The sequence below is a fragment of the Myotis yumanensis genome, unplaced genomic scaffold (genome assembly GCF_028538775.1).
Source record: "Myotis yumanensis isolate MYYU_CA2020_CCGP unplaced genomic scaffold, mMyoYum1.0.hap1 SCAF_12, whole genome shotgun sequence".
Classification (NCBI taxonomy): domain Eukaryota; kingdom Metazoa; phylum Chordata; class Mammalia; order Chiroptera; family Vespertilionidae; genus Myotis; species Myotis yumanensis.
In genome coordinates this window covers 25011969-25084057 of record NW_027223763.1, presented here as the reverse complement: position 1 = coordinate 25084057, position 72089 = coordinate 25011969, and the positions used below count along the sequence as shown (strand labels likewise).

The 72089-nt window shown below is 42.5% G+C and overlaps 1 protein-coding gene across 3 annotated transcripts; it reads left to right on the top strand.

Annotated features, from left to right (window-relative positions):
- The first annotated feature begins 35573 nt into the window (after positions 1–35573).
- On the top strand, positions 35574–67909 carry NR4A3 (nuclear receptor subfamily 4 group A member 3). 3 transcript variants are annotated; one of them, XM_070431079.1, is made up of 8 exons: positions 35574–35740; positions 36627–36698; positions 38009–38961; positions 42556–42685; positions 43134–43306; positions 54186–54385; positions 56242–56420; positions 64665–67909. In XM_070431079.1, the coding sequence occupies exons 3-8, from the start codon at positions 38011–38013 to the stop codon at positions 64910–64912; spliced, it is 1881 nt and encodes a 626-aa protein (XP_070287180.1). In that variant the 5' UTR covers positions 35574–35740; positions 36627–36698; positions 38009–38010; the 3' UTR covers positions 64913–67909. The 3 variants fall into 3 exon arrangements, with proteins under 3 accessions (XP_070287180.1, XP_070287178.1, XP_070287179.1); XM_070431077.1 differs by lacking the exon at positions 36627–36698 and adding an exon at positions 37274–37428 and having other exon boundaries at positions 35664–35740; XM_070431078.1 differs by lacking the exon at positions 36627–36698 and having other exon boundaries at positions 35670–35740.
- The last annotated feature ends 4180 nt before the right edge of the window (positions 67910–72089 follow it).

The following is a 72089-nucleotide window of genomic DNA, read 5'->3' as shown; positions in this document are numbered from 1 at the left end:
TACCAATAGATCCACATTCAAATATTCTGCCATAGGGTTAAACACATAGAGTTTTAACTCTTGAATGGGTTTGGGGGAGTAAAACTTGGTATGGCTACCCCATACATAGCTTTGTTTACCAACTGATCAATAAAAGGGGCTATACGTTCAAACAAACAACTTACAAACAAAATTTGGCAACCATCCCATTTGAAAATAAAAAACTGCTTATAATTTTGACCATTACTCATTTTTCTCTCTTTTTTCCTAATGACTCTGTTATTTGGTATAAACTATTGGTAAATGCTTTTGGAACTTATAATAATCCCAAAACTAAATGGTTAGCAACCAATATTAACAGATGATGATGATGATGATAACAATAACGATGCTGCTGATAATAAGAATAAATCTAAATGGACATTTAAGAGTACACTAGCCTTCTGTTTTTATAAGAAGTAAATTTTCCAAAGTAGATAACTGCATTCAAGTATTTATTATTTCTTACATAATAAGTACAGATAGAGATCTGGAGCGTATGTTAAAAATAAAAAATCAACCAAAGCTCAAAATAAATATACTCAGTAGGGAACAATGGTCTTATAACAATGTAGCCTTTCACAGAGCACCTAGGAGCGATGAATCACTGCACTTGATGATCTTAAACAAGGTTACATATAATTAAAGAAGCATGGAAGTTAGGGGGCTGGTATTGTTATTCTACACAGAAATGTAGCACCAGACATCTGATAAACATTCAGAGGTTTGTATTCGTATTATGTAAGAATTACAACAACCCTAACAGAAAAAAATCTCTAGTCAAACTGTAAAATGATTTTTCACTTCCGTTTCTGAGTCACTTAAACTGTGAATAGCAAGCCAAAAATAAAAGTACACAATCAGGAAGGGAATCAAGCTAATTTTGTATTATAAATATAGATAGATGATAGATATATAGATAGATCTTGTATCTTAAGTTTATAGTAATCCATACATTCTTAAAATCTGAGAAATTTTTGCAAGAATATTCACAAATATGTTGTGATACTGTATTTTTTATCTTTTAATCTATAGTATTAAAACTTCTAGAGGCCAAATTTTATTTCAAATTATCTTAGTAAAGGAATCTTTGGAACTATATGTTATTTAATACATACTACTCTTTTCTTCTAAAAATTAAAATCTTGAACAACATTCCTATCTCCCAAAATTCTGCCTTCTTATTGCCTACTAGTCATAACCCTGCTTATGTTATCTGGTTGTCCTTCTTAAAATTCTACTGGAATCCTTACTACTTTGAACCCTTAGTTCTCCAGTCTCTAACCCTAGGTTCTCAACCCCACTGCTTCTTTTTTGGCATTTGACACTATCAAGGCCTGGTCCTCTCAGCTTCAACTGATCACTCCTCCAGTGCTGAGTAAGCAAGCCCTTAACAAGGGGGGCAGAGGGCCTCTCCTTTACCAAATCAAATATAATTGAAGATTTCAACATATGAAGTGATTCCTCAGGTGCCTCTGACCCTCTTAGTACTTGCTTACCCTCTCTTTGGCCTAGGAACCCATCCCAGTAACATCTCATGGGCTAGAAATCATCCTCCCTGGTTGTTTGAACTCTACTGCTCATCCCCATGTCATAGGCTGTGCAACAACCTCTATCTGTTTCCTCCATTCTGTCCTGAACCTATAAAATAAACCTCTGACATATAGATAAGGTTATAAAGGCCTCTTGTCTCGCCCTGGCTGGTGCTGCTAAGTGGTTAGAGCATAGGCCTGTGCACCGGAGGGTTGCACATATTAAAAATACATGTCTTATAAGCACAGTCCTATATGTAGATAGACATATCCTTGTTACATTAAAAAATGAAATCCACCCGCCCCGCCCGTGGCTCCAGCGCCGGGTCCCGCGGGGCGGGAAGGACAGACGGACAGTGGCGGGCCACCCGGCTCTCCTCGCCGCTGCGGCAGCGGCCGTGGGGCCGCGCGGCGAGGCCTGATCCCTGCGGCGCAGCACGGGCGGGCGGCACTGCAGTCCGAGGCACCGACTCCGGAGGTGAGAGTGGTTTCCTGGCGGCTGCTTTGCACAACCGGAGAGCAGGATTCTTCTCTTCTTTGTGGCCACTCAATGCCTCTGTGCACCACACATTCCAGTGGGGGAAGAAGGGAGGAGCTTCTTGGATGACGATGGACATCCCACTGGCCAGGATGAGGGCAGAGTGTGTGACATCAACACCACAAGGCAGCTTCCATGGCAACCAAAGGACAGCTGCTTGGAAAAACTGGGTGCTCTCATTTTGGGGGTCGCTGTGTGGCAGATGCTTCAACTTCTCAACACTCTACCTCCAGATAGCTACTGAGGGAGCCCCTACAGAGGCAGGCTCACCCTGAGCAGTGACGGGCCCCGCCAAGCTCCTTCCTGGAACACACTCAGCATCTCAGCTGCAAGCCACCACACCTTCGAGCTGCCTGTGAGCACCCGAGCTTTATTGCCATTTATGTTGTGCATCTGTTAGCAATGTGTGCCCTAAAGTATCAGAAACAGCTAAGAAAGCTCATAGGTTGTTACACTTAGTGTAAAACTGGACACAACTAAGTGTATTTGGTAATATTTGGTAGGCTATTTTTTGGGTCCGGAAAAGCTAATTTTTTCCCCATACAAATTAATGGAAAAATTTTTTACCCCATTTTGGCTTATGAAAGCTTTCATAGTAATGCTCTACTTTCAGATAGTGGGGGAGCCCTGTAATATGATTTGCTCTGTGAGCTGCAGGGAGGAGAGACCAGTTAAGCTCTGGAGCAGGGGTCCTCAAACTTTTTAAACAGGGGGCCAGTTCACTGTCCCTCAGACCGTTGGAGGGCCGGACTATGGTTTAAAAAAAAACTATGAACAAATTCCTATACACACTGCACATATCTTATTTTGAAGTAAAAAAACAAAACGGGAACAAATATAATATTTGTATTTGCATGTGGCCCGCGGGCTAGTTTGAGGACCCCTGCCTGGAGGCTAGGGAAAGAGGAAGGGTTGAGGATGGTTATGATGTAGTTGGCTAGAGAGTTCTGAGTAGACTTAATTGATGAGCACTTCATTCAATCAGAAAATACTTATTAAATACCTACTGTGTGTCAGTCACTGTTTTAGAATCTGAATGATGATGCAAAAAGCTTTCACGAAAAAAAAAAAAAAAAAAAAAAAAAAAAAAGAAAAAAAAAAAAAAAAAAAATGAAATCCACTAGTGAAGTTAAGCAAGAGAAATCTTTACCAGTCTTTGCCATGTTCAATCTCACAGTTCTGGCCACTTGCCTTGGTGTGATGAATGGGGGTGATAATGGAAGAATTGTATCTACCACCAGACATTACATTCATGAGTTTGAGGCAAGGACAACTTTTCTCACTTGGAAAATTAAGTTTGCTGAATTAACAGCCACCAGCCCAGTTGGAAGGATAAAATGTCGGGGTCACTTCACTTAGCATAATGTTTCCAGGACATCCAAGTTGTAGTGGCGTATCAGAACGTCATTTTGTGTGCATGTCACTTTTTGTTTAATCTATTCATCTGTTGATGGACACTTGGGTTGTTTACACCTTTAGTTATTGTGAATAATGTTGCCATGAACATTGGAATACACATACATTTTCAAGTCTCTGTTTTTAATTATTTCCAGTATATCTAGGAGTGGACTTGTTGGACCATATGGTAATTCTATATTTAACTTTTTGAGAATCACCATACTGTTTTCCACCATAAGATCTTATTGTTATCTGTTTAATCTCTGCAATATCTAAACATATGTCCCTTATTTTATGGGTTTTTTTTCTTATGTTCCAACATATTTTTTCCAAATCTTTTAATTTTTTGTGGTAAAATTCACATAACATAAAATGTATCTTAACCATTTTAAAATATACTAGTTTAGTGGCATTAAGTACATTCATATTGTCATGCAATCATCACCACGATCCATCTCTAGAATTCTTCATCTTGAAAAACTGAAACTCTGTGCTCATAAAACAGTAACTCCTCCATTCCGTGGCAACTGTAATCTTACTTTCTTTTTTCTTTTTATCTTCCCTTTCCCCCCACACCTCAGCCTCTGGTAACCACCATTCCACCCTCTGTATGAGATTGGCTTTTTGTGTTTGTTGGATTAGATTCACATGTAATTGAAATCATGAACTATTTGTCTTTCTGTATCTGGCTTATTTCACTTAGCATAATGTCCTCCAGGTCCATTCATAATGTTGCAAGTGATAGACAGGATTCCTTCTTTCTTAAGACTGAGTAATATTCCATTACATTTACCACACTTTCTTTATCCATTTATCAGCAGACAAACACTTAGGTTGTGAGTAATGCTGCAGTGAACATCTCTTCCAGATACTGGTTTCACTTTCTTTGGTAATATACCCAGAAGTGGGATTGCTGGATCATATGGTAGTTCTACTTTTAATTTTTTTAGGAACCTCCATACCATTTGTGCCAATTTACAATCCTACCAACAGTGGGAAAATGTTCCCTTTTCTCCACATCCTCACCAATACTTGTTATCTTTTGACTTTTTGAAAACAGCCATCCTAACAGGTGTGAGGTAACATCTCATTGTGATCTTGACTTGTCTTTTTCCCTGAGGATTAGTGATGTTGAGCATGTTTTCAGATACTGGTTGGCCATTTGTATATCTTCTTTGGGAAAATGTCTATTCAAGACCTTATCACATTTTTAAATCAGATTATTTGTTTTTCTTTTGCTACTAAGCTGTAAGAGTTCCTTAAATGTTTTAGATATTAACCTCTTATTAAATATATAGTTTTTAAATATTTCTCCCATCCTACAGGTTGCCTTTTCATTTTGTTGATTCCTTATACCCTAAAAGTATGAAATCAAAAATTAAAAGGTATATACAAAGAGAAAAAATACTTCAGCAAATATAACTGACAAAAAGTCAATATATCAAGAGCATGCACATTTTAATAAAACTCTAAAATTTCAATAACCAAATTACAAATAGCATGAGTAGATAATTCACAAAAGGAGAAATGCAGATGGCTAACATATATGTGATTGTTATGTTAAATCCCAGTTAGGATCAAAATATAAAAACTTGAATAAATTTTTTTTGGCTATCCAGTTAACAATCATTTTGTAAAACTGCTCAATTCTACTTAACTCTAACAGAGTTAACTGAAAACAAACTGGCCCAGTATGATGTGTTTTTATTCAAATCATAGTGAAGTCATATAATCATATAGATAATACGGCATTATCTATACCATAGAGATAATAACAGTAGCTAACCTTGTCATATACTTCCTATTATCCAGGCATCATGTTAAATATTTTATATATGTAAGAGGCTAGGCAGGGAGAGGAGAGTGATTGAAGTCCACAGCCTGTGGAGAGTACAGTGTCCAGAGTGAGGAAATTTAGAGAACTCCTTGTAGAGTTGAGAGTAGCCACAGGAAAGGGAGAAAACTGGCATCCTGCTGTGCCCCGAGCGAAGCAGAGGAGCCTGTGAGAGTTCTAGTGAAGGTGCCATCTAGTGAAGATGGGGTGTGCACTGGAACACAGACACTTAGGCCCACTTCTCCCTGGATATTTCTGAAGGCAAGGGGGTTCCTGGAGTTGCCCCGCAGCAGCACACCAGGAAAGTAGACAGCAGTAATTCTGGGAGGAAAGGATGTGTGGCACCTCCACCCCCATTTCATGACAGAAGATATCACAGAAAACCTCAATGGTTTCCATCAGTCCTCAGAAAGGACTAGGAAACAGAGGAGAGACAAAAGGGCTACCCACACAGCCAGGACAAATGAGGTGGCACCCCCTCCCCCAGAAAAGAGTTAGAGCTGTGGACCACGCAGGGCTGCCCCCCTCTCACACAGTCCTCACTGACAGAGTGGGTCAGGTTGGCCTGAATAAGAAACCATCGTATAGAGACCATTTCATCAGCAGAGGATGCTAGAAGCAGATGGATCCAGAGTGATCTGAGTAAGACCACCTTCCTACAACCAGCAGGTGGTCAAGTGTGTGAGACTATTGTTACCTCCTCTATCCAAGTGTCCCTCACCCCAGAGAGGAGGGGAGAAGATATCTCAAAAGCAGTCAGACTGTCTCTCTCTTGGTCCCTCGCTCTCTCGCTCTATCGCTCTCTCTATCCCCCCACCTCCCTCTATCAAACCCTCTCCCTTCCAACACAGATTTTTGGGTCCCTTAAGTGACAGATTAGAAGACGAGTTTTAAATTGGACATGATACTGAAGTTTTAAACAGTACTAGACTGAGCTTTACTCATCAAAAAAGATCAGGATGCTTTGATATTTACTTAAAATGCGATTAATGGAAGGGAACCGTGGATTCTGCAGTTTAGTTCAAAGTGACCAGAAAAAAAGTTAAAGTGTTGCCCCGGTCGTGGTTGCTCAGTGTCGCTCAGTGATTAGAGCATCGACCGAGAAGGGTCACAGGTTCGATTCCCAGTCAAGGGCACATACCTGGGTTGTGGGTTTGCTCCCCCCACCTCACCCCATCACCATCAGGGCGTGAGCAGGAGCTAACCAATGGATGTGTCTCTGTCACATGGATGTTTCTCTCTCTCTCTCTCTCCCACTCTCTCCCTCCCTTCCACTCTCTCTGAAAAGCAATGGAAAAAATATCCTCAGGTGAGGATTAACAACAAGAACAAAAGAGTGTTGCCCTGGCAGGTGAGGCTAAGTTGGTTGGAGCATCGGCTCATGCACCCACGGGTGGTGGGTTAGATTCCATTCAGGGTACATACCCAGGTTGCGAGTTCGATCCCCAGTGGGGGTGCATGTGAGAGGCGACTAATTGATGTTTCTCTCTCACATCACCCTTTCTCTCTTTCTCCCTCTCCCTTCCTCTTTCTCTAAAATCAATAAAAACATATCCTCAGGTGAGGATTAAAAAAAAAAAAAGTTAAAGTGTTTATCCCAACTGAGTTGTCAATGGATAGATTACATTATAAAGGGTGTCCCAAAATTCATGCAAGAAGTAATTTTGATAGAAAACACAGGTTTATCATTAAAATTGTAAATTTTTTATTGATTCATAAAGTATACAGTATAGGGTTATGTATGGAATAGCATATCGGGTAAATGGCCTCCACGGCTTTGCTGGCACCTACGCACTCTTTTGTTGAAATTTTCCATGACTGTTTTGCATAAATGTGGCTAAATTTCAATGAGGCTCATCTTCATCTTGATGGCTTGGTTAATCGAAAAAATTGTCGCATTTGGGGTTCAGAAAATCCACGAGCGATTGTTGAGAAACAAATGCATCCACAACGTGTCACTGTTTGGTGCAGATTTGGGGCTGGAGGCATCATCGGATCACTTTTCCTTCGAAAATGCAGCTGCTCAGGCAATAACAAAAGAGTGCGTATGTGCCAGCAAAGCCGTGGAGGCCATTTACCCGGTATGCTATCCCATACATATCCCTATACTGTATACTTTATGAATCAATAATAAATTTACAATTTTTAATGATAAACCTGTGTTTTCTATCAAATTACTTCTTGCGTGAATTTTGGGACACCCTTTACTACACTACATTGGAAGAACTCTTATCAGAACCTTACCAAAAGCAACCCATTTTAGAGGACAACGTTCAAGGATGAGTGAGGTGTGCTCGGGGTTTCTAATCTTTTTTTTTTTTTTTTTTCTTAAATCATTCAATACAATTTCCCTGCCGTGTCATTTCATCACTAGAAATCAGAATACCACAAATTTTTAAAAAATCAAATTAAACCATCGACCTAAGTCACATTTCTGCACATCAGATAAACCCGCGGTGGGACCTCAGCCCCCTCCTCTCTGAGTCATCTCAGTACCACAGCAAGCTGTGACCCGGTGTTTCCAGGAGGACCAGTCATGCGGCTCTGCTGTGCAGATGAGTCATAAGAAACCTGGCCAACCCTACTTGACATCCTCAAACCTCCTCCCCGGGAGCTGGCCATTTTCCTTCCACTCGCCCGTATCCTTCCATTTCCCTCAAATTTCTCTCCAGGAGCCACTCCTAACTGAATTAGTGTAACAAGAATATCCTACCCGCTGCCTGTGGAAAGCACAAGAAGACTTTCAAACATCACTGCACTACAAAGTGATGCTACTACATGATTCCTGCTTACAAAAGTAAAAGACTTTTTTTCTCCTCCACCAGAAAGCGGTCCAGATTCTCAACAGTCTCCAGGCTCAGTGTGGTACCATGATTGCCATAAATAAATTTCTTACGCACTAAACCCAGTTTTGCCCTTTTCCCAGGAGGCTTTTGTAAAGCTCAACATAAATTCAGCTATCTCATATGATGCAATTGTGATTTAGGAAAAGCCAAGACCATCATCAATACACGGTTCCATCCTCCCACACCAACAGCCCAATCTAACTACCGCCAAGTCCCCGAGCCCCGAAACTCCCACCCACAAGCTGCCAAACCCTCTGGTTGCCCTGTCACTGGCAGATGCTACAATGCTCTGTCAGTAAAAGGTTTGTGAGGAACGGAAAAGTGCACCAAATCAAACAGAATGCAAAGACATTTTTACGAAATTCAGGATTTCAGGATCCTGGAATACTTCATGTTTAAGAATTAAGAGAGATTTGGGGCTTCGCAGCCCTGTACTTCTCTGTCTGGCCAGCTTTAAAATGGCTTTTCCCATCCACCCTAAAGGGAATCCGAGATGGCCCTTTGCGAAGACTTGGAACTTGTCCCGTGAAAAGCATTATGAACATACAACTCTGCAAAAGCAAACTATTCCAATTACAGGAAGACTCGTGTGTGCCACGGTCATCCCTTCTCTGTTGAACAATACGATGGACACTCACAGGTGGAGCAGCTAAGGGGAAGCCACATTCGTGCACTGCATTGAGCTGTGCCCCAAGACACTGACCTAGAGACGCAGTGAGCTGAAACACTATAATCACAGTTAGGTTACCGAAATTGCTTACTAAGGTTTCACCACATCATGTAATACTTATTTCAGTCTGGAAAGCAATCTCCATACTCTGACCTCCTTTGTCACATAAAGGGTGGGGCAAAAGTAGGCTTAAGTTGTGAGTACTGAAAATACAGTTTGTTCTTGTATTGGTATTCACTAGCTATTGTATTATTTTCCATACAAACAACTGTAAACCTACTTTTGCCCTACCCTGTATATGGGAAAACAGAGGCACAGGAAGTGTAAAGACTTACCTATACCAGACAGCTCAGCCAGCAGAATGACTAAAATCCAGACTTCTTGATGTCTAGCCCCGTGCTCTTTCCACTCCCCTCTTCTGTTCCCCAGCTTAAAACAAACCCATTGTTTTCATATACTCTTTCCCCACCCAAGTCTCATCTCTCTCTGCTACTATCTGTGTACTCCAAACCCCCGGCAAACTGCTTCTCTGACTGCTTGAGCTGAACCTCTCATTTACTCCATCCCTCCTGGCCTAGCACTGTTCTTCTCCCTAATACTATGCTCCCTAAACCATGGGCTTCTTGTCCTTCCCAATCATCACCTCCTGTCTCAGCTGTCACTACACTCGGCCCCAGGACTCTCTTCTCTGATTCCTGAGGCCAGGCCTCCTTCTTACCCTGAGACCTTATGTAATGCAATAGTATGTTAGTTTTCTATGATGCTGTAACAAGTTTCTACAAAGTCAGTGTCTTAAAACAACACAAATCTATCTTACAGGTCTGTGGGTCAGACATCTGACATAGGTCTCACTGGACTAAAATCAAGGTACATCCCCTTCTGAAGGCTTTGGAGAGAATTCATTTGCTTGCCTTTTCCTGTTTCTAGAGGCCACCCACATTCGTTGACTCATGGCTCCTTCTTCCATCTTCAAAGTCAGCAGGATAGCATCTCTCTGATCCTGCTTCCATCATCACATCTCTTTCTCTGACTCTCCTCTCCTACCTCCTCCCTCTTCTACTTTTCAGGACCACTGTGATTACACGGGGCCCACCGCAGTAACCAGGATAACTCCCTCTTTAAGGTCGGCTGGTTAGCAGCCTGAATTCCATCAGCAATCTTAATTCCCCTTTGCCATGTAACCTAATATACCCTCAGGTTCTGAGGATGGGGACATAAAAAACATGGGGAGCTGTTCATCTTTCCTCTTCCCTTCAACACCCTCTCTTCATACCTTGACGCTGCCCACCCTGACCTAGAGAAGAATGGATTCTAGAGAAACTGCGTCCATAAATGACCATGGGATACATCTTACCTCATGTGTCCCAGTGGTCATTTGGGAATTCTGTCCTCAGAGGGCAGGAGGGACACTGGCCAGGCCACTTCACAGCCCTTTGTCTGCATAGAGCTAGGGAAGGCTGAGCCTAGAAATGAGGAAGAGAAAGGTGGTATATGGTGTGGAATCCAAGGATCCAGAAAGACCTGCACACACAGTGCTCTTGCCAAGGCTGGCCTTGGTGCTGCTCAAACACAATACAAACACACTGAATGAGTGGGTTGAGCCTTCAATAGACCATTCCTTGGAAATAGACTTCATAGTTAAATTATGAAAAGCCACTGCATTGTCAGGTTATCCACATTTTGTTTTATCAAAAAAAGAGCCCCAACCCAGACTATTGGGGAAGGTGTGATGGAATCAGCCCTATAGAGTCCTATTAACCTTATAAAAACTTAAAAATTAAAATTTTTGAAATAACTAAATATTCACAGGAAGTTACAAAGATATAACAGAGAGTTCCTGTGTACCCTTACCCACTTTGCCCCAACGGTTGTACCTTACATAACTATAATACAATATCAAAAACAAAGAATTGACATCTGCATATCATGTGTGTAGAGTTCCATGCCGTAAGACTGGGCTTGCAACACAGAAACTCGTGGACACTAGAAACAACTGCTGACCCAGAGCCCTGCTGTTGCTCTCTGCATGTTTTTCTTGGAGTGGACACTGGACCAGATGAGAGTTGGTTTTGCCACAATGTTTTGCTTAGTTTTGTCTTCCCAAAGGGAAAAGCCAGCCTTATTTGTTTACTTCATGGAGATGGAGAGAAAAGGGAATGGGCAACTCTCAATCACTGTTAATTAAAATGTAAATTCACAATGAAGAGCAATTTGGCAAAATTGTGAAAAGTTAGAGATGCATGAGTGCTATAATCCTACTCCTAAGTATATGCCCAAGAGAAATGGATATGTCCACCAAAAAAGTCATATAAGATTGTCCAGAGCCTCCTTATTCCTAATAACAAAAACTGTAAATAACCCAAATGTCTAACAAAAGGATAAACAAATTGTAATATTGTCATAAAATGAAATATTACCTAGCAACTTAAAGAAAACTTACTAATATACACATCATATAAATGAATCTCAGAAATACTATGTTGGACAAAATAATCCATGCCCAAAAGTTACATGCTGTATGATTTCATTTACAAGAAGTTTAAGAACGGCAAAAACAAGTCTAAACTAGGTCAAAATAATGGTTATCTCTGGTGGGACATGGGAAGCAGAGCAACTGACTTGAAAGGGGACATTGGAGAACTTTCTGGGGTGATAGATATATTCTATATTTTGATCTGGGTGCTGGTCATATAGGTGTACACATATGTGAAAAGTCATGAAATTGTACACTTGAAATATGTGCATTTTAGCCCTAGCTGGTTTTGCTCAGTGGGTAGAGCATTGGCCTGCAGATTGAAGGGTCCTGGGTTCGATTCCAGTTAAGGGCAAATGCCCAGGTTGCAGGCTCAATCCCCCGTGGGGGGCATCCAGGAGGCAGCTGAGCAATGATTCTCTCTCATCATTGATGTTTCTCTCTTTCTCTCCCTTTCCCTTCCTCTCTGAAATCAATAAGAATATATTTTCATATAGTCATGTGTATTTCTTGCTAAATTAATTCCAAGGTCTCTGTATTTTTTTTATTGCAATTGTGAAAGGAATTTTGTTTTCTATCTATATTTTCTAACTGGTTTGTGTTGGTTCGTATACGCATGTGAAACTAACATGCATATATGTATCTGTGTATACATACATATATGTGTATATATATATGATATGCGGGGATAGCATATGATATGAAATATAATGCCATGTGATATGATATGTATATTGGCGCACACACACTAACCAAAGAGCCTACCAAAATTCAAATTAGCTTTACAAGTGTCTCTTCCTTTCCCATATTTATACTTACTTTTCTTCAGTTTAAAACAATGGCTACAAACCCTCATGATAATGCTAAATATTTTCAGGAATATTTGGCACCTTTAATGAAATGTTTCTAAGGTTTATCATTAAACAAGTCTATTCTTAGTTTCTCATGAACAGGCTCTAGTATGTTAAGAAAATCTCCTTCTGGTCTCACCTTACTAAGAGTTTTAAATTAGTAATAGGTAATAAATTGTACTAAATGCCTTTATGGTACCATGTTTGTTCCTCTTTTAGTCTGTTTAATGTAAATCACATTAATAAATTTCATGTGGAACTATCCATAAATTCCTGAAATAAGCCCTACATTAGAGAGATATGGTATATGTTTAACATAGTATAATATGTTAAACATATTATACCATATCCCTATAGAATCTTTATAACAATTTTCATAGGTGAGATTGATACAATTGTGTGTATACATTAATTTTGTCAGGATTAGGTATCATGTCTGATTCAAAAAGTATGAATTGAGAAGATTTCTGTATATTTCTTTTATCCAAAATATTTAACAAGCATTGAACATTTTCAGGAATTACCCATAAAATCATCAAGTGATTACATAATTTTATACTCCTACCAGAAGTTTCTCCACATTCTCTCCAATAGTTGGTGTTGTCTATCTTTCATTTCTTCATGAGGTTTGGATACGAGTAGGCAGTGAACATGATTCAAGTGTGAGGCACAGCAAATTCAAGCCTGGGTTCACTTTCACGTGAAGTCCTGGAGGCTACCTCCAGGTTGTGACACACACACACGATGCTGGGGCTTTAGGAGATGTTCTTCATCCTTGGACACAGAGTGTTTCTGCATATTACAGTACACTGCATGGGATCCAGGGTCAAAGTCCTGAAGGATCAGGTTCCCTGATTTGAACACGTCTGGACAGTTTGCTGGTACGTCATCATGGCCCAAACTAAACATGAGTCTGCATTGTTGGGCAAAGATAAGGTCCTAAAGTTTAAGCCTCTTTTTCACATTTCTAAAGGTTTTCCTAGGACACCGGGGGGGAGGGGGGGGGTTAAGCATCACTGTCTATATAAGTTTGAGTTCTTACAGATTCCAGAATTATGAAGGTTATTTACTCTGGATCATGGGCTGGATATATTTTGTAGGTTTTAACACAGTGAACAATAAATAATGACAAACAATTTGAATTAAAAATTCTAAAGTGTTAATAGAGTTAGTAGGAGAAAATGTGTATGGGGGGACTGAAGTATCAAGACAATCATAAGAGACAGTTACTACAATTTTAAATATAATTGATGACATAAGCAAGGGCTTAAAAACTGGAAACTAACAGAATTAAGACTGCTGCCTGCTTCCATCCCCCCAACATTGAAGGCTGTAGAAGCCAGTGAATAGCAAGGAGTTTTTAAACCTAGAAAGTGAGTTGAAACAATGAACTTGGGTTTTTTGGATATCTTCTACTTTCCACAGATTATTTTCTCCCACCACTTTCTAACAATAAATAGTATGTCTCCTATGATTTATTAATTTCCTTTATGGATTTAAATCTGTGGAAACTTTTCCATTGTGAAGTCATGCAACTGCAAAGGAACATGGAGAAATAACAGATACCATAAGATAGACCTGTCTCCAATCTGGAGATCCCCTCCCACATTTCCTGAGGTATCCACTACCAGAACTATACTCAGGGTAATTAAATAAATCTGGGAACTGTGTGAGCTCTAATGTGACAGTGGAGGTGAAGGTGGGGTGCATTTGATAAGAACAATCTGCTCTTTAAAAAAAAATTTAAGGCAAGGCAATAATTTGGCCCTGGATCTCACTCAATTTTACTGTAATTGAGTATCACCAAGGTATTGAATATACAATGTATCTTGCCTTTTAGTCTTTCAAGAACTATTTATTGAATGCCTACTACTATATACTAGACATTGTGAAAGGGATAAAATGGTAAGTAAAGAAACAGAGAAAAGACAGTTATGAGTGGGAAGAGTAGGAATGGTTAAGAAAACATGAGCTGCTAGTGGGCTCCTTTATTACAAATACTTTGTGTGTTCTTGGGTCCTTGAATCAGAAAAAATAAAGTAGCTATTCTGGATCCCTCAGACAGTCATGGCAAAGTGTGTGTGTGTGTGTGTGTGTGTGTGTGTGTGTGTGTTGATGGGTTTTGGAGAAGATGAAGGAGCATAAGGAGAATACCTCAATTTCTGCCCAATAGAAGTGGGAGGATGGAATCACTGATGTTCCAGAAGCTAAGAAAGGAAAAATGTAAATTATTTTCTTTACGCATGTGGTTTGTACAACATCCTCCAACGTAAGACTCCCACTTGAGGCCTAAAGTTGGAAAAATCTAGGGAGTATGAAGAAGGGAAACAGAGCAACAAGACCTGACACAGTATACCAGGTGTCAACACTGGCAGATCAACTCCTAATGGGAGACCTCTGTAAGATGTTCTCCAGGTTCATTAGCCATGAGCATTATTAATATGGACTTAATGTCATTTACCTAAAATGTATTTCTCACATAACTTATATACAGGCAGGGTAGCAATGAATGAGTTTAAGTCCCATTCTGTTGTTTAGTCCCTACTGCTCTTTAGTAAGTCTATTAGCTTCTTTGACACTCCACTGGCTTTATTTGTAAAACTCAGATAATCGAATTTGTGCTACTATCTATTCCCCAGAGTTCTGATAAGAATCAAATGAGATCATGTATGTGAAAACACTCCATATACTGTAAAATCCTAGATAGATATTAATTAATATCCTTATACTTTATCTGCAATTTCAAATGAGGTTTGAAGACTGGTCTCTTTATTCAAGCCCACTTGCTGCAACCCTTTACACAAATCAGTACTGGCCTAATTTTAGCAATACCAATACTGTATCAATTCTTAGTATCAAATTTTATTTATAGAATTAAGCTATCACTCTAGTGCCGCTTTAGTACTGGGGTTTAATTAAGGTCTAATTACCACTAACTTATCATCTACTCCATTTCCCTCAGATATCTTCTAGTAATGTCACACTAATTTAGTAAAGAAACCATCCTATTGATTTATTGCCCCCATATATATTAACAAGTCAGTTCTGACTTGCCTTAAACAATGTCTGTAAATTCACTTACCATAATCATAATTCCTTCTCTGGCTGACCTTATTATTCCATACTGAATTTTTCTCATCTAGGAATACCATTCATAACCTCTCCTTCCTATTTCTGGTTTTCCCCAATAGGTAGATCCTGCTCTACTGCCAGACCTAGCTCTTCTGTCCTGAAATCAAGTATATTTAAAGGTTAATTTCATAACTCTAACTTCACTTTACCCACGTACAAGTTTATATTTTCTAGAGAAATTTTCTATTTTCACTTCACAAGAAAAATCATCAAACATATTCCAAATTGCTGAGAGGCTGGTTCTACTGCAAGCTTCTAATTTCTTTCCTTTGGAGACAGAAAATTTGACATTAAAAATAAAGAAATGGCACTCTGATAATGCAGTCTGGTACCAGAACTTATTTTCATGTGCTTCAATCATTCTTTCCTGTAGTAGAGTTGAGCAGCATTCAGATCTTAGGTCTGTCACAGAGTATCATAAATATTTTATTCTCTAAAATGTTGCTTCTTCAGAGATCTTTAAGTAAATTTAAAAGAATTTTTCCCAAACAGGAATTGAAACCGTAAAAACTTCAATAAACGTTGAGATTTGTAATGTAATAATCACATGCTATTATTAGCATCAACAATTTACACCCTTAAGATCAGATGTCCTTCAAGAATGCCACTGAATCATGGATAATATGTTATTGTAATATTCTCAGCTTCATTACTTTCAACAAGTAGCAATTAAATCACTTCTAAGATGCAAATTAAACATTTGGTTCTCAGGATCGCCACTAAAAATTTCAAATCAAAAATCATACTTAGGAAATCCACAACCATTATTTTGTATAACTACAGACAAATACTACTCTATGGCATTGCCCATAACTTTAAATATAGGCTTTATCCCCCTACAAATTGATTTATCCCCCTACCTATTGTATCATCTGAGAAACAATAAGAAGTTTAGCAACAACAGTCTCCTAATTTTGATGATTTTATGATACTCAGTGACAGACCTAAATGGTCTAAAAGTAAACTGTGAGACTCTCCCAACAACCATACCCTCTACATTTTTCAGACAATCGATTACATGTGAGAATATACTACATATTCTGTGAAATATGCTAATGCTCCTGATTTAAAGAAACGCTGGAGTTAACGATCTTCCCTAATTATTCTAATTCTAGATTATCAGGATTCTTAAAAAAGCCATCCACTCCCCAGTCACCCATCTTCACAATCAAGTGTAGAATCTGGCCCCCTCGCCACTAGAGGGGGTATTTCTTCTATTGGTTTCCCTTTCCCCTTACTTGGCTTACCAGAATTTCTGGTTGAACTAGAAATAAGCCTCAATCAAGACCTCTACATCCTGACCTTTACTTCCCCTTCATATAGTGTGGCCCTTTCTTTTCATTTCGGGCTGTAAGTTGCCACAAAAATATTAACTTCAATCCCTAATTACTGTTATTATGTGCCACATCTTACTTCATTGCCTTTTTCACATAGACTAACAAGCTACATAGAGCTGATTCTAGAGACTTTGACAATAGTTCACTGGAAAGCAATCAGAAAATTAAACAAAGATTGAGTATTCTTTTTTTAATTTTTTACCTTATTATATTTAAATAATAATAATACTGAAAAATTAGACAAGAATTAGCAACAAATTTCAAAGAAACTCAATGTCTTTAAGTGACTCCGTGTCCTGCCTCCTAGATCATTTCTGGTGCTACTTAATCTGTGCCAGGAATAAAAGGCACTAGATGAGAAAATGGGCAAAGTACCCATCTAGACCAAATATCTTACGATTACTTATTTAACTTAACTCACTATTTTTTCTGGCAAAGGTTATATACATCTGCTTAGAACAGCCCCACTGACCACAAAGTAGTCACAAAGTGGGAAGGAATGGATGGAAGAGGAGCAGAGGGGAGAAGAGAGGAAAATAAATCTATTAAACAATCTTGAGGCCCGATATAAGATGCAAAATATGCAAGAGCAGGGACTGAGATCAAAGCAAGGAATCAGAATCAGGAAATGAAGGAAGGAACAAACAGGAGCAGGGACACCGCCAGATATCTGAACAATCCAAAAGACTCCAGAAAAAAAAAAAAAATGGGTACTGGTTGGTTCCTTGCTGCTTTCTTGAAAAATCCTGGTCTAAGACAGAGCCCCTGAGAGAAGACAGAGATTAGCCAGAATCTGCACCCACTTCATGACAAGGGAGGGAAGAACACCCCATGTTATCAGAATAAAATCAAATCCATCTGACGTGAATTTGCTCGGGACAAAGTGAGTATATAACCCAGAATGCTTTGGGCTGCATGTGAGCAAATCCCAGATCACACTGGCTTACACAACAAGGAACTGAATTATCTCGCGGAACTGGGAGTTCGGAGGTAAGGGAGACCGAGTACAACACAATCAGCAGTTCAGTAAGGTCATCAAGGGCTCAGGTTTCTTCTGTGTTCTGTCCTCTAGATCAGATTCATCCAAAACTAGTTTCTCCTAAAATGGCTTGGGCAGCTCTGGCCATTATTTTCAGACACGACACCAACAGGAGAAGAGGCACCATCTCTTTCTTTTATCTCTTTTTAGGGACAAGAAACGCTTTCCCAGAAGCACCCTCTTCTAGACTTCCCTTCACATCTCACTGGGCAGAACAGGTTGCAGGCCATTCATTCCTAACTCTTCATTGTCAAAGGAAATGGAATTAACCAAGATTGCTTAGACCAGTGGTTCTCAACCTTCCTAGTGCCGCGACCCTTTAATACAGCTCCTCATGTTGTGGTGACCCCCAACCATAAAATTATTTTCGTTGCTACTTCATAACTGTAATTTTGCTACTGTTATGAATCATAATGTAAATATCTGATATGCAGGATGTATTTTCATTGTTACAAATTGAACATAATTAAAGCATAGTGATTAATCACAAAAACAATATGTAATTATATATCTGTTTTCCAATGGTCTTAGGCAACCCCTGTGAAAGGGTCATTCGACCCCCAAAGGGGTCGCGACCCACAGGTTGAGAACCGCTGGCTTAGACTAATCATCTGGGGTGGAATGAATGCTGCAGAGTCAATCACCATGACCAAACCAGGGGCAATTTATAATGACGAGTATTATTGTGACACTGTTTTTACCCCATAACAAACCTATAATTTAATTGCGCTGCTTCCATAATCTTAACTGTTAGGCACATCCTCTGCCTGAGATTCAGATAATTACTCTTTGCTCACATCCCATATTTATCATCATAAACTTATTTATCAAATATAAAACATTTTATAACTTTCTTGTTCAATCCACTATTTACAAAAAAAACTTTAATGCAACATTTTAGAGCAAGAATATTAAACAGCCCTAGCCAGTTTGGCTCAGTGGGTAGAGTGTTGGCCTGTGGACTGAAGGGTCCTGGGTTCGATTCCGGTCAAGGAAATGTACCTTGGTTGCAGGTTCCCTGGCCCTGGTTGTGGTAAGTGTAGGAGGCAACCAATCGATGTGTCTCTCTCACATCGCTGTTTCTCTCTGTCTCTCCCTCTCCCATCCACTCTCTCCAAAAAAATCAATGGAAAAATATCCTCAGGTGAGGATTAACAATAACAAAAAAAGAATGTCTCCCACAGCATCTTCAATAGATACAGCTACCTAGAATACCATTTCAATAAAGACTCAAAGCTGAGTTTGGATCTAATGGGAAGTAGTGCTGTGACTGAGTAGTGATGTCTGCCAGCAATTTGGGTTTGGACACAATACATGGCATATATTTGCTAACAGTGATTTAGAGAAAATCTCTCAATAACTTCCCTCCAATGATAATGACTTTCTCCTTATTTTTATTTTAGTGGGAATCCAATCTAATCCTCCTCTCACTTAACTCTCCCCATCTAATTTACATACATAAACACATAATATACATCAAGCATGAACTCCAAAATTTATTTTATATATAATGGGAGATTCCACAGGCATTTGGAACTGAGTCCCTTTTGTAAGTCCACAGAAAGACTTGGCAGAATGGCTTCATTCACAAACTGTCTCCCTTAAAGGAAGCGGGCGGGGGGGGGGGGGGGGGGGGTCTTTGGGGCTGGGCACAGGATTGAGGGAAAGAAGAAAAAAGAATGGTAACCCACTTCCAATTAAGGTGGACTGGCCCACGCTTGCAAGACAAAAGGCAGAAAGAAACCAAAACCTAATCCTGGACAAAGGTGACTAATCAATAATTGGAGAATGCTTAAATAATGGCAGATTACAGACAGTCATTTATGTGTATAAACTGTATTTGAAAAAGACACTAAAAGACAACAGTGGTTATTCCTGGGTGAGTTGATTTATGGCTTTGTTTTTCTTTTGTCCTTCTAGTCCTTATCTACATTTTTCTGAGTGTCCTGTACTGCACATGCATTGCCTTTTTAATGAAGAGAATAAAAATAATAAAGGAAAATGTTTTTATCTTATCGCTCAATGTTTTAGTTGTTCCAATTAACCTCTTATTGCCTTGTAGTTAAGATCAAACTTGTTCAAAAAGAAATGGAAGAAAAAAGGGAAAAAAAAGATTAAGCTTGTTCAAATAGTCTCCTATTGTTGGGCAGCTAGGTTGTTTTAATTTTTTTGTGTCACAAACAAAAAAGTGCTCTTGTAGCTGAAAATTAATTTGAAATGTAAAAGAAAAAATAGAAAGATCCTTAGGAAATGAATTAAAAGTGTTGATTATCCTATAATACACTAAAATTATCATTACTCAAAAAACTAGTAATTTAGGACATTCACTTTTTTTTTTTTTACAAAATCATTGTTTTAACCAATTTATCTAGTTGATTAGTTTGCTTTCAACTAAACTGTATTTGGCCAAAATTGGTTTCGGCCAAAATAACTTCAAGTCAAATTGGTGTTGGACAAACAATATACTACCATCATCAAGGGAAAGTCTGAAGGCAGAGATAAGAAATATGATCCCAAAAAAGGTTTAATAATAAAGAACCGGCAAGATGCCCTAGACAAGTTCGACAGAGAAAGATCATCTAGGGCAGTGGCCGGCAAACTGCGGCTCGCAAGCCACATGTGGCTCTTTGGCCCCTTAAGCGTGGCTCTTCCACAAAATACCGACTTCTGCACATGGGCCATGAAGTTTCAATCGCACTGTACATGCGCGCCTGCACATGGTATTTTGTGGAAGAGCCACACTCAAGGGGCCAAAGAGCCGCATGTGGCTCTCGAGCCGTGGTTTGCCGACCACGGCCTTAGAGCATTGCTGGGGTTTTCCCTAAGTTCCCTAGATGAGAAAACTTAATCTTCTTGGGGTTCAATTAAGGATGCATGTTCCCCAAATCCTTCACCCACAATCACTTCCTCAAGAAAATGAGGTTCTGGAGTGACCACTGCAGATGGGGAATCCAAACCACTTTTCTGGCATATTATGGTTCCTGCTCCAAATTACAAAAGGTAATATTAATATGGCTAGAGAGAGCAAGAAGACATCTCTGATTTTAACAGCCTTCTAAGAAACTTGATTATAGTCAGGATTTCTTTTTAGCCAGTTATGGTCAATAAAAAATCCCGAAGAGCTTTCTGAGCAGCCTCTATTCATTCAAATATTCATTGTCTACCAGGATGTTGCTGAGGAAAGCAGGAAGATAGCACAGCGAAAGAAATCTTTGCCATTAAAGAAGGCGTTCTATAGAAAAAAAAGGAAACAGAGAACTGTATTCATATTCAGTCACAGCAAAGTATGTAAGGGGGAGAGGGTTGTAGATTTACAGTTCTGTTGTTTTTGGTAAGAAGTAAAAAAAAATGTAGAGAGGGACTATTCACTAATGCTGTTGGGGCAATTGAGTAGCCATTTGGAAAAAAAATAAGTTGGGCCTATATTTGAACCATACACCAAGAAAAACAGATCAAAACTTTAAGCATAAAGCCTTGGCCAGGTGGCTCAGTTGTTTGGACCATCATCTCGTGCATCAAAAGGTTTCGGGTCAATCGCTGGTCGGGGCACATAGAGAGAGGCAACTGATCAATATTTCTCTCACATCGATGTTTCTCTCTGTCTCTTTCTCTAAGAAAATAAAATTAATAAAAACATCTTCAGGTGAGGATTATAAAAATATTTAAGCATAAAATAGAAACCACAAAAGTAGTAGAAGACAATATGAGAAAATTCTTTTATAACCTTGTAGTAGGACAGGGTTTTCTAACTATGACACAAAATCCGGAAGTCATAAAAGAGAAGACTTACAAATTCAACTACATTTTAGAAAAATATCTAAAGAGCAAAAACACCATAAGCAAAGGCGAAAAAATAAATGACAAACAGGGTAAGGGGAAGTGATGTTATAGTTCATATTACAAAGGGCCAATCTCCATAATAATCAACTAGCTATGAGATTATTTTGAAATGACCCCATCCCTCCCAAAACAAAGAATACTGAGACACTTACAAATGGCTCTTGAACATATGAAAAGATACTCAAACTAATTCATAAGAGAAACAGAAATTAAAACTACATTAAGACAACATTTTCACCTACCAGATTGGAAAAAATCCAAAAGTTCAGTAACACATTTGCTAGCAAGAATATGGGTAACCAGGCATTCTCGTACATTTCTGGTGAGGGTGGGAGGGAGGGCGTAAACTGTACAGCCTTTGTGTAGGGCAATTTGGTTGTATGTATAAAACTACCATGACTTACACTCTTTAGTCTGCAATTCTACCTTTAGTCATTTACCCTCCAAATATATTTCACACGTGTGAATTAATCTATGTAACAAAAGTATTTACTGCAGCATTGCTCGTAATAGCAAGAGATTGAAAATTTCCCAAAAGTCTATCAATATGGGGCTGGTTAAATAAATGATGCTATAGACATACAATGACATGGTAGAGATATCCAATTATGTTGTTAAAGTGAAATATATCTTGGATATTTTTCCACTGTTATGGAAAGAACTCCACATTGTTAAGTGTAAAAAGCACAATAGTACATATAAGCCTCCATTTGTATAAAAAAAGGAAAGGAAAACAGAATTTTTATTTTTATTGGCTTCAATATGCATTTTATTAAAACTCTAGAAGGATGGGAATTAGATAGATGGGGACAAGGGTAGAAGGGAAACTTTTCATTGCTAGACATTTTATTGTTTGAATCACGTGAATGTATTACCTTTTCAAAAATTAAATCTTAGAATGTTTAATAGATTAAATGTTTAGAAGATACGAGTATAATTCAAGCTCCCAGGTAATAGTCTACATTTGGGCCCCTTAGTCTATGGATGACAGATCTGGAGGCTGTGAATAGTAGCATCTAGAAATGGAAAACAAAGTCAGGGTTATAGATGGAAATCTGATGGCTAGAAGAAAAGAACTCCCTGATGACAGGTTGTATATGCCCAGGGAAGACAGTGGAAAAAAGAGGGAAGAACACAATCTCGTGAAAAGATCATGGCAAAAGTAGCACATCAAAACAAAGAGATAAGCCAGAGATTAATTCTTGGAGTACTGGGGTCAAAAGGTGGTAATTCCTTAGGATACCTGAATTGGTTCTTGGTGCAAACACGGGAGTCACAGAGTGGTGTAACGCAGGGGTACTCTCCTCAACATGGGCAACTGGAAAACTAGTTGCAAACGATGTGACGGGGAGGTATAGTTAACAGCAGCACAACAATGTACAGCAGGCCTCCTCTGCTCCTCTATTATGCCTAACCCCTGAGTAAAACTCTCTCAGAAAAGTTAGTAAGGCCCGGAAGCTGGTTAGGATAAAGAAAATAGTTACTCTCGATGATTTTCTCAATGGTTGGAGCATCGGCCGGCAGACTGAAGGATCCCGGGGTTCAATTCCAGTTCAGGGCACATACCTTGGTTAGAGGCTCAATCCCTAGCCTCGGTGGAGGTGTGTGTGGAAGGCAGCTAATTGATGTGTCTCTCTCACATGGATGTTTCTCTCTCTGTCTCTCCCCACTCTCTTCCACTCTCTAAAAATCAATAGAAAAAATATCCTTAGATGAGGATTAATCGCAAAAAAATAAAAGAAAAAATGATAAAGAAAATAGAATATTTTGAAAAAAGCTTCTTGAAAACTGCTTTCATTCTTTCATCAAATGTTTACAGAGAACCTACTCTTTGCCAAAAATTGCTTTAGGTGCACAATAAATTCTTCCCCCAAAAAATAAATATGCCTAAGATAATTTAAACAAAAAAAAGATATTTTTAAGAGATTTTGAGAAAAATAGAAGCTTCTCTCAAAAATTCTGAAATATGAAAAAGTCTCTAAAAAGTCAATTGACAACTCTAACGTGCTACAAAACTATGGTAAAGTGATTTCAAATGTTATCCAGTTTATTCTATTGTTATAATAGTAATTTAACATGTGAATTTTAAATAAGACAATCATTTTCAGAAATTAAAAATACAGTAGTGTACTTCAATTTTACTAAATTTAAATAACATAAATCTTTAGAATATGACTTTCTATTCTCATCACTACAATTGATAAAACAGAAAAACATAACTGGAAAAGGGAACTAAATCAGAACAGATGTTAGGGAGGAATTTTTCCAGTAGTGAACTATAAACATGCGGAATAAATACTGGAAAATGTATTATGGTTTAAAAAAAAAAATCAGTTTCTAATTACAAGATCTAAGCAGGAAACCAAATACCTAAATATGTAGAATAGGCATTTAAAAAATAGCCCTAAATTAATGGACAAAACTTTTTACTATCCTATTAACCTGCAATGTGTTAAAACTCAGGTATTTCCCAATGCCTGGTAGTGGGGAACCTTTTTACTGCCAAGTGCCATTTGGGTATTTATAACATTACTAGAGACCCAGTGCACGAATTCGTTCACGGGTGGGGTCCCTCTGGGTGGCCTGCAGGGATCGGGTCGAAACCCGCAGTCCAATGCAGCCTGCGGCTCCTACCTGCCACTCCCGCTCATCCGGCCCCACTTTGCCTGCCGCAGGCTCAGGCCCAATCAGTCCCGATCTGCAGAGGCTCACGCTGCCACAGAAGTGCTCGCCAGCCATGAGCCCTGCGTCTGTCCTCCTCCCAAGGGGAGTGGCCTGCAGATTGGGCTGAAACAGGCTCTTCAACATCCCCTGAGGGGTCCCAGATTGTGAGAGGGCACAGGCCAGGCTGAGGGACCCCACCGCTGCACGAATAGGTGGGGGAGGGACAGCGGGAGGGCTCCAGGGTGTGTCCGGCCCATCTCGCTCAGTCCTGATTGGCCAGACCCCAACAGCAAGCTAACCTACCAGTCAGAGCATCTGCCCCCTGGTGGTCAGTGCATGTCATAGCGAGTGGTTGAGCAGCCTTAGCATATCACTAGCATATTACGCTTTGATTGGTTGTTCTGCTGTTCGGTCTATTTCCATATTACCCTTTTTATTATATAAGATTCTCAGGCCTTACAAAATTATCAACTTAAAAATTAGCTATATTTGGTCAAACATTTAATTAGCTCACCCCTAATGCCTTGGCAGGGCCAGACCGACTGAAAGATTTCATGGGCCTTATATGGCCCGAGGGCCAGACATTCCCCACCCCTGGCTCATAATAGTCAGCTCTTATCTCTTATATAAAAAGCCGGTGGCCATCATGCTGTAATGCCGTCACAACCAAACAAGCAGCGGCTCTCCCGGCAGGCAAGGCAGAGGGCGGGGCAGCAAGCTACTAGCGGCGATGGGTGGAGCGGCCAGCTGAGGCAAGCGGAAGTGAGCTACTTGTGCACAATTTCGTGCACGCTGGGCCTCTAGTTTATCCATAAAGATGTAGCCAACTGCAAACCTAACAAGTTTGCAAACAAAATGTATTCTTTCTACTCACTTTGCTAGCAGTTTTCAACTTAATAGCTACTTGGTACTTTTCTTTTGACCTGCCTTCTTAATATTTCACTTTCTCCACTGACTCACCCTCTAAAGGGAGATATAAAGACTTGCAACCCCAACATCACCAGTCCTTCTCTAGGAAAAAAGCAGACAGGACACTTCTGCCACGGCTGTGACATTTAAGAAATGGCTTATTCTTAGCACACAGTGAAGATCAGAAAAGAGCTGAAAAGGAACAAACAACAGAATCCATTCCAATGAAAGTTTATTAATTTGTATGAAGTCAATTTGTGACTCATCCATATTCAAATGATTGTACAAAAACAAATTTCAAAGCTAAAAATATAAAATGACTTTTGGACTACCCAGGTTTCTGCTTGTTTCCACTTTACGGCCAGGCAACGGCTGTGATGCTGGCAGTACATGAACTCTGTCAGGCCACCAAGATTTCACTCAGTGGCTACGGTTAGTTATTATGCAAGTCAAAGCATTTCAATATAATATTGCTACTATGAGCACACGTGTTAAATACAAAAAGAGTTCAGGAGCCTCCTGACTATAGCAATCAGTGATAGAACAGGCCAGAGTTGACCCAGGAGTCACAATATTGAATGAACCTAAAAAAGCATTCAACTTTACAACCTGAAAGATGCTTAAAGATCATATAGTGAGCCAAACACTATCATTTTACAGATGATGATACCAAGGCCCCGCCAAAAGATGAATTAACTTACCCGAGGCAGGGCCGCTTCACAGCAGCAAAGCCAGATCCAGGCCTCTGAGAAGCAATCTAGTGGTCTCCCTGAAATACAGCATCCCACTCTTGGAGAACATGCTGAAGGAACTGAGCTTGTACATGTAAAGCAATCAGGATTTTTTCGGTGGGTTGTTTGGGGTTGTTGGTGTTTGTTTGTTTGTTTGTTTGTTTGTTTTTTCAGAGTTAGGTGATGGGAAAGTGGTGCACGGTTATATGTGGAAAGGGATGTTTACTTCATACATCAACTGTAGCTCAAATGCAGATCTTATTTAACAGGCATAAATAATATCCTGAATAGGTTTAACACACATGAGTAATAACTCTTCTCCTCAAACCACCTGTGGTCTTCTAGCATTTACCAGAGACTGGGGAAAACGTGACTAAGAAATAAACTACCTTTTTAACTAGAATGCAAGCCTGTCCTGTTTTTTACTAGTGGGTAGAAAAATACTACTTAATGAGATTTTAAAATATTATTAGCACTTATACTACCAAGTAATCTTTCCATCTTGGTTTTTCACTCTTTTCTAAAATTGTCTATAACATAAAAAGTCTTTTCTGATCTATTACTTTTTCTTAAAGTAAATTTTAATTTCTAAGTCACATTGGGTCTCTCTCTCTGAAACTTCTAACAAATCATAATTCCAAATTTTCTTTGCCTAGTTTATTTCTGCATATATAGAGTTAGACAAATCTATATAAATATACTTTGGAAAAGGTAAAAGATTCAACAATTTTTATATTTAACTGGTTCTCAATTTTCTAAATATTAAGAAATATTTCCAAAAGAAGTTATTAACATTTCCTAGCCTGTAGCATCCAGTTTATCACCGAGACAAAACAACCCAAGAGAAAGTGCAAATAGAGGAAAGTGGGTAGAATGAGAGTCAAACCAAAAGTCTACCAGGAAAAAAAAAAAAATCATAGCAAATCTTCCTACGCAGATATTACAGATATAAGCCAAACTGCAATTTCCTTGTATCACCATGCAGCTGTCTGGACTTGTGGCAGGTACCTTGACAAGGTATGTTCAAACACGAGTATCGGAAGTTCAGGTAAAGAAAACAACTAATGTATGACCTCATATACATCCATTCATGCCAAGGCACCCATTCATACAACTTGTTACTTATATTATTAATTCAAATTTAAATGGGGGAATATTTACTATCTATGTTAAACTGAGTTGCCACAGAAATCTCAAAGATGTGTGAGGCATGCTCCTGAAGCTTATAGTTTGACAGGGGAATAAGCAATGAACACAAGAGCACAAAAACAAGGCAGTAAAGTAAGAATTTTATGAAAGACTAAAGCACAACCTGAGCTAATTTCCTTGAGCTAATTTTAGAGGAAGGGAAAAATTTCAATAAGCAGAGAAGGGGAAGAAGGAAATGCCATAAAAAGGAAAACTATGAATAAATGTGGAAGGGTAAAAGGATGTTTGAAGAACAGTGAAGATATCCGTTTGACTAGAACAGAAAAATCCTGTGGAAATTAAGAGGCCACAATGTAGAGGCTTTCGTGTTTTATGATAGAGATAAGATACAACTGCTGAAGACTTTTTGAGCAAGAGAGTTATATAACAAAAGCTATATTTTAGGAAGCTTAATCTGGAGATAATAGAGTTGATAAAGAAGGGATGGTATACGGGTAGGTCAGATAGGCTACTGTAGTAGTCCCACGTACCTGAGTCCCATACACTTAAGTATATAAGTCAATGTAGCTCAGGTTACTAAATTGTATATACATTTCTTAAATACAATATAGAATTTCTACACTGGTTCTAGAAAACTTAAGTTACACACAATTTTTTTTTTAACTTTCCTTCCTATATTCACCTTAGTTAACTTCTGGCTTGAAATTTTTATTTTACCTTTCTTCACCCAATCTTTGCATTAATAAGACTCATCATTCTTTACCTATTAGCAAAATCAACAAGATTATATGTCATTGCTTAATCAGAAGAGCATTTAAAGCAAGTAAGTCCCACTTTGTTAAAGCAATTGCTTTCTATCACACATAATAAATTTCCCCAAATTTTCATATTTTATTGTCTAAGAGAAAGAGCACTTTCGTTCTTGCAGATAGATTATACTTATAAAATCAAAACAAAATGCAAGTTAATTATCCAGTGAATTTGTAATAGTTACTTCATCGAAAGAGCCTTTAGCAAATTGCCTGCCATAAGTATTATCAAAGCAGAAACTAACTACTTTCATTGCTTAGGCCAGGCATAAATGTCCCGCTTCTAGAAAAAAGGCAAAACCAGGTAAGTTTTCAACATTTCGTAGATTAAGGTAGTCTTATTCTACTTGATTTCGTAAAATGAGAGCTTTATAAAGTAATGACTTTCCTTTAATAAAAGTCATCCAAAAGGTAATTTAGATTACTGAAATAGTCATACATATGCCTTATAGAATATTACCCCTGACTTCTAGTAAATCAGATTTTTGAAAAGTTATAGAACACGTATTAACTTGAAAAGAGAATGATTCAGCCCTAGCTGGTTTGGCTCAGTGGATAGAGTGTCAGCCTGTGGACTGAAGGGTCCCAGGTTCAATTCTGGTCAATGGCCGGGTTGTGGGCTCGGGCCCCAGTGGAGATCATGCAGGAGGCAGCTGATCAATGATTCTCTCTCATCATTGATGTTTCTATCTCTCTCCCTCTCCCTTCCTCTCTGAAATCAATTTTAAAAAAAATTTTTTTTCAAAGAAAAGAGAATGATTCATTCCATTTGAGGTTTCCTAAAGACTTGCATATGTTTAGGGACCTAGGATAAAGCAGGGGATGGTGTCCCATTTTGTAACAGAGCCTTGTCTCTGCTTCCAAGACTTTCCATTTCAGTGCAAAAATGTTACCACTTATCAATGACCACTGGAATCCTCCAACAGTCAGTCCAGTTTCCTCCTCAGAGAAGCCCTACTCCAGCTGATTGGTTCAGGGCAATCAGACAACAGCCCTGAGCCTAACAGTCATCAAGGAACAAAGATTAGTGACCATGGGGGTCAGGGAAGCACAAAATTAACCAACACAGATGTCCAGAAAGATAACACTTACTCAGAGAGAAATGCTTTACCTGGAGATATTCAGCAAGGAATAGAATTATTTTTAATTCAAGGTAAACAAAAATACAGGGTTAAAACTGAGGGAGCCCAATTCATAAGAACAAACTTGGTTAGTTGTTTTATAACTACCTTGAGTGGGCAAGAACCTTTTTTATATATTAACATTTAGAAAACGGAGCTTATTAAATAAATTCGTTGAAAGATGTCCCGTTTCCTAAAAACTGTGCCTAATTTTAGGGTTCCTGCTTTAGTGTGATTCCAATTCGGCGTGAGATTTCAAATTGAAGGGGGAACGGGTGGGGTGCAGAACACATGAAATTTTTACTGCATGGAAATAAAAGTATTTTTAAACCTTCTTGGGGGTGAAGAGTTAGGCAAGAAGTAATACGTGGAAATTGTCAAGTGCTTCTCTACACACCCACCCACCAGATACCATCGCAGCCGGCGAAGGGAGTCTCCCTCTTCTTGCCTGACAGCTTCACTTTCTTTGAGGTCTGAAGCTGGTGATCACACTTGGCCCGTCATGGTATTTTCAGTTAACAAAGCAGTTACTCAACAGGGGAAAAAGCCACAAAGGAGCAGAGCAGCTGCTGTTGCACCCGTGATGCAAGTGCAGGATGAGCCCGGGGCCGCCACCGCCGCCTCGGCTCCTCCGTGACGTTCGGGAGGGGTATCCCCGGCTCTCAGGAAGTGGTGGCCGCGGGCGGCTCCGCCCCCACGCGACTCGGGGCCGGCCGGGCCGCGGGCCGGCGGGACAGCCGGGATCGCCGTCCGTCCTCACGCTCCCCCGCCCGCGCCACCCCTCCAGGCCCACCCCGCGCCCGCGCCCCACCCTCCCCTCGGGTCACAGTCCGCGCCGCCCTCGCTCCCGCCGCTCACACCCACTCACCCCGACCCCCTGCGCCGAGCCCGGACCAGCGTCGCGCGCCACCAGCCGGGGTCGAGCGGAGTCCAAGATGGCCACTACGCCCCCGCCCCCTCCGCACCCCTGGCGGGGTCAGGGCGCCCCCTCGCGCGGCGCGCTCGCCCCCGAGCCCACGCTAAAAATAGCCAGGCCCGACTATATTTGGTGCGGCCGGATCCCAGCGCGGCGGCGCGCGGCGCGCCCCACCCCGCCCCTCCCGGCGCGCCCCACCGCGCCCCGCCCCGCCCCGCGCGGCGCTGAATGGAGAAGGGGCGGGGGTGACCGAAGGGGAACCTACTCCGCTATCGGCCGCGCGCGCCGGCGGCGGGGCCGGGCCAACCGCCGAATTTAGTAACATCGCCTGCGTCAATCATGCGCCTCGCGTGCGTCAGCGCCGCGCGGCTCCGGGTCTGCTCCCCCCGCCTCCCAGCCTTTGAATGGATACAATGCAGCAGCGCCCTCCTTCCTTCCGAGGCTGGATTGGAATCCGTGGCAGTGCAGAGGCTGGGTTCCTCTCCGCCGGGTCAACTTTCGGAGCATCCTCCCACGGTCTCCTCCACACCACCCTGTCTCAAGTGGGAGTGGAGGCGAAGAAATAGACCTCTGTCATATGTGATGCTAGTTTTGTTTTCGAGTTTCTGGTACTAGCTAGAACCTTCTTCGAGTCTGAAACGCTGCACCCTCCCCGCTCCTTCCCCCTCACGCGCTCAAAGATTGTGACAGGTCAAAGAAATAACATGTCACCTATGATTGCAGCGGACACACGGGAACCATGTCGGTCTGCATTGTTTCACTCAAGTATTTTCTCAAAAAATTCAGATCTTTAAAAGAGGATGCTTCCAACTCAGATGCAACCTTAGGAACTAGGAGCTTTTAAGTCTTCTAAATTTTTGTTTTTGTTTTCGGCAAGAAATTCACACTTAAATTCATCATTTCCAGTAAGAAATGGCTCTCCCTCATACAGTCGCCCAGGCTTTCGGCGCACCACTGAAGGACAAATGTGTCCCAGGAGACCAGAGAAAATCCCTTAGGGAGGGACCGACTAATAAATCTTGTTGATTGATTTCGAAATGTTTAATTTGGGAGATGGGAAGGGAGGCCCGTCTTCCGCCATCAAAAAGTGAAAGTGCGAACTGAGGGTTCCATTTCTGACGCGGGGGGGGGGGGGGGGGGGGGGAACATTTGCAATAGTCAGACCCGCTCAGATGTCCAACACGTTTGTGTTTGTTTTGCACACATTTAAATAGTTTCTGCTGCAGCGCGCGTACATTTAGTTGGGTTACATTTATAAAACGCACCCCTTAAGTAGAAAGAAATAAAAACCTTATCTTCCCAGAGCCATCTGCATCCCTGTGTAAAACACGCAGCCAGTAGAGGATGGGAGGCGCAGAGGGCCGGACAGACGTAAACAGTTCTAGAACTGTTGCTGGCGGAAAGCGCAGCTGCACCTCAGGGAATCTTTGGTCTGGAGCCTGACTCCTTCTGCACCCCCTGCCAGGTCACTCGGAGAAGCTGGCTGGCGGAGCCTTCCTTTTCGGAAGAGCTGTCCTCTCTCTTACCCCCTCGCCCTGGCTTCCTGCCTTGGGGCAGCCTCGGAGGCGCGCCAGCAGCACTCCTCCAACTCTACTCCACCCGAGCCTGACAGCTGGGCGGTCCCGCCTGACCCGCGGGCGGGCCGCTGCTCTCTCTCTGACTCGTGCCCGGGCGAGCAGCGCCACTGCAAAGGGGTTGCCAGCGCGGGTCGGAAAGGCCTCCGGGCTGGGGCTGGCTGCACCGCGTAGTTTCCATTGTGCCGCCCGGCGAATGGCCGGGTAACGCGCGCGCGCGCGCGCGCACACACACACACACACACACACACACGCACTCCCTCGCACACGCGGAACCGGCTGGGCCAGGGGAGGGAGGAGGAGGGTGACGTAGCGTCCCATGGCGTCACATTGACGTCTCGCATTCCAGGCACTCTATGGAGAGGCCGCTAGGGCTCCTGTGGCATAAATGACGTGCCGAGAGGACGAGCGAGCGCGCAGCCGGGAGAGCGGAGTCTCCTGGCTCCCGCCCCCCACCCCTCCAGCTCCTGCTCCTCCTCCGCTCCCCACACACAGACAAGCTCACACCCGCTCCCTCACTCGCACACACAGACACGCGCGCACACACGCTCCGCACACACACTCCACTCTCTCCCGCGCGCTCACACCCCTCTCGCCCTGCACCCTCGCGGGTGCAGCGCGGCGCGGCAGCCGGACGCCCCTCCCGGGCTCACTTTGCAACGCTGACAGCGGTAGCCGTGGAGGTGGGAACGGCGGCGGCATCCTCTCCCCTGGTCGCGGCCGGAGCCAGGGCACCAGCGGAACCCCTCGGCGGCACTCTCCCATGAGTCGGGATCGCAGCATCCCCTGCCAGCCGCTCACCGCCTCTGGGAGCCGCTGGACTTGGAGACCGCAGCCCTTCCGGGACAGCAGCTGTGACTCCCCCCCAGCGCAGATTTCGGGGCAGCTCTCTAGAAACTCGCTCTAAAGACGGAACCGCCACAGCACTCAAGTACGTATTTGATATTCGCCCAGATAATTGGGGGACTTGCTGAAAAGTTGGCACACTGGGAAGCGTCGCTCCCGAAATTGACAACTTTGAGTGTGGGGTTTTCCCCCGTCACCGCTTCGCTGCCGCCTCGGTTGCTGAGAGGCGGGTGGGTTCTGATCTGAAACTTTTCCCCGGTAGCGAACCCCCGGGGATCTCTGGAGCTAGTGGGATTCCAACCCCCACCCGAAGGGGCGAAAAGCCTGTAACAAAGAGGAGGACCGGGATGTGTGCAGTCGCAGCTCCGGAGATGTAATTCAGGGTATTTCAGCTCTAGTTGTCATGGTAATGATGCTCTCGGCGGCGGCGGCAGCAGCGGCGGCGGGGAGTTGCAGCTCCGGTGATGAACGGCAGTAATTTTCCTGCCTTTTAACTAGGATTGAACATAGGGGCACCGGTGGTCCAAGTTCATACACCTGAGAGTGACTCCGAGCGGGTTGACTGGGAGGTAGCTTGGGAGAGGAAAGGGGCCAGGGCAGCCGCGGCCGGAGTTTGCAAAGGCGCTCGGAGGATCTCAGGAAAAGAGGGCATAATTGTAGGAATGCGGCTTATTGTATTGAAATGAGCCTGGGGCTCCACTAGGCACGTCTGCCCGGCGTCGCCGACTTGCCCGCTGACACTTTTCCCTCCGGAGGTGATCGGGTGTAATTGCGGACTCCCGCACTCCGACACGCGTGGGGACGGTGTCCCTCTCATCCAAGGCTCGGCTAGGTGTGAGAAAGGCATGTTTTCCTCTTCAATGAGAGAACTCGCGCTTTTGAGAAGTTGCTCCGAGTGTTTTAATAGAATTGAAAGTTCTCGGTGGAGAGGAGAGAGCGGTCGTGCCAACGCAGCCTGCGGAGACTGGCTTCCCAAGGCTCCTCTAGAACCTGCTGGGAGTTTGGGGCAGTCGTGAAGTTTCAGCATGTGTCCCTTGATTCCAAAGAACGTGTTTCCGGGCGCCGAGGCTTTGCCTAGATATTGCCTCTTATTTATGCCTCCGTACTCCAAAGGGAAGAGCTGGCTGCAGGGAGGTTGGTGATCAGAAATCGCGGGCCGTTGGTTATCCCAGAGGCTTGGGGTGCCGGGAGAGACATACATAGGGCGCCTGTGTGGTCACTTCATCGCAAATTCCATCTTCTTTTCCCGCGACAAAGAAATGTTTTCTAGAACTAAGTTTGGGAAAGAGAAACCTGCCCAACGCGGCTACCGGGCACAATGAATGAAGTTGGAGTTTATTCCGAGTTATCGTAGCTGAACAAGATGCTCCCCTGTGAGTATCAAAGACTCCTCGGGCCACAGCAGCCTCTGCACCCGCTGCCTCCCCCCGCGCCCACCCACTCCCCTCCCTGGGACCTGGCGCTCGCAGGATTTCTCCCCGCGGTTTGTCTCCTCTCCCTCGGTCTTTCTGAGAATCTGTCTTTCCCATTCTGTCGGTCTCCTCCACGCCTCCTGCCCCCGCCCAGCCTCCGCCCCCGCTCCCCAAGGTTGGAAACTCCGCGGAGGGGCCGGGGTCACAATGGTGCGTTTCACGGTTTCCTCCACTCGCTTCATCACCGGGAGGGGAACACGGGGGTGTTCCTTTCGTCTGCCCACGAGAAAGAAAGGGGCTTTGACAGAGGTAGTTATTTCTTCCTAATTTACAACCTCGAGGCTCCGTGCTCCCGGCCCCGCGGCCGCGAGCAGGAGCCACCGAAAGTGTTTCCAGGCGCGGAGGCTTTGCCTAGGTAACCGGACGTTTTGGAGGGCGCGGGGGGGGGGGGGGGGGGTGAGAACCGAGGGGCCCTCGGCTCAGCTGTAGGAGACGTGGTGTGGCTCTTCCCCTCCAACACCGGTGCTCCAGAGACGCGACCCTCATCCACCAAGTCAAAGGCCGATCCTTAGAGAAAGGCTCCGCTGGAAAGGCCCCGGGGCAGGCGGGCACCTCCTGGGAGAGGTGGTGGGAGGAGGTTTCTGGAGACCCCACTGAAGATTGGGGGCGGGGGGGAGAAGGGCTGAAAGCATCAGCTACAACCGTGGGAAGATCCTTCCGTGCTTGCTCTAGAGTTCGCTCACGCTTTCCGTAGGATCAGCTGGGGCTGGGGCTGGGGCTGGGGCTGGGGCTGGGGAAGGGGCTAGGCCTGGGACTGGGGGTTTCAAGGGAATCCCCCATTTCCTGGCTTTCGAGGGCTTCCCGGACCTGAAGACTCCAAGTACCTCTCCTTCCTCAGGGAAGCCATGGGCGTAGAGGCTGCAGGCAATGAAACTTGCACGACCCTCTCGCAGCCCGCGCACCCGCGAGGATTGGGGGGGTTTTGTTTATTTTTGGCTCCACGTTGCCTCCCATTCAGCTGTGAGTGGGTCGGGACAAAGGTGGCGCTATAGGCCGGAGTTGGCGGCAGTGGAATCCTTCCTCCAGGCCCGGGGAGCTGTGCTTCCAGCTACAAAGTTTCGCCGAGGCTCTGCGCTGAGACGCTGGGCCGGGAGCCGCGCTGGCGCCCTCCGCGTGTGCCCCCTCCGGGCCGCCCGGTGGTCCAGAGCCTAGAAGTCGCCCACCCTCAAGGATGCCGCCCGCTGGGTGCAGGGGGCCTCCCTCCGACCGCCCCCTCGGCTGTAAACGCCATCCGCCTTCTCGCCTGGCTGCCAGCGCGGGCCTATTTTCACTGGGCCCTTTTGTTTGCTTGACCCCTGGCCCCCGAAACTCGCGGCTAATGGACGCAAAGCTCCATTAGCATTTAGAATGAAAAGCTGACTTTCTTAATTCCTCGGGGCATTCACGCATTCGTTCCGGACCTTGTGCATTTCCTGTGCAGCGTGTGCATTTGTCTGTGAGGAGGTGGAAGCGGGTGGAATTGGAAAATGACTTTTTCCCCCTCGTGCACACTCACTGACCCCCTCCCTCCGAATTTGGGCGGGACTCTTTCCTCCACTGTTTTCTTCGGTTTTCCTGACTTCGTGAGCTCGGCACCAATTGTGGGGGGCAGAGGATCGATTTCTGGGCGATGTCAGGCTTCGCTATTTTAGCCTGGGTTCGGGTGCCACAAAAGGGCGGTGAGCGCGGCTGGTAGAGACAACCTTTCCTCGGCGACCCCAAGGTGGTGTGATGCTGCTTGTTTCAGGACTCCAGGCACCTTAGAATTTTTTGTCATTAACGTAGCATTTCTAGAGGCCTCCACCAACTCCCAATACGCCCAGCCCAGGCCCCCGGTAACTCCGCCTGGACTTACTGTGACCTTTGTTCTCTCTCCGGGTGCCCGCAGAGCCCACTGCGGAAGAACGCAGCCCGGCAAGCCCCGGCCCTGAGACTGGACCCTCAGCGGAGCTGGGCAGCACCGCGGCCGCTTCGCCTAGTCATACGTCTCCGCCTCCTTCACTCTCAGCCTCCGCTGGAGAGACCCACAGCCCCACCATTCAGCGCGCAAGATATCCTCCAGGTAGGTCTGAAGGCACGACCCCTTATTCCAACCCTCCTGGGAGAGGTGGGTGGGGGAGCCACACTACCAGCCGGCAAGGTGGTCGACTGTGCCCAGCGGCCAAGACAGTGCCTGCTGGCTGCGCATTTCACAGCACAGGTGGCTTCTTTGCAGGAAGCTCCTCTGGATACCACACCCTGTTGCTACCGAGCGAAGCAGCCAGATTAAATTAAGCATTGCATTTCTCAAAAGTATTTGTCCTAAGAAAAATGCAAATACACCATAGATTTGGATATTTTACTTCTAATGTCTTCACTTTTGCTCTTCCTTTACATGCAGCTTATTCATTTAAGAAGTATGGGGTCACTTAGAGCAATAGATAGAGTATTTTTGTTTATATAAAATCCAAATCACTTGGGTGCAGAAGTGTGGATTCTTGAAGCTCAGAGGGAAAGAGAAAAAGCATTTGACCTGAAACCCAAGGAGTCCATTTAAGTTGGCAAAAGTAAGGATTGCAGGCTTGGCTTGTAACACCTCTTTATGCATTTGTCAGAGAGATACCAGGTGCCAGGCCTGTGTAGGCACCAAAGATATGCAGATAAATAGAACTCAGTCCCAGCAAGCTCACGGTCTAGCTGGAAAACACAGAAAGACACAAGAGCAATAGGCAGAGATTGGCAAGGAAGAATGACTAATAGGGAAATCCTAGAGGTCTAAAGGGAGAAGGAGAAGAGATGAAACCACAGGCAGTGTTCTTTCTTTTAAATGACTAGTCTTTCATTTCACCCCAACAACTGCAAAGCAGGATAAGTAATCCTTTAACTTCAAACTAGGGAGTGTTTTTAAGGCCCTGTTTGAAAAATAAAGGCTTGAACTGGCCTCTGCTCACCACTGCTTCTTCCAACAGGCCCTCATCACATTTTTTCAAGTCAAGATTTCATCCCATACACCCATGACTCAATCAGATTTGGAAATGTGGGTAAGAGAAAGATATCAGAGGAAGTGTGATGTACTCACTCTTCTGTTAGTCACACATTTTATACCATAGGCTCCAAATAGACATTAAGCACCTGGTTTTCCTTTGGTTCAGAAAAAAAACCAACCACCAGAAATTGCCCATTTTACCACTTATATTTCGCCATAAAGAAAGGGAAATCATCAGATAAGTTATTCATTAGATCCAATCATTCTCAGGGCCCTCTCGTCCAGCTCAACCTCTCTGAACAATAAGTAAGCACCCTGGGTACCAGTCGCTTTGCTGGGCTCAATATAGTCAAACTGGCAGAGAAACAAAACATATTAAGAAACTGCTTTCTGTTTGTAGGGGTCCTAATTATTCTGTCATAAGATAATATGTAAACTAACTCGCCTATTATGACAGCTATAATGTCATAAAACAGCCACTGATGTATTTTATTAGTCAGAATTGAGGAAAAGTGCGTGTGTGTGTATATATATATATATATATATATATATATATATATATATATAGTATATGGCAGAGAGCAGGTTTGGTGAGTGTTTTGTTGCAGCTGCTGATCTTTTTCTTTGCAGATGGTGCAAACTCCCCCCAGTCCATTTCCTGGGCCTACTTTCCCACCTCACCACCTAGCTGGCTGAAGTCATCAGCAGGGGTCCAGTTTGTGCAGGCTGCTGGCCCTGTCTGGAAGAGTGGGAAGGGGGTGGAAGAAAAAGCGACCACAATATGTGTGGGTACCCTTAGTTGGTATTTATAAAATGTTAGCATGTCACTGTTTCCCTTGGCCAGTAAGTCCCATGTAGGACACCTTTTTTTTTTTTTACTAACTCATAGAATTTATAAATCAATGTGTGTGACTTGGGGGACCAGTGACCTCTTCCCCCCCCCCCCCCCCAAATAAACCAACAAGGCATTCACTGGCTTTCTTTATGCACCCTCCCCCCACCCTCCCCCCCCAACTAGTGGCTGAAGTCACTCCAATTAACTTAAAAACATCATTGGGCCTATGAGAGAAGACATCACATTTCCCAGATCTGGTGGAGGACAAAGCAAGGGAAGAAAGGTGGGCACAGAGGTCCCCAGGAGGCTGGGTTTTGGCATCCTGTAGGCCCTTTGACAGTCTGTAAGGGATTCAGCTTTCTTCCCAGCGAAGGAAGGAAGGAAGGAAGGAAACACTGGGCTTTAGATCTGTGCTACCAGGAGGAGAAAAGGATGTCACTTCCTCTCCGTTTCCTAGGCCTAGATTAAAGAGCCATGCTAGGAAAGAGTGCGGACTTACTTCTGAAAGACCCTTTGCCCTGTCCCTGCAGATATGCCCTGCGTGCAAGCCCAGTATAGCCCTCCGCCTCCAGGTTCCAGTTATGCAGCGCAGACCTACAGCTCAGAGTACACAGCGGAGATCATGAATCCCGACTGCGCCAAGCTGACCATGGACCTCGGCAGCACCGAGATCACGGCCAGGGCCACCACATCCCTGCCCAGCTTCAGTACCTTCGTGGAGGGCTACTCCAACTACGAATTCAAGCCCTCCTGCCAGTACCAAATGCAGCCGCCTGGGCCGCGACCCTTGATCAAGGTGGAGGAGGGCCACCCGCACAGCTATCACCATCACCCCCACCACCACCATCACCACCACCATCACCAGCAACAGCCGCAGCCAGAGCCATCCATTCCGCCCTCCTCCGGACCGGAGGACGAGGTGCTGCCCAGCACTTCCATGTACTTCAAGCAGTCCCCGCCGTCCACGCCCACCACGCCGGGCTTCCCCCCGCAGGCGGGGGCGCTGTGGGACGACGCGCTGCCCTCGGCGCAGGGCTGCATCGCGCCCGGCCCGCTGCTCGACCCGCCGATGAAGGCGTTGTCCGGCGCGCGCTTCCCGCTCTTCCACTTCAAGCCCTCGCCGCCGCACCCGCCCGCGCCCAGCCCGGCTGGCGGCCACCATCTCAGCTACGACCCGACGGCAGCCGCCGCGCTCAGCCTGTCGCTGGGAGCCGCCGCCGCCGCGGGCAGCCAGGCCCCCGCCCTCGAGGGCCACCCCTACGGGCTGCCGCTGCCCAAGAGGGCAGCCGCGCTGGCCTTCCCGCCGCTCAACCTCACGGCCTCCCCCACCGCGTCCAGCCTGCTCGGGGAGAGCCCCAGCCTGCCGTCGCCGCCCATCCGGAGCTCCTCCTCGGGCGAGGGCACCTGCGCGGTGTGCGGGGACAACGCTGCCTGCCAGCACTACGGCGTTCGCACCTGCGAGGGCTGCAAGGGCTTCTTCAAGGTGAGCGCACGCCGCCTCCTGGCGCCCCTCCCTCCGCAGCCAGCCTCCTCAGCCACCCGCTCAAGTGAGCACATCAGTGGGTCCTTCCCGATTTGAGAGGTGTAATTGTTGAACTCTGCGTTCCTGTAGCCTAGCACCTTCACGTCCATTTTCTCAGGGTGGCTGACCTTGAAGTCCATTACAGGAGGCCGCCCCAGATGGATTTGAGGATCATTTTTCTGGGGGAAGCTCTCAGCAGATTCTCAAAGGGATCTGTGATCTCAAACGTGCAAAAACCTAATTGCTTTTCTCCCCTGTCCATCCCGAGGAGAAGGGTTTGTGTGCCAGGCCATGGACATCGGTATCTCATGTCATCTTCATAGTAAGAGCTAGGACTGTTGAATCAGACAGACCTGAGACTGGATTCTGGCCACTTACTAGCTGTTTTTATTAAATGTCTTGAAGGTAGATCTTAATTACCCATGTTTCATAAATGAGGCGATGGAGACTTGGAAAGGTTATTCAACTGCCCAGGACACACACTCAGAGAGGGAGAGGGAGACAGGATGCCAGCTCATGTTTGCATGACCCCAAAGTGCACATGGCCTTCACGCCTCTGCAGCTGCAGAGCAGGCCACTGACTAGATGCGGTTTGGGACAGCTCCCTTCATAGAAGAGAGGAGCTGGGGTTTCACCAATTCACTCCACCTCTGAGCCACACACAATACCACGTGTGGAAGTTGTTCATGATCTCATAGACCCAAAGGAGAATTCTACAGGAGGGTCTTCAGCCTCACCTATGTTACCCACGAGGAAGCTGAAGCCAAGAGAAATGAAGCCTTGGGTAGCCTGTAAACAGTGATTTATCCGCACATGGTGACTCTTGAGTTCGGTGCTCTTTATAACACTCAGGGGAAAGAGGCCTTGTCCTCTTGCTGCTCTGCTTTTGCTATTGACTCCCCGCTTCTTCAGACAGTTAATTCTGTGCCACTTTCCCCAGTCCCCACTCCCCTGGCCATGATCTCAGGCATTTGCAAACCCACAAATGGTCTCCCACAATAATCACTCCCTAGCCTACATGCTGGGCAGGGTGGAGGAAAAGGGGAAGCTGGATGCTGATTGGGTAATAGGATTTAGGGGGCCAACAGGATGTATCTGGGAGCAGGCGGGATTTGGAGAACACTCAAATAGGAGGCCTTGATCTGCCACCTACCAATTGTATGACATTGGGCATGATACTTCTTTCTAGGCCTCAGTTTCCCTATCAGGTGGATAAAATTCAGGGAAGGGCTGTGAGAATTAAATGGGATAAAACAATTATGAAAGCATTTTATAAACTTTAAAGGGCCATAAAAAAAAACCAATAGTTCATTCTAAGTCAAAACTACCAAGTATTTATAAAAATGCATGTGTCTGTGTATTGGTTATCATACCCACAAGCAACGGTTACTTTTGATCTGGGAGTAGAAATCATGTGATTAATTACATTCTGCGGAAAAGTGAGAAAAGGCTTATGGAAAGACTTTGCAGCCATACCGAAGGCATGTACAGGATTATGATATTTTAAATGTAGAGCCCCCAGGTTAGCCCTTTTTTTAGTCTTAACTACTCAAGCTTTACCAGGGCTGCTTTCAAGGAACTGCATTCCTTTCACAAATTGATTTTTACATCATTTCAGTGGAAATGCTGAAGGGCAGTGAAACAGGTAGCCAAAAAGGGGGAAAGGAAGAAAAACAATTAAGAGAAGTGCAAGTAACTTCAAATATAACCATCCCTGAATAATTGAGAGTTGACCAAAATACAGGAGTGGTAATATATCCCTAGTCTAGAAATGTCAATTAAGTGTTCCCCAACAGGGTTCCTTTTCTGCAGCAATCCCTTGAAAACAAATCTATATTTGAAAGGGCGGGGGGTAGGAATGGGAGAGAACCATCCCACAGATCTGTTAATTAAGGGAATGGGAGCAGGTTTTACCCAGTGGCTTTCTACCATTAAATTGAATTCTTTAAAAATGTGACATGAAATGCAGTTAATGATGGAATTCAGTGATTGAACTGTAACGATCTCTCCTTGTCCTTAAACTGTGCAGGCGCACATGACTGTGGGAAAGGTTTCAGGTTATTGGAAAAATGTATACCTGGAGCAAAATGCTGCCAAGCACTCAAATTGGCATATAACCTTGAGGACAATGGCAAGAAATAAGAGTTTTAGAAATGACTGCATGTTCGATGAAGAGAACTTCATTCAGGAAACACCAGTTTCCTACCCTTAAAGAGTGCTGAGAATTTAAATGCTGGAAACTGAGAAGCATGTTTGTGTTTTTGGAATTTTTACATTTTAAACTAACATCACCTACAAACGCAGGGGAAATGTATCTGGCTTTGTTAGATTTTTTTTAAGTTTTATGTCAGCAAAATGATCTCCTAAAGTGAAATTAAAAGATGATAGGGTGAATGCTGGTAAATGAGGGCTGAGAATTGCTGAAAGTAAAGATTGAAAATAAGCCTAGAATTTTGGGCAAGAAATAGATTACCAACCCCAAATTACCCAGATTTCTTTTCTTTTTTAGGCTTAATCAAATAAATTTCAACTTTCTGCTCTATTTGGAATTGTATAGATTCAGGTAATTTCTGAATGATTTTACCCTAAGTGGTAAATACCCACATCCAGTTGCACACGTGCTTTTTGTGGGGTTTTTAAAAAAGCCTCCCTTATATTTGGAGCATAAAATTATGCTCAATTATTTCTCCACGTGCCATTTTTAAATTACATGTGATTCTGAAGAATACAGCATTATTTTATATCCAAGTCCAAGTTTTATGAAGTATGTTTTACAATGTGGCTATTTTGATGTCTATGTCAATAGTCATTTATGAAATAACCAATCAATGGGAATTTTAATTGAAAATATATGGCTCTCATATTCCTTTCTTTCTCGTTTCTTTTTGTTTTGGTTTTTCTTTATTCCTTTCTTGGATGTGATAGTGGTTTTTAGTGTCCAATTTTAAGATTTTAATTTTAAATATAAAAAAATGGCCATTTACCCTTTTAAAGATAAACTACAACGGCTGATTAAGGGATTCTGGGGGCACTTAAACATTATTTTCTATATATTTTAACTAGATAAATCCTTATTTTTGCTTTTTATGATTTCATCTCTATTGGGAAACAAAGCCAGTTACTGTAATATTTGACTTACAAAAGTGATAGCCAACAAAGTACATCCCAGATAATTTTGATTTTATTTTAATAAGGTCAGCAATAATCAGGGGAGTGGAACAAGTAGAAAATTGTTCCCAGAGGGATATTAAAAGTGGAGATAATCTAATCCTCCAAGGTATGATATGTTGACCTGGTAATTTCAGATATGATTTTATCATTCAGACTTGGATGTCTCCTGAGACTTGCTTCAGAACAATCTGAGATGATTTTCATTGTCAGCAGCTAACACTAATAAAATTGTTTTTCCTGCAGGCTAGCGTGTTAGGAAATTAAATTTATCTAATTATACGAATTGCACTGTCGCTTTTCACATTGTAATTAAAATACATCTTGTCAGGTTCTACCTCTTTCCAGAAACTATTAGTTGACTATCTCTGTATTGTATTTTCTCAGAGAACGGTGCAGAAAAATGCAAAATATGTTTGCCTGGCAAATAAAAACTGCCCTGTAGACAAGAGACGTCGAAACCGATGTCAATACTGTCGTTTTCAGAAGTGTCTCAGTGTTGGGATGGTTAAAGAAGGTATGAATATAATGCTTTTTATCCAACTTGTTTATATGTGTTCTCAGATATCACTGAAAAAATGCTAATATTTACATTAGAATGGTGAATTTTCCTTTTCTTCCAACATTTTGTTGTTACAGTGTATGTTTACATTTAAAAATAGCCGAGGACTACTTTTCAATTCTAATTTCTCAAAATCAATAGAGAGCTTGTGTACATACATCTCTGTTCTATTTAAGGAGACTTTTAGGACTAATTCATTACCAAATATAAGTATGGAGTGGCTTTTATGCTGCTTGTTTCAACTCTCATTGAATCGTTGTGTGAATATTATTCCAAACTTATTGCCACTTTTAAATGGTTGGTCGCATTAATGATTGCTCAACTGTTTTAATTCCTTTTTGTGATTTATGGCTATTCATGAATATCTTTGAAGACAGTCTTTCTCTTTTTCCCTTGCCATCAGTTGTCCGTACAGATAGTCTGAAGGGGAGGAGAGGTCGGCTGCCTTCAAAACCAAAGAGCCCATTACAGCAGGAACCTTCCCAGCCCTCTCCACCTTCTCCTCCGAGCTGTATGATGAATGCCCTTGTCCGAGCTTTAACAGACTCAACGCCCAGAGAACTTGATTATTCCAGAGTAAGTTTTATAATGTCCTGCTTTTGAATGAATGATCAGGGTCTCTACTCATGATACTAGTAATAAGAGTTGGTTGGTTGGCTTTGTGCCTGCCAGTGTGCTAAACAGTTTTCATACCTTTTCTATATTTCTCACTTCATTTCGCAATTCCAGTGCATCCATTGAACCAAATAATTTTGCCTTATTGGGTCTCTGAATCCCTTAACAAATGGTCTTGACAGTGCTGCATCTGTCATACCCATTGTTGCGGGATTCCTGGTGGTTGTGCCAATGAAAATCTGCACAGGTGAATTACAATTTGCAGATTTCTTTCGTGGTTTAGACAAAGTGACTACTGTTTTTTTCATATTGAGCTTTAAGTTATCCTTAAGCAGTTTACCCAACTGCATTGGCATTGATTGATCTGCTGCTTATTCGAGGGATTAGACCATTGATAGAGAGGAGCAAGCTCTGGCCTTGACATCAGGAGGACTGGGAAGGAACACCACTTCTGCTGCTTCCTAGCTGTGTCACCTGGCTCATGCCCTTGGCTTTTTCATCCCTACAGTGGACATGATTACAATATTTAACCTCAGAGGGATGTTTTGATCACCAGCCACACAGGAAAGATGGTTGAGAAAACATTTGAAGACCATAAGTGATTACCAGTATTGTTATTTTAGTCAACCAAAATATCTCAACATTTCTATTTCATATGGATGTAGTAAAATGCCATCAGTTTGAATTCTGAAAATTGCCATAAATTTGGATAACAAAGAGAACCACCACAAGAAAGGATTTTCCAAGCAAATGTATAAATATGACTCTAAGGCAGCTTTTTAAAAGACTTGGAAAAGCAAACTTCTAGTAAGACTGAGTCTCACCAAAGATGGGAAGGAAGAAAAAAAGATCATAATTATTGGGCAATTGCTGCATGCTAGACATTGTGGTTCATTGTCTCATTTAACCACTTAAAGAATCATGAACTGTAGGGATAGTTACCCTCACTCTAAGACAAGAAAACTGAGAAACACAGTTTGCATACAAATCAAAGAGAGACCAGTCCAGGGATCCCCAATTGGTTGGTCTGGCTTGGCAGCTCCTACCAGATTTCCCTGCCCAGGTCTAATCAGTATTTCAAACTTCTGGTTGAACAGCTGGGAAAGAGTGTGTGAGTGTGCCCAGTATGTGCTCTCCTTTTAGGTTGCAGTGCTATGATCAGTACACCCACTTTGATCCTCCTTCCCTCATCCCTACCCTCATTATGGGCTGGGAAGCCTCCTCTCTGCACCTGATCACAAGACTTCATAGGAGAAGCATGGCAGATTGTTAGCACCAAAGGTTGAGGACTCTTATTCTGATTACAAGTAGCATCTCTTGAAGTCAAGCCTCAAAAAATAGTCTAGCATAATAATGCAGTGGTTAAGGGCTCAGGCTTTGGACCCATGCAGGTCCCTAGATTAAAATCCCAACACCATCGTTTAGTAGCTGGATGGCCTTAAGCAACTGCTTAAACCTCTTAGTGACTCCGCTTCCTCATTGGTGTTATGGAATAATAATTATAATATCTACTTCCTGGGATTTGTGAAGATTAAATAAGATGATACTTGTCAAAGCTTTAGCACAGTGCCCTCCCTACCATTTGTTGAATGTTCTGAGTGTGAACACTTCACGTGTCAGGTGCCATGTAGCAATACCAGGAAGGTAAGTGTTATGATCTCTATTTCACAGATGAGATTAAAACTGAGAAAGTCTAAAGGACTGATTTGCCCAAGGTCACAAAGCTAATGTGCATCAAAAATAGAATTAGAAGCCAAGTGTATTGGACCCCAAAGTCTGTGCTCCTAATACCAAGCGTTACTGCACCTCTGGTTTCAGTGAGAGAGGGTGCTGGAACAGCATTCTGGAATAAAGACCTCCTCCCTAGAGGAACTTTGGTCTCCTCTCATGCAATTTTTCTGGATCTATGAAGCTATTTCATACTACCCACACTGAGGCTACATAACACAGTGTGTCATTATTCCAGGATATTTGAAATCACTTTTGGTGGTCAATCCAGAGAATTTAGGCTCCACAAGTGATTTTTTTTTGGCCCCAAATTATCCAATTATTGGTCTTTGTGGACTATTCAGTTATTCAGTGGCAAACCCTCCCCAGCTCTTCGAGTTGTCCCAGCTGGGAACTGTCTCCACACGGAAAAATCAATCCAGCTTGTTTGCTTGCCTCTGCACCATTCAGTGTGTTAGACTAGAGTCATCATCTTCATCAACAAACATTTATCCAATTTAATTGTTAGTTTTGTCCAAAATAGCGGATTGACCATGCCAGAGTCTAGATTATACTGATACTACCTTTGGGGCCTGGCTCAATTTTGTAAAGCATATTTATTTTAATTGCATTGTTTTGGAATCAGGTTGAGCCTCATAGCTTGGATTCTTCTGCTTTTAGATAGCTTTACAAAATTATCAAAAATTGGACCCAAATCAATAAATTAAAAGACTTTTTAAAAAATACAGTGAGTTTTCATCAAAAACTTGGATGAAGGCAGAGAAGGCATGCTGATCACATTTGCAGATGACAGAAAGCTGGGAGGGATCGCTAATATGATGGATGTCAGTATCAACATTCAGAGTGATTTCGACAGGTTGGAACAAGATGGGCTGAAACCATCACGAAGAAAGTTAACAAAAATAAATGTGAAGCTAAGCATTTAGAATTTTAAAACATGGGAGGGCCTTGGCCCATCAGTCGTTCATGTGAAGAAGATCTTGGGAGTGTATACACTTATTAGGAACCAACAGAGGACATGTAGTAGAAGAGAGAGATGCTAAATCACCTTAGGCTGCAGCAGTATGGTACCAGGACCAAGTTGGGGGTGGTACATGGGCTCTGTCCTGTCAGACCACACTTCAGGGTTGAGGCTAATTCCAAGCTGGGGTTTGAGAGGGATGTGGACATACTATTTCTGGAAACTTGTAAGGGATGATTGGATGAAATGGCAGTATATGTGCAATAGGTAGGAAGGGAGAAGGTTTGGCAGGATTAGGTCACTCTGTTGCTCTGTGGCAAAGAGGACTGTTGCTTCCAAGGATAGATCTAGAGGGGGAGGGAAGGGGCCCCTTTCAGCTCACACTGAAGACAAGGGCGTGTGATCATCACACAAGTAACTAAGGGGAGCACGTAACAGGATTTCTCACTAGCAGAGAGTTTATTTTGGATTTTATTAAGTTCCTCCAATTCTAAGGTTTTATGATTCTGGGGGTTTACCTTATTGTCCCTAAATGCAAGTGATTATATATACATATACATATACACGTATGTGTTGTTAAGTAACTTGTTACTTAACAAGATTGAACGTGCTTTGTTCTCTAAAAATAATTAACCTAAAATGAATGAAGCAAAATTAATTTATTGAGTGCCTACTACTTAAGTCCCAGCTTCCTGTGATATAATTTATGGTTTGGGTGAGTTTCTTAAGAATGTCACTCAGCCCTGGTTGGTAGGAGCGTTGTCCCATACACCAAAAGGTTGCGGGTTCTAGTCCCGGGCAGGGCACATACCTAGGTTGTGGTTTCAGTCCCTGGTCGGATATGTACGGGAGGCAACTGATCGATGTTTCTCTCTCTGTCTCTCCCTTCCTCTCTCGAAAACATAACCTCGGGTGAGGATTAAAAAAAAGAATGTCATCAATTGAAACTCAATTTTCATAATACCTTCTCCTTAAAGTTTTATATTTATAAGTTTATACAACTGGAGGTGACCTTGAGATCAGATCATCTAATCCAACCCCCATATTTTCAGAGGAGTCAATACAGGCTTCCAGGGGGTTAAGTGACTCGTCTAAGGTCAGTGGCAGAGTGTGGCCTAGATCCAAATCTCATCATTCAAGGTATTTGAATACATGTTTCTATTTCACAATACTGCCACTTCTACTCAGTGGCAATTTAACTAGGTGTGTGTTTTTGTTTTGTTTTTAAAGAAGCTTTATTTAATTTTTTAAAAATTACAATAATAGTAATATATACCCATTCATTTTTTAAAAAGCAAACCATTTAGAAGTGAAAAATGAGAGTGCCTTTATTTGTTCCTGCCTAATTCCACTCTTCAGCAGTAGCCGATAACAGCAGTAGTGTGTATTCATAATTTATTACATTTTTAATAAGAATGTGCCCTGTCAGGTTTGAGTCAGAGACAGTTGATTTGATGTAAACAATTTATAAAAGGGACCAGCTCCCCGCTCAGTGAATCAGGCTAATAGAGAAACGAGGAGATATTTGCCAGACAGGTGTGTTCTAATCTCCTTGTACCACCATTCGCGCCTTTAAGGTTGTAAGTGAGTGATTTTCCTCATTTGTGGGAAAAGGAGGTGGAGGAGTTGTGTTCCAAGTCACAGAGGGAACGAATGTTTCAGAGGCCAGAAAGCGAGCGCCTCGCTTTGCGAAGCGTTCCTGGCTCTGGGACCTCCTCATTTCCTTTGGGCCAAACTTCTCTCCTTTAAAACCGAGCTCAGATCATTGTATATCAGTGCAGTCAAAACATGTCACATTTGATTTGTTTCTTCTTGAAATGTTGCTATTCTCTACCCCACAGTTGCTTTTAATTTAGCAATACAAGTATATATAGATACTGGGCTTGGCTTCAGAGCCTGCATAATTACTAACGAGAAAATAAACTTAACGTCCTCATTAGCTGGTCATTTCAAGTATTTTTTCAGCAAACTACGACGTTTTCTGGTAATTGGTGTCACTTAGTATAGTAACAGACGCCAAAACAAGAGATATTGCTCAGATAAAATACCAGGCACCAGCAAATGGCATTTAAGTATGTTACCAAGATAGCTTGAGAAACAACATGGCTAACACATGTTAGACCTAACCAAGGAAACAGCCTGAAAACTCTGCAGAGAGAGGCTCTTCAAGAGATCCTCCAAATTGCCAAGTCATTAGATGATTTCAGGCCAGTTCCTGCCCCTCTGTGGGCCTGTCTCCTCATCTGAATGGTGAGGAGATTGGACTAAGGGCACTCCCATGACCCCTTCCAGCCTTCTCATTCCCTGATCGGCATGCCTGCTGTAACTTCACTGTGGGTACAGGTCAGCATTTCCCAAAGTGTGGTGCCCAGACAGCCTCACTCAGAAAGAGCCAGGGGATTTGCTTAAAATGCAGGTTCCCAGGCCACGCCCAGGCCTACTGTGTCGGAATTGGGGGGAGGGACAAGGCAGGCAGAAATCTATATTTTAACAAGCACCTTAGATGATTCATTGGCATACTAAAATTTGAGAACCACCAATATAATTTAATAAGGACAATTTTATCTTGAATCTCCCATTTTCCAGCTTTTCTTGGGCTGAGAAGGAATGAGCAACAGAGATATAAATTTTCAAGAAAGCAATTAATTTATTTAATTGATATGTATTGAATGACTCGTGGGTGTCAGGCACTGTTCTAGAGCAATGAACACATTATTGAATAAGAAACTCTCCTGCGCCCTAGCCGGTTTGGCTCTGTAGATAGAGCGTTGGCCTGGGACCGAAGGGTTCTGGGTTCGATTCCGGTCAAGGGCACGTACCTTGGTTGCAGGCTCATCCGCGGCCCAGGCCCTGGTCAGGGCTTATGCAGGAGGCAACCGATCGGTGTGTTTCTCTCACATTGATGTTTCTCTCTGACTTTCCCTCTCTCTTCCACTCTCCATAAAAATCAGTGGAAAAATATCCTTGGATGAGGATTAACCAAAAAAAAAAGAAAAAGAAAAAGAAAGAAAGAAACACTCCTGCCCTGGCCAGAATTGCTCAGTGGTAAGAGCATCGGCCTACACACCAGAGGGTCACAGGTTCTATTCCAAGTCAAGGGCACATACCTAGGTTTGATCCCCACCCCTAGTCCAGGGGTGTGTGTGTGCTAGGCAACCAATCGATGTGTCTCTCTGACATCGATGTTTCTCTTCTCTCTCCCTCTCTCTCCCTCCTTCCTCCCTTCCATCTGAAAAGCAATGGAAAAAATATCCTCACTCCTCAGGTGAGGATTAAAAAAAAACAAAACAAAAAAATGCTCCTACCTTCATGAAGGAAAGAGAAAGTAACCAAATAACTGATGCCATGGCGGGGGGGGGGGGGGGGGGGGGGGATGGGGGGTGGTTGCAGGGAAGACAGTTTATTTGTTTCTGGTTTTGTTTTAAGGGGAGTTAAATAGATAAGAAAGGAATAAATATGGGGGGAAATATATTCACTGCCAATTTTTAAAGTGTAAGAACCTAAGAATATGTATATATAGTTTGGCTTCTAGAGTGATCACATCTAAAATATATAAAGACCCAGGGAAAAGTAACATTGTAAGGGGAGATGAAATGTTCTTAGGATATTTTACATGTTTAGCCTGGACTGATAAGTGAGATAGAGTAAATGCCAGATTCCACATTGCTATGACAGCATCATATTACTAATTTTTTTAGAGCTGGTGCTCCCATTCAAATAATTCATTTTAAGCCTAGGCTCTGCCTCACATCTGACCTGTGTAGCCACATTATTGCCATATAAAATGTGTAGACTCATTTCAGTTTAAATAGCTTTCATTGTTGTTTGTAGCTCTAGATTCTCATTCCAGGTGCTTTAGTGAAATCACCATTAGATGTCAGTAAATGTAATACTGTATCTTTGACTAGTTATAAAGCCTGATTTTTAAAAATAGTTTTTTATTGATTTCAAAAAGGGAGAAGGAGAGAGAGATGGAAACATCAATAATGAGAGAGAATCATTGATTGGCTGCCTCCTGCATGCCACACCCCCCACTGGGGATGGAGCCTGCAACCCAGGCATGTGCCCTTGGCAGGAATCAAACCCGGGCCACTCTATCCAGAGCCAAACTGGTTACAGCTAAAGATTTTTGATGGATCAATTATCCATATGGACTAGAATAAAAAATTAGGATTCATTTCTAAAGTCTTTCTCTATTTGACCTATGTTTGATCAATAAACAAATATTTCTAAATTTCCTTTGGTGAACCCCAGACCTGCTTGGCCCTGAGAGAGTAATGCAGGGGAGCACACAAGCAGAAATGGGGATCTGGTTCTTCCAACTCCAGGTCCAGTATTCCTTGGTGAGGTTTTTATAAAGTGCTAGGCCAGGCAGAGAAAAAAATCTAAAATGTTTTGCTATGTTTCTCTAAGTCTTATATTCAGTAGAGGGGATACTTGGTTTGTCTTTTCCCTCAGCATTGGATGCTGACCCTCCATTCACCCCCAAGTTACTGGTAGCACAGGCTGAGTCCAGTTTGGCTCCAGAATACTGGACTAGAATCACCACAGGTGAAGCCCAGAGGGTCTGGCTGGAGCCTGGCATGCCAGGCCCACTGGCTTTTCTCCTTGCTGGGCCTCATCAGGGAAAACTGCACATGCAGGGCAGGCAGGGGCTGCATTTCCCTGTGTGCAGGATGCGTGAAATGTGAGCCCAGCAGGGGCAGAGACCTGCAGGGGACCCTGGGTGAAAGCTAAGTGCTCTGGAGGATGGTGAGCAAATATTGGAAGCACAGAGATTACTGAGTTGTGAGCCATGGTTTCAGGGAAGTCAGTGCAAGAGGGAGCTGTTAGGTCCCATGCCCAGGAAGAAGTTTGCATTCTTTAGTCTTTTTCTCTCCATTTTACTCACTGTTTTAAAGCAAAACAATGCTGAATCAAGGTCAAATTCTAGGCAATACATATAAGCCTAACCAATGGACACAGACACCAGGGGTTGAGGGCAGGGATGGGGGAGTAGAGGGGCAATAGAGGGATAAGGACACATATATAATACCTTAATCCAGTGGTTCTCAACCTTCTGGCCCTTTAAATACAGTTCCTCATGTTGTAACCCAACCATAAAATTATTTTCGTTGTTACTTCATAACCGTAATGTTGCTACTGTTATGAATCGTAATATAAATATCTGATATGCAGGATGGTCTTAGGCGACCCCTGTGAAAGGGTCGTTCGACCGCCAAAGGGGTCGCGACCCACAGGTTGAGAACCGCTGCCTTAATCAATAAAGAAAAAAAAAAATTCTAGGCAATAACTTCATACCTGTGTGATTAGCTGCATTTAGAATCATTGAATGCAAGAGCCAGCACATGGAACATTCACCAGGATTGCTGATAGTCTGGGCCATAAAACACACCTTAACAATTAAAAAAGAAAGAAAAGAAATCACACAATGTCTGCCGTCAAGCCACAATGGAATTAAACTAGAAATCAATAATAGAAAAATGGCCCTATGCAAGAGGCAGAAGGAATCTTAGGGGTCAGCTAGGGCAGTCACTTCCTACTTCAGAGGCAGAAACAGGCCCAGAGAAGTGAAGTGACTTGTCTAGGGCTGCACAGCAAGTCAGTGGCTGAGCCTGGAGGAGGACCCCATGATCTGCTGCCTCTGCTCCATGTTATCACTCGTTCGGGAGTTTCACATGTAGTGCTGTCAGCTTTCTAACGGTGGTCCTGCCCTGATTTTCATCCTGCCCTTGGAGAGCATGTGGAATTAGGTTAATATCAGAGGAGAAAGTAAGAAAGTAAAATAAAATCCCCTTTCCCACTCTCCTGCAGTGAATGTAGAGAGTGTGAACTGAAAGGAGGTGGTGGGAAGTATCCGGCACCAGGATCAGGCTGCCATCCTTGACTATCCATAGGAAGGAAGACTGGTTCTTTCTCCCGTGGTTCATTGAACCCATTACAGAAGCCCATCCAGGGCTTCATAGAGTCTGGGCATTGAGTGGGATGACCCAGGGCTCTGAACTGGACCTGATGTTACAGGATCCTAGACAGTCAGGGCTGAAAAGGAGAAACCTTCTCCCACTTTATAAATGTGGAGGCTGAGGGACAGTGAGAGTTTCAAGCATCAAAACCTCTATCAGTAGCATCACTGTCATCGTTTGTGAAACATGTTCCACGTGTCAGGCCTTTCACATATATTATCACATTTGATCATCACAACAAAATATTGAGGAAGGCATTGTCCCCCTTTTACAGAGGGGAAAACTGAAGCTCAGAAAAGTGAAGTCATTTGCCCCAGATAACTAAAGTAAGCAGCACAGCTACACTGCTTCACAAATAAGGGGCCTGGACAAATCAAGGATTAAAGTAGCTCGGCTCCTTGTCCGATGTTTCTTTTGTTACTTCATGATGCCCCTTGGGAAAGCACAAAAGGGTGTGTGGGGTGGGAGGGTGGGGGGAAGCCCAATTAAGACAAGTGCCTCATTTCCTCATACCTAAGTAGTTCTACAATAAGGACCTGGCTGCTTATTGGCTGATGCTCCGGGGTCGGCAAATTGCGGCTCGCGGGCCACATGCGGCTCTTTGGCCCCTTGAGTGTGGCTCTTCCTAAGCCTTAGGAGTACCCGAATTAAGTTAATAACAATGGACCTACCTATATAGGTTAAGTTTAAAAAATTTGGCTCTCAAAAGAAATTCCAATCGTTGTACTGTGATGTTTGGCTCTGTTGACTAATGAGTTTGCCGACCACTAGATTTTGGCAAGTCTAGGCGGTCCCTTGACTCTTCTTTCATCGAAGAGTATTCAACAACTACTGACTGAGAGTCAATCAGGTGCCAGTCACTGTGCTGCTGACAAAACATGGGACCAAATGAATGCATACCTGGAGACCTCCCATTAGAGCAAAATAAAATGCTTTCTTAAAATTATATCATTGGCTACCAGCTAGTAACATCAGACATATCAACAGCTGGGACTGGAAACCACAAGGCCACGCAGAAGTCTCGGCTATACCACTGTTGGAAACTCTCAGACTCTCTGGGCTTCTCTGGGCCTCAGTGTCCTCATTTGTAAAAGGAGAATTAAAATCCACACCCCAGCAGGATTAACCTAGAGAAGGGATGCAAAAGCACCCGCAGCTCTTAGTGCGAAGGAAATGATGTGCATATTTACATGCGTGTTGTGCAGATCTGTCTGTGCTGTTCATTGTCCCTTGATAATTACCTTGCTGTATCAATCTTTTTGCCTGAAGTAGGAAAGATTGTCTTCTGGTGATTCAGGCAAAACCCTGACACTACCAGAATAGCCAAAAGCTGGGTAGAGACTTTATTCCTACTTGTATCTTTCTTCTCCTGGGACTTTCTAGATCAATTCTGTTCAATAGAATGTTTGGCAGTGATGGAAATGTTCTCTATCGCATGTGGCTGTTGAGCTTGAAATGTGGCTGGTGTGACTGAGGAACTGAATTTTTATTTTAATTTCATTAATTTAAGTAGCCACAGTCCTGAGTCTGATGGCACACAGCCGCCTGGGCCCTGCCACTGAGACACCCTCCCTGCTCCTCTTCCTGGTTTGTCTTCTCTCACAGAAATCTATCTACAGCAAGCGAAGATCATTCTCTTCTCCTCTTCCTTAGTTCTGTCTGGCACATTCCCTGGTGTTGCTGATGCTGCTGGTTCAGGGACCACGCTTTGAGAACCATGGATTAATTACGTATCTTGTTTGGAGGCAGCTGTACTTTAGTGGAGTCAGTAGATGCTGGAGGTTCACTCAGACACAAACCCCTGAGATATTGGTTCTCAACACTGGCTGCCCTTGGGAATCACCAATGACCAGTCCTCAACCCAGGCCAGTTAAATTAGAATCTCTGTGGCGATGACCCAGACATGAGTGTTTTTAAAGCTCCCCAGATGATTGCAGTCAGCACTGAAAACCACTGCACTGGTGGGACTTCAGCAAATTTCTTTGTCTATTAAATGGTAACAACCTTCACTCTATATCATGGGGCCATGTGAGAATCAGATGAGACTGTGAATGCAAAGGGTTTTATCAACTGTGGGATCTGAAAGTAAGGATTCAGGTCTAGACAGCCGTGGGAGAGCCCATTTGCAAATGATGCTGTCATCCCCGTTGAACTGAGATAACGTTTCTGCCTGTGGTTTGCATTCTAGTACTGTCCCTCTGACCAGGCCGCTGCAGGCACAGATGCTGAGCATGTACAACAGTTCTACAACCTTCTGACAGCCTCCATTGACGTATCCAGAAGCTGGGCAGAAAAGATCCCTGGATTTACTGATCTCCCCAAAGAAGATCAGACATTACTTATAGAATCAGCCTTTTTGGAGCTGTTTGTTCTCAGACTTTCCATCAGGTAATTACTATTATTTTATCTACCTTCAGTTCACTCCTTCCTTTGAAGAACGTCGAAACCTGCTGTGTTTGCAAATGAGTCATCAGAGAGAAGGTTGCTCAGGAAGGAAATATCAAATACGATCAGGCATTAAAAAGCTGAGTAGTGGGTAGTGCATTGGACTGGAAGCCAGGACTCCTGGGTTCTACCCTCAGTTCTAATATGGATTTGCTGTACGACCCTGAGCAGGTCCCTTGCCTCATCGGAAGTTCAGTTTCCTTCTTTGTAAAATGAGGAGGTTGGGTTTGGTGATATCTGAAGCTCCTTGTAATGCCAACACTCTGGGATTCTATAGAGTCCCATGGTGCGTAAGGTATTTCCTGGGAGCACGTATTTGTTGAGAACATTGCATTTACCTCATGGGTTTCTATTTACAAGTCACTGTTCTAGTACACCAGATGGAGCTCTAAAGAGTGCCCACTGCCTCTCAGCCCCCAGTGTTTACTCCAAGTGAATAGCTCCTAGATCAAAAGATTTGGTTCAACCTTTCATGCTCAGTGACACTGAACACAAGCGGAAGTTCTTTTCCAAAAAGCTGGGACCTGGAATCTCAGCATGAGTAACATTTTAGATTCCTTGCTTCCTTGCCATTATGTAATTTTAGGAGATGGTACCAACATTTCACCAAATATTATAGAGAAAGAATGTCCCTCCCCCCTCATTCTCTTCCTTACCCTCCCCTCCAATTTCATATTGTGTTAGCAGAAATTCTTGTTTAAAGTGCAGATTCCCATGCCTCATTCCCAGCTATATTGGTTTGTCTTAGAAGAAGCCCACAAATCTGCATTTTAACTCATGCTCCAGTGATTCTGATGCCAGTGGTCTGAGGTCCAGGTTTTAAACTCTGAGATTGAGAGGTCCTTGTGTACCTCTGTGAAGGGATCTGTGGCAGAGGCAAGGGGAATTACAACTGGGAGTGCCAGTAATTAGCATCATTACAGCTAATCTGCTGTACGAAGGAGCCAAGCCAAGGATGTGACTATCATCTGTTAGGCAGGCAGCATAGGATTAAGTCAATGATTAACTCCATGTGGGCAAGCACTATGCATGCTCTAGTCACCAAGTTTCCTCCAGTGCCTGGCTCTAGGAATGGCACATACGTGGTGCACAAGAAATACTTGACTAGTGAATGAATGAATGAATGAATGAAACTATGCATCCAAGAGACATAGTTATAAATATTAACTTGTTAGTGCAGTAGGCTGAAAGAGATAAATATGTGGAAAGCAATTTGAAAATTAAAGGAAGGCTAAGGTTAAAGATAGGACCACATAGAATTCAGAATTAATTACACCTAAGACTCCTCTTGTATACCAGGCATTGTGCATGATTTCAGATCCTGTATATTATTAATTCCCACAACAATCTTAGAAGGTAGCTATTAGAACTCCTGTTTGTACACAAGGAAAAGGAAACCCAGAGAGAGTAAGGGAGCGCCCAGAGCCCCCTGGCTGAATGGTGATGTTCAACTAGAAGTTCCAGGGCACCTTTCATGAGAGAAGTATGGGATACTTATGGACTGATATACACTCTCAGGACAGATTTAGAAATAGCCCTCTGAGCCCCACTGTGGAAAGCAGGTGAGCCCACAGCAGGGCCTGGCAGCTTCCCCAGGGATTGGTGCTCACTCAGGAAGTTAGCACAGACAAGTGGTGGTGGGTGTTCATCAGGGGTGTTTGGGCAGGTTTGACAGCACCACACTGGGTTCTGAACACTGTCTGGGGGCCGTGCATTATGATGTTATCCCATTGGATAGACTGAACAGACCTATTTAATGTGTTTCTACCCCCCCGAACCCCCATGACTTTCTCTGGTAGGTCAAACACTGCTGAAGATAAGTTTGTGTTCTGCAATGGACTTGTACTGCACCGACTTCAGTGCCTTCGTGGATTTGGGGAGTGGCTCGACTCCATTAAAGACTTTTCCTTAAGTTTGCAGAGCCTGAACCTTGATATCCAAGCCTTAGCATGCCTGTCAGCACTGAGCATGATCACAGGTAAGCACCACCCTGCTGTCACCCGAAGCTACCACATCCTCCTTTCTCTCTTTTCCTGTGTTAAGGTGGAGTCTGGCTTCGGCTGTCATACACACCAGAAAATTAGGAAAATGACTGCCACTGTTCTGAAATCTGTGACATTTTACTTAATTTAAACAAGAGACGTATATCTGCAGCTTGTTGTCATGAACCTCCAGGTAGAGAGGGTTCCCATTGAGTTATCATTGTCAACAAGCCCAATATAGGAACATCTAAATTTCCACAGGCACTCTGTTGAGAGTTGCACTGCTGCTTCAGGGTTATCTTCACAAGGGTTTCAAAGGAAAATGAGCTTATCCAGCCTGCTCCTGTGGGACTGAGGGCAAGTCTTCCCCTCTCCCCAGTCCTTGGCTATCGACCTAAAGTAAAACCAAAGAACTACACATATAAAACACACCTTTATTTATTGATTTACAACTTTGATTGGCAGGGGAGTGAGAGAATGGATACTTGTAAACAGCAAAAAATGGCTCAACTCAATAATTTTTAAAAGTTAAGAAACAGGAGCATAAAACTTATTCAATTTCTATATTATGCCTTTCTGTCATTAGATGTCTCTCTCTCTTTCTATCTTTTGGGACATAAACGGCACCAAGATGGAATGAGAGGTAGAGAGGGAAAGGGAGAAGGAGAGGGAGAGGGAGAGGGAGAGGGAGAGGGAGAGGGAACTAGAAAGGCATATTGGGTAAGAGAGGAGATTTTATCTCCCTGGGGCTGGTCCTGAGACCCAAGGCCCCAGCTCCCTTTGTGTCTTGATACTTTCAGAGTTTCCAGTGTGATCTCATCCTTCTTGGCCAGACTGGGGCCTGGTGAGGCAGTGACAAGTGGAGGCTCCCTAAGAGGTTAGCCACACCTGGGGCTCACCTCCCATTCTTTTCATCAGACTGAAGCACAGCCTAGGCCTGTGGTCGGCAAACTGCAGCTCAAGAGCCAAATGCGGCTCTTTGGCCCCTTGAGTGTGGCTCTTCCTAAGCCTTAGGAGTACCCTAATTAAGTTAATAACAATGGACCTACCTATATAGTTTAAGTTTAAAAAATTTGGCTCTCAAAAGAAATTTCAATCGTTGTACTGTTGATATTTGGCTCTGTTGACTAATGAGTTTGCCGACCACTGGCCTAGGCTATTGGACTAAGAATTGAGGTTCAGATTCGATACCCTCTTGACTGTAGAAAACATGCTTTTCAGGCAGGTGATGAGTTTCACAGGGGACCAAATGCATCCTTTGGCAAGATGGGCCCTTCTTCCTGATCATCAGAGATGTGCATTGTTTCCATGCACCTTCTTGGGACCTCACTGTTAGCCAATGTGAGATATGACTGAGTACCCTAAGATGCTAGGCTGGTTCATCACTGAACGATTTACATGGAGGCAAAGACAATTAAATGACATGTGCTACAGTAGGAATCAGACAGTAGCTTGTTCCCTCGGTATTCCAAGTGGAACTTCACCTCCTCCTGGTGGTCTTTGGTCTTGGCTGAGAAACTCCCTTCTTTTGATGGGACCTGACAGAGATTTCCAAGGGAGACCTTAACACAACAAAAATAAAGGCAGTCTTAAAGGCTATGGACTTCATTTAAAGGACTTTCAAATGGCATACGGGGGCACCCGAAGAAAAATAAGCACATTCAAGGACAAGCATATCACTCCAGCAGGACTGTAATGAAATGGGTTCAAAGGCTGTCTTTCAACTAAAGCTCTTCAGCTCAGTTTCAAAACCATTCAGCTCTTCCTAAGACAGTTAAACATTCAAAACTGGGGAGTATGGATTTTAGTTAATTAAGAAAAAAACACACAGAAACAACATCTAGAGTCAGCCTTGGCTTTCTGTAAATAAACCCAGTGCATTGCCACGTCTCTATGGAAATCAGCAAATCTCTGTAGTTAATCAACAAGTGTTCGCTGATCTAGGCACCCTGGCATGTCCGTGGGTTTTCAGAGATGATGCATGTGATACAAGGTATTGAGTGCCATGGTGGGGATGAGGGAGTGGGTACAAAGTGCTGAGAGACCAAAGGTGGGGGTTGGTCTCTCAAAAGAGGTAACATGAGGTCTTCTCAAAAGAGGATACGATATCGCCAAACTAAAATGGAAGGAGCATGATTTCTAGGCACAAATAAAAATTTGCTAAAGCCATTGAAACTGTGGCTGTTATAAGTTCCAGGATGGAAATCTCTAAAAAGAGGAGAGTGATGGGAAATGAGACTGCCATGCTAGGTAAGGGAGGGCTGGGACATGAAGAACCTTTCATGCCTAGGTGAGAAGGTTGGAGCTTATCTTGAGAGCGGTGGGGAGCCACAGGAAAGTTTTGACCAGAGCAGCATCATGTGAAAGCTTGCACTTTAGTAAAATCTGCTCTGGCAGTGGGGTTTGACCACAAATTGTAGCAGAAAAGAGACTCTAAGGGAAAAGGCCAGTCCAGGTGTGAGAGCTGTAGTTTAAGAGGCAGGCCTGAAGTCTATGTCTTTTTTTGTTTGTTTGTTTTACTCTTTAAGTAAATATTAGTAGACAACTGTGAGGCCAGGAAGTCCCAACCTGGAGAACATGGGACAGACAGTTCAGTGCTGAGAATACAGAGTAGGGATTAGACAGTGATGGCGAACCTATGACACGCGTGTCAGAGGTGACACGCGAACTCATTTTTTTGGTTGATTTTTCTTTGTTAAATGGCATTTAAATATATAAAATAAATATCAAAAATATAAATCTTTGTTTTACTATGGTTGCAAATATCAAAAAATTTCTATATGTGACACGGCACCAGAGTTAAGTTAGGGTTTTCAAAATGCTGACACGCCGAGCTCAAAAGGTTCGCCATCACTGGATTAGGAGAAGGTGCTGCCAGTCCTGTCTCTGCCTGCACTTTGCTGTGTGTCCTGTGGTTATGGCTGCTCAGCCAGCTGCCCATTGTATGGAGACTTGCTCAGGAAGGAGGGAGCTCATACCAGTCTGTTATGGCAGACATAGCATGGACTTTGGGATCCAGCACCTCCCCCAGGTTTTAATCTGGGATCCCCTATTTAATAAGTAGGTGCCATTGAGTAATACATTTTATTTCTCTGAACCTCAGTTTCCCCATCTGTAAAATGGGGAAAGCAACACGTATTCCATGAGGCAGCAGTAAGGATTACGTAAAATTAGGTTCGTGATGCAGCCAAACTGAATTCAGAATAGGCAGTCGATCCACCTGTGTTCCATCCTGGAGGGATGGTGACAGGGACTCCCTCAAATAGGCATATGCCTGTCCCTTCCCTTTGGGGTCCAAAAATCAGTCTCAGTGACATGAGGAAACTGGTGGTGGCTTTCGAAGGCAGTGTGTTTGGTGAATTTCTCCTTGGATGTTTGAGAGAGGCTCAAAAAAGGACAGTAACATTAAAGTAATTAAGCTGCGCTTAAAAGAGGCCAAGTCTTTTATGGTGGAGTTCCAGGTCCCGCCCGCAGCCCTGCCAGCCTGTGCAGGGCGGGTTGTTTCAGGTGCTGTGGTTATAACATAAGTCCCCCTTCTCCTCTTTCTGAACCTGACAGTAATCTTTTTGTGATTTGCTGGTTGGGAAGGAGTTTGAAATGTATGAAAGCATCAGGAAGTGGCAGCAAAGACAATGCCTGGGAAACAGCAGTGTGTCTTGTTGTGGATATTAATTTCATTTGAATATGGGCTCCCGTGAAATCTTGACTTCTGAATGAACTCGATTGATCAAAAAGGGTGATTGTGGGATATCGGTTGGGCTATTGGCATCAGAAAGCAGACAACCCAAAATTGTCTGTTGCTAAACCACAGTGAACTCATGAAAGGAAATGGGATCTTAAAAGTCAAACCCATCTTGCTTGCAGGAAAATTAAGAATCTGGACAGTATTGCTAGTTTGTACCAACATGGCTCTTTTTTTCTTTTTCTTCTTCTTCCTCCACCTCTCTCTATGTGACTGGTGGTGAGGTGGGGCAGGAAATGGTTTCTTTCAGATCACTCTTCCTCCGTACAGTAAAAGGGAGTTCCCCACAGTTGTGGTTGTGAAATGTTTTTAGGTCCCAGTTCATCTACCCTACCCATTCCTTTTTGCCAGTGCCATATCCCTGTCCCAGGAGTAATGAAAGTGCTTAGCTTCTGATGGGATACCAATGAGGTGATATCTGGTTGCAGTTCATTGTGATTAGCAAATAAGAAGCCCCCCCAAATAGAAAGTTTGTGTGAAATTGTCAGTTTATAAGTATCCATTCATTAAACAAATATTGAGTTCTGTCTATATTTCAGGCACAGTGTCAGTCTCCAGGGATGCTAAGATGAGCCATGCATGAATTCTGCTGTCAGAAATTATATAGGTTACTAGGAAGTCATATCTGATTATGATGCAATGAACTCATTTATGGTGGTTAGTGCTCAGGTCCTTAAAAGGGACAGAGTCAGTGCAGGGGAAGTCCAGATTACTGCTAACATTTTGGGGGTGTAGAAAGTTGGAGGTGCTGATCATGAATGGCTTCCCAAGGAGGTGGTTTCTAGACATGGCAAGATCTAGAGGAAGGACATTGCAAACCAAGGGAACAGCATAGCAAGGTCATGAAAGTGCAACATTTCAGCACATTTTGGGGAAAAGTGGAAATTGCTTTGAACATTTGTTAAACCACATATAAAATTTCATAGCAAGAAGAGAAAAAGAGGACAGGCTCTTGTACTCAAGGACTGTATGTCCTGGAGTGAGCATGAGAGTGAATCCACTGTGGGGCCTGGTCTCTGTGCTTCTGGCATCTCCCATGCAATAGGCCTGGTGCTGGAGATGCGACCGTGAGCAAACACAGTCCGTGCCCCCATGGAGCTTACATTTAAAGGAGGAGGCAGGTAATAGTCACATAGATGTCTGATTTCAACCTGTCTATCCTTCGGAGAAAAAAAAATAGAAAAAATAATCTAGACTGAGAGTAAAAGGGAAAAACTTCCTTGAAAAAAATGGGATCTGTGATTTAAGAATGAGTAGATTTTCACTAGGTGAAGTTGAAATCTCTCTCCTCTCTCTCTCCTCTTCTTCCGTGCCTCCCCTTCTTCTCTCTCTTAGCAGAGATGTCTGTGGCACGGATAGCTAAATCCCCAGTAATCCAGCAGTGTCCTTAGGTACCATACAGGTTAGAAGTTTGATCTGTGGTCTGTTTTGTTCACTGCTCTGACCCCAGTGGCTATAAATAAGTCCTCCATAAATATTTGTTGGAAGAAGTAATTAATCAATTAGTTAATGAGGTACACAAAGTGTAGGAGGGAGTTACAGGGAGACTGAACGAGGAGGGACATTCTAACATAATGTTCAAGGCAGCCTGGTATTTCTGGACTTGGAGTGAAAGAAATTAACCACTTGTTCATTTTGACCATGGGCAAGTAACTTAACTCCCTGAGCCTTACCTGATCTATTTAATAAAGATTATGTGTGTCCTGCCTAATTCAAAGGGTTATTGTGAGGGTGTGATAAAATAATCTAGGTAAAAGTGTTGTAGAAAGTGCTTTCAAATCTACAGGGGCGGCAAAAGTAGGTTTACGGTTGTGAGTATGCAAAAGAGCGTTTATTCTTGTATTATTTATTAATTATTTCATTATTTTCCATATGAACAACTGTAAACCTACTTTTGTTCACCCCTGTATTTTGGTTATCAGGTGAAATAGTAAACTCCTAGTCCAGCTGGTGCCCAGCATTCTCTGTAGTATCTCGTAGTGGAGATTCTTATCTGAGGTGGGAGTTTGAACTAAATGACTCAAATTGTTTTGGTTCTGACACATAAATTCGTTACTTAACCATTTCTAGAAGTTGTATTTTAAAGTTTTGACTGCATAAAGCTGAGTTAGAAGACTGAAGTATTGGATAAAAATGATGTAGATCAAAATGCAAGAAACACGGAGAAGCTTGTTTTGTTTAATGGTGGACAAAGATCTTAAACTAAAACCTGTGTATAATTCTTAGGGAAGGGGGAAATTTGAATGTCTGATTTCCTCCTGAATTAGTGAACTCTCCGAATATCAGCTCTGCAGCCATGTTTACCAAGCTGCGAGAAGAAAGGGGGTCCCTTAAGCTAAAATGTCAGTGATTGGGGTTTTGAGGAATTTCAAATTACTAGGAAGTGCCTAGACACTTAGTGACTCCCTAGTGATTTGAAAACCTTGCTGGCTGCTGGCAGTAGTTTGCATGGAGACTGAATTTTGTCTCAGCCCTTTTGAAAAAGTAAAGAAGCCACAAATCCAGTAGCTGTTCAGAACAACAAAGGAGGTGCCTCTGGCTTCTAACAGGAGTGTCTGAATTCCTCAAGGAATTCCAGGCCTAGGGCTGATCCAGCTGGCAGGAGGTATCGATCTCCACTTGAATTCACTGAATAAATAATGGTTGCCATAGTTATTGAGCAGTCACCACTGGTTGGAGAGCAGGGAGAACTCCGAGGCACCTTTTGTGAGTTTGGCCATGAGAAAGTCTGGGTACAGGGCTCCATAATCAACTCTCCCCCGAAATCCAGCCATCAACATCGCTCAGTTCCTTTATGCTGATCATGAATATGGTATCTTGAATATAATTCAAGACATGAGGCGTGGAAAAGGAAAGCTTAAATCAATGGATTGGTATTTTATTCTGGGAGAAGCACCTCCCTCTGGGCTCTGAACCCAATTTGAGACGGCTCAGTATTAATAGAATGTACTGTCAGCAAGATGATTGTGTGATCAGGTTGCAGCTAGGAGAGGGCTTCACAAAGGATCGAATCCCCGTTTGTTCTATTTTAACATTGTCTGTTAGACAAATAACATTAGCCTGGAAATTTAAAAAAAAAAAAAAAAAGGTAAGAGTTATCTGACAATCTCATAAATATTTTCACTTTTCCGTTTTCTTTCATACTTCTCTAGATGAAGAAATAATTTTTACATAGATGTAATCACATCTTAGAGACCATTTCATATTCTTTTCTCTATCTAATGTGATGTTATGTATTTTTTCCATGTTGCTTCATAACGTTATTAATTTGCCCTTTCTGATGTCTACAGAACCTTCCATTACGTGGACATACTATTTTTTACTTAATGGTTCCTCTGTTCTTCCATCCTTTATCTTTTCCTAGTTTTTAAAATAGATAATGCTTATCCAAAATATCTTCATGCATACAGTTTTATTCTCCTGTTGAGTTTTTCTTTCAGATAAATTCCCGTGAGTGGGATTACTTGGTCAGAGGCAACGAACATGTTAGAGCTCTTAAAATATACCGCCAAATTTGCACTCTGCTTTTGTTTTGTTTTGTTTTGTTTTTTGCTCTGGAGGGCACATAAAACTTTTAGGCAGAACACTATTGCAGGCTGGATTACTCTTGAAGTTCACTCTTGAGTGTATGTGTTGAGTAAAGGTAAACCATGGGGACAGATCTGCCTCTCGACTGATTTGATAGTTTCCTGGAGAAAGCAAAATTATACACTGCAAAGCTTGGGAATTGGGGGACTTTATTGGTTTTTTTGTTTTGTTTTTGACGATATCATTTGCCACATGTCAGGCACTGTCTTAGATTTACAATCCATTGAGATGCTGCTGGCAATGTTCATGGTTGGACCTGAATATAATTTTAACACCTCAAAGCTGGAAGGGGCCTTAGAGGTCATGAAGCCCAACCTCCTCCTTTTAAGATGGGCCCTAGAAAGGGAAAAACTCAAACACGACTAGCCAAGCTGGGGAAGAAGGCAGATCTGGTCCCCAGGCCTCCTTTAATTTAGGGCAAGGGAGGGAGGAAAAAAAATGTCTGGAGAGTTGCTTCATTTTTCTGATGACTTATGCTTTAAGAAAGTAACTTTTGTAACAAAAATATTCCCAACTAAAAACATCAATGTTGGGAAAATTAGAAACTCAAACGTGATTTCCAACTGGATGGATGTTTTTCATCTCTCACAAATTATTATTTTACATGTAAATGTACTGAGAGATGAAAACTTTGACTGAGATAACTGGGGCCAAGGTCTTCCCAGAAACCCTGAATTAGGTATGTTATCATCTTCATTTTATAAGGAAACCAGGGCTGAAAGGTTAAGGGACTTATTCAAGGGCACACAGTGAGTGACAGACTGGGATTCAAAGAACTACCTCTAAGAGGGAGGGCACTTTGTAAAATGCCATCTCAGCTGGCAGAATAGGACACGGGCCTTGATTAGGGATTCACGGTTTCTTAAGATGGAACTGCCTCCTAAACGCATCCTTTTCTATGCCTCTGCAGAACGACATGGGTTAAAAGAACCAAAGAGAGTGGAGGAGCTATGCAACAAGATCACGAGCAGCTTAAAAGACCACCAGAGTAAGGGACAGGCCTTGGAGCCCACGGAGCCCAAGGTCCTGGGAGCCCTGGTAGAACTGCGGAAGATCTGCACCCTGGGTCTCCAGCGCATCTTCTACCTGAAGCTGGAAGACTTGGTGTCTCCACCTTCCATCATCGACAAGCTCTTCCTGGACACCCTGCCTTTCTGAGGAGGAGCAGCCTGAGCAGGGAGCCGCCTCATCTGCTAGCGCCTGCTTGCTACGCAGCAGAGGGAGGGGTCTGGACACCTACCATTCCTGTCCTTCCTTAAGAGAAAAAGCAGCTCCTGACAAAATGAAAGACTTTTTTTTTTTTTCTGGCACTTTTCCTTACAACCTAAAGCCAGAAAACTTGCAGAGTATTGTGTTGGGGTTGTGTTTTATATTTAGGCTTGGGTTTGGGGTGGGGAGGGGGGTTATAGTTCATGAGGGTTTTCTAAGAAACTGCTAACAAAGCACTTTTGGATGATGCTATCCCAGCAGGGGGAAAACAAAAAAGGATAATATAACTGTTTGAAAACTGTTTCTGGGGAATACAATTACAGTTGCTTTGTATTTAAAAACAAGAACAGCCAAGGGTTGTTCGCCAGGGTAGGACCTGTCTTGAGATGATCGCTTTTAGAATATACTTCCTGTATCAAGGGTACGTATGTGGTGCAAACAAGGCAGAAATTCCCTCGTCTTAATTTCTTTCTTCCTTTATTTTAACAAATGGTGAAAGATGGACGATAACCTATAAATCAGACATAGCAAAATGATAATGGCTGTTCGCTTCCATATACAAGTGCAATTTTTAAAGTGCTGTCTTACTAAGTCTTGTCTATTAACTCTCCTTTATTTTATACAGAAATAAAAAGGAGGCACGTTAGCAAGGGACAAGTGCTAATTTCCTAGCAGAGGTTTTTGTCCACCTGCCCTATAGACCCCTTCTGAGGTATGGTCCATCCAAGATTTCGGGCCATTCTTACGGATCCAGATCCCTGCCCTGATTGTCCAGCTGTCCCGAAGGGGGCTCAGATTATAAGATGGATTACATACAACTGTTTTGGTTGTGTCCTATCAACCCATCCAGAGTTTCCTAAACTTCCTTCAGTTATAGCAACTGACTGACACAGTCATGCTGAAGCCCAGCCGCGTTCAGTGAGTCTCAAGTGTTTGGTTCCTAGGTAAGAACATGCAAAAAATAGGAACTGGATCATACAGGGTAAACACCAGGGGTAATAAGGTTTTTAATATATACGATTTAATTTTTGTTATCAGTTACAGAGACAATTATGGAGAGTAAGCAAGTCTTATTTTTTAAAAAGTAGTATGAATGTGAGTCCTAGGAAGGATTAATGGGCTGCGTTTCAACATTCCGTGTTCGTACTCCCTTTTGTATGTTTCTACTGTTGATGCCATATTACTATGAGATAATTTGTTGCATAGTGTTCTTATTTGTATAAACATTTGTATGCACGTTATATTGTAATAGCTTTGCCTGTATTTATTGCAAGACCACCAGCTCCTGGAAGCTGAGTTACAGAGTACTTAAATGGGGTGTTCACAGTGACTTGGATACGCCAACTAGAAATTAAATAAGCAAATATATATAAATATAGCAGGTTACATATATATATTTATAATGTGTCTTTTTATTAACCATTTGTACAATAAATGTTACTTCCCATGCGGTTATTTTATGGTTCATTTGCAGTGACTTTTAAGGCAGTACTGTTTAGCACTTTGATATTAAAATTTTGCTTATGTTTTGCTAAATTCAAATATAATGTTTGAAGATTTCTAGGTCTAAAAGTCTTTATATTATATATTCTGTATCAAGTCAAAATATGTTTGGCCATTTTGCTAAGAAACAAACTTTGAATGTCAAACTGATGTCACAGTAGTTTTTGTTAGCTCTGAGTCATTTTTGCTTTTTAAAGGAAAAGTAACAAAACTATGCTGTTTATATTGTCATTAAATTATACAATCAAACAAATGCCAAATGAATTGCCTAACTGCTGCAAAGAGGAACCCAGATAGCGAACCATATATGTTTTTCTTCCAAGAGTCATTCTGATAGTTGATCATATATTATGTTTGTGTGAGCTTTTATGAAAGATTATTATTTTTATATCAAGATGATAGCATCTGGAATGTTAGGATCTTGGAAGGTTAAAACTTGGAAGGGGCCTGACTTGCCAGCTAGTCCACCCCAACCCCAAAATTCACAGAGGAGAAAACGGACCCAGCAAAGGGTAAAGAGTTATCCAGGTCAAAGAGCTAGTACCAGAATCAAGTCTAGGACCTAAGTCTCTTTTCCATAGTCTTTTTACTCAACTTACTGCAGCTATAGGAAAACAGGCTTTTTAAACTAACCAGAAATACTTACATTTTACCTAATAATAACCATGAGTAAAGTAGTACTTTTGCATTAATTTTTTCAGCTTATATGCGAACATAAACATTATTCGATATCAGGAAAGCTAACATTTCATATAAGGTAGCTTCAGACCAAATTCAAGTTGAATTTGAATGAGTTAGAAGTACTGTGCATACATAATCCTTTCGTGCACCATTAGTATTGGAAAGTCAGTCCTTGTTTTTTTTGTCATGTCTGAAAAAGAAAAAAACACACACAGAGCTCTAGAGAAATGCTGTTACTTTTTATTTTTACACCCATCGGATTTAAGAAAAAAGACCTTTTAACCGTAGTATCGATTGGTTGGAAGCAATGAAGAAGATTTTTAGTGATAGGCCCAGACACTTAGTGCTGAAAATAAAGATTATAGCCAGTGTTCTTCTGTCTTCCATAGTCATTGCAACTATGAGAGCCTTGGGAGGCTCCCACGCCATCTATCAATTCAACTCTCTTTTTTTGTCTTCATGTGGACACACAAGTGTATACAGAGTGGATGACCGAACTAGCTCAGAAGAGGACAGCAAGAATTAAAGCAGGTGATTCCTCCCTTGGGGAAGAGCTCTCTCAGCGTGAACAGGCCTCCTGTGGGCGGAAGTCAGGAATCCACCAGCTGTTAGTGGAGAGTGCCTTGCTTTCATTTCAGACAGCAGAGTTTTCCAGAGTTTCTCTGCTCCTCAGACAGCATTGCTCTTTAGTATGTGTTAACCTGTGGTTTGAAATTAATGCTCTTGTACATTAACAATGTAAATTTAAATGATTAAATTAAATTACATTTTATCAGTGGCTACTGGTGTGTTGAATAAGCATGCTTCATTTACCAGTATTTTCTTAATCACTTATGTACTAGTATTTGCTGTGAACTCTTAAATACATCCCCAGATTGATTTTTTTAAAAGGCTTACTAATGCTGAAAAATTAATAGACATTCCAATTGGAAATATATTAAACCTCACTGATTGGGAAGAAGGACGGTCTAAATTCGATAACCATTTATTGACTATTTCCTGCAGGCAAAGCACTGTTGGGTGCTTTGAGGAGATACAAATGCACAGTTGTATGAAACTGTTTTTTGTTTCAATTGTATATAACTTAAATGGAGCTAACAATTTATTGTCTAAGTGTATTCTTTAGGGGTATGGAGGATTTGTTTCCATATCAAAATGATGGGATATCAATTGTTTGTGAATCAGAATTTACAAGAATAAGGTTAGAGTTCTCAAAGATTGATTGGTACTCTGCCTTTTTGCGGGAGCCATTACTACTACATTACTAGACACCCCTCTCTGTGGGCAACACAAATGCAACTTTCATTCAACTCTACCCCACACAGCATATATTGAGTTAGTGCAAACACATTTTTCTGTGTTTTGATGGTTCAAAAAGAGAAATGTGGAGCTCTCATGATTTACTTCATCAGTTTATGCATAAAGCATTTTCTGTGACATCGAAGTGCCATGTGTGGCCTAAAAGCCAAACAAAACATCTTTCTGCTGCTCAGCAGTACTTTCATTTAATGAATCATCATCTTCCATATGAATTTAAATATAGGGGCTTGGCAAAAAAAAAGGAAAGAAAGGACGCTAGGAGCAAAAGTTTGGTTTTGAATGGGTAGAGAGGCAAGAAGGTCAGGATTAAATAAGGGGTACTTGCCTGTAGTTGAATTTTCATAAGTTAAATACACAAAGATAATTCAAGAAGCTAGATGTTGACTTCTTTAAAAATTGTGGTAAGTCCAGCCACGGTGGCTCAGTGGTTGAATGTCGACCTATGAACCAGGAAGTCATGGTTCGATTCCCAGTCAGGGCACATGCCCAGTCTGCAGGCTCAATTCCCAATAGGGGGTGTGTAGGTGGCAGCCAATCAATGATTCTTTCTCATCATTGATGTTTCTATCTCTCTCTTCCACTCTGAAATCAAATTTTAAAATATATTAAAAATTGTGGTAAAATACACATAACACCATCTTCACCATTTTTTAGTATATGGTTCAGGGATGTCGAACACATTCACCAATGTTAACTAGTCTTCAGAACTCTTCACCTTGCAAAACTGAGACACCTACAGTCTTTGTGCGAACATGTTTCATTTCTTTAGAGTAAATACATAGGAGTGGAATCATTCGCTGGGTAGGTTTAACTTTATAAAAAGCTGCCATGCCTTTTTTACATAGAAATAGAATATTTGGCCACACACATGGCCACTCAGGACACACATGTTTCTCTCATACTTCCGTGCAGCCAGGGGTGGTCTGGCAGTCTGTTCTGGTCAATGGGATATAAGTGACATTGTCATCTGGGTACTATGCCCTATATACCTCTCTCCTTCCCAGTGGCATCTGACAGCAGACTTCTAGAGACATTATTGTCTGGCCCCAAAAAGTGTCTCCGTGGGTAGAAATTTCAACTTGGAGAAGAATCAAGAGTAGTATCATGATAGGTGATATTTCAGGTAGGCTCGTGATAGCCCTGGTCTTGGAATATGTCTGATTTATACTGTAACCCACATTAGCTGAGGCCTCTGTTCTTTAGGATCTAGAAGGATTGTTTTGAACTCCCTATTCCACAAATAGGGAGGTCCAAAGACCTCCTCGCGATATCTTCAAATTCTGCCAATTTTTACATTAGCCCTGGCTTTAAGGTGCCACTTCTGTTTGCTTAGCTCTGTTAATGAACTGTCTTGCTGTACTTCTTTCTGGTATCATCCCTATTTCTGGTAGTACAACTTGGATCTTTCCTTAATTTCCACCTCAAAATCATACATAAGACTTTCCCAAGTTCTAGAAAACAATCTTAAACAATACCTGGTGTCATTCACCTATTCTTACTCTTCCCTCTCCATCTTCTAACTGGAACATGAATGCTACTTAGGCTATAGAGATAAGGGTACCTCCTCTAGGAACTGCGGAAAAATAATTTGCAAGGAATCCAGGTCTCTGAGTTTTGTGGAGAAGAGCTACCCTTTTAAGTCTTGGGTTTCTCAAATTTTTCATGAGAAAGAAACTCCTTGTTTAAATCACTGTTATTTAGAGTTTTTCCATTATTGAAAGCTGAACTAAAATCCCAACTAAGATACACAGGACATAAGAAAAAGCCCATATGCAGCATAGGTTTTTTGTTGTTGTTGTTTTTTTAAAGTGCCAGGAGTATTAAGGATAATGACTCAGTGTGAATCAGTCATGTTTTGAGCCTACCAAAAAACAAACAAACAAACAAACAAAACTCAAAGACATCTTAGGTCACAATTATTTGTTCATTTATTAATTCCTTGATTCATTCACCTTTGGATTAGATCCTGTTTTTCTGCTTCTTCATAACCTCATAGACCGGATGCAGCCTGCCCCCTCATGGTTGTAATTCTCTCTGTCTTGTGGTTCTTCTCTTATCACTATCTAATTTCACTTTTGCCACTCACCACCTTATTCAGTATTTTCCAATTCCTATTCCTGAGAGAGAAAATGTAATCGGTCCAGCTCAATTCTTCATGCCAGGCCAAGTGAGATCCCTGAACAATCTGTGGATTTGGTGCCCTGGGGTCATGGCTGGTCCAATCAGCTGTTATTGAGGAAGAACATGCATTGACCCTTCGGAAAATATTATAACTTGAATAGTTTCTGTTTGTAGGGGCTGTGATTATATGGTCACTGTGACTAATATGTCTAGTATAGTAGGAAGCTTGACTTGCTCATGGGGCCAATTGTAGAGGACAGTTTTGGTAGAATAATTCTTTCTCAATCTCTTAAGTGCCTAGCACAGCGGTTCTCAACCTGTGGGTCGCGACCCCTTTAGGGGTCGAATGACCCTTTCATAGGGGTTGCCTAAGACCATTGGAAAACACATATATAATTACATATTGTTTTTGTGATTAATCACTATGCTTTAATTATGTTCAATTTATAACAATGAAAATACATCCTGCATATCAGATATTTACATTATGATTCATAACAGTAGCAAAATTACAGTTATGAAGTAGCAATGAAAATACTGTTATGGTTGGGGGTCACCACAACATGAGGAACTGTATTAAAGGGTCGAGGCATTAGGAAGGTTGAGAACCACTGGCCTACCATAATGCCTGGTTCCCTGAAACCCTTAGAAAATGCTTGTTGAGTAAATTCAAGTTAATATTTATTGATGGGGGTGGGAGATGGGAAACACACCAAATTCTCAAGAGACAGACTATGTCATGATTTCCAAAGCTGGTATCTATCTAGAGCCAAAGTGTCTAGTTTCATATTTTTCTGAACTTCAATGCAAAAAAAAAAAAAAAGATAGAGAGAGTGAAAATTAGCACAACCTCAAGCAAGGTTTGTTTTTTCCTTTCCTTTAGAAAGCAGCTGTCAGTTTAACTTATCCCAAAATACTGTCAGTGATGAGCATGACTGAAAATGCATTTTATCTGTAATTAGAGAGATTACATTAAACACTATTATTTGCAGACACACATTGAATTAACCCTAATTGAGGCTAGCAAATAGTAGAGCCTGCCTATTTTTTGCCTCAAAAATTTTAGAAAATTGTGACAGTTGACACACGAGGGACGATGCTGACGATATTTCTTTCCATCAAATGCCAGACAGTAATTGTAATTGCCTTTAAAAATATTTTAAGCAGTTTCTTTAGTAAATCAGAAGTTGCCACAAATCATGCTGATAGTTTCTAAACATGGGGTTGTTGACTGTGCATTCCAATATGAGTTTAATGAATTGATTTTCTAAGGAATTTAACTTTGCATCTGTTTTCAGGTATAATTAATTCACTGTGGTTAATGTGATTAGCATGGATATCAGTGGATTATACATGATCCCCTTTATTTATTCACTTATTTTTAATCTGCCATACTGTCCATTGGGAAATTATGTAAGTTTTTGGGGGGAAACATCTTGCTAGTAGCTTTGATCACATTGGATTTCTGCAAAGCAGAATCCTGGCAGGAATTCACTGATTA

Coding starts and splice junctions, on each gene's coding strand:
- NR4A3 (XM_070431077.1), top strand. Junction 42,686..43,133: donor TGTTGGGATGGTTAAAGAAG/GTATGAATATAA, acceptor CCTTGCCATCAG/TTGTCCGTACAGATAGTCTG. Junction 54,386..56,241: donor GTTCTCAGACTTTCCATCAG/GTAATTACTATT, acceptor TTTCTCTGGTAG/GTCAAACACTGCTGAAGATA.